The following is a 63,391-nucleotide window of genomic DNA, read 5'->3' on the forward strand; positions in this document are numbered from 1 at the left end:
TTCCCCTGAAGTGTGGTAAAGTTCAACTATACTTGAGAGTAGTCAGAAAAGATAATACTCACAGACGCAGTATGAATCATAACAGACAGTCATGTGGTGAGCTTATTTCTGTCTGTAATCAAGCCCTGTAATATCTAGACTTATGCAAACCTGTATCCTATGACTAAAATACTGAATTTGGTCATTCCCCTTCCTGCCCCCCAGATATTTTAATGTACTTGACTAAGTGATAATAGGATTTGTTTTGATGACTCAAGAAAAGAATCTGATTGGCAGAAGCTTAGGTTCTTTCCCAGGTTTTGTCAGTCAGGAAAATTAGAAGAAAGAGCTGTCTCCAAATTTTGGCATGTTTAGGGGAGCTTTGTTTTGCATTTTTGACAGAGGCAGCAACAAAAGAGACCCTGAGAATGCAGAAGATGAAAAAGTTATTGTAGCTGTTAGTCCTTGACCTAGACTGTGGGTCTATTTCCTTTTTCTGTTATTCTGTCTATACATGTCTATATTTATTATAGAGGCTCAAGATTAGATGGTTGGCATCAAGTAATAAATTCCCTGGCCATGGCAACCCATGAAACAAAGACAACTACTTAATTGTCTTCTGTGACCTCCTTCTACTTCTCCAGTGATGATGGCAAAGTGGCAAAAAAAAAAGAGAGAGAGAATGCTAAAAATAACAATTTTTAAGTAGTCTATAAACAGTTTAACTGTTAGAACTCCAATGATCAATCATTAGCTAGTTGATACTCTAATGGGGGAACTGAATCACAGTGAGAAAAATGATTCTTTTCTTATTATAAATAACCAATTTTATATACAGGACCCAAAGATCCTCTGTTTGCTTGCATATTCAAAGCCCAATTCTGGAGGATGTTTCTGACCTTGCCCAAAAATTCACCCCATCCAGACCATCTTATTTATTTTTGGGTGGGGGGCAGGGCAACTGGGGTTAAGTGACTTGCCAAAGGTCACACAGCTAAGTAAGTGTGTCTGAGGCCACATTTGAACTCAGGTCCTCCTGACTCCAGGGTCGGTGCTCTACTCACTGGGCCACCTAGCTACCCCAGACCATCTTATTTAGATGGACTTCTTACTATAACTCCACCATTGTTCAACTCAAGTAGGAGAGGGTGAAGAATAGATTTTTTTTTTATAGATTGCTGGAGGCAGAATGATCTAGGAGTGCTGACATAACCAAAGTCAGCCCCTCATTAGAAAAAGCCCACCTGTCATTATAATATTCATTCTCTCATTAATTGTTAACCAATCAGAGTTGATTTCTACCTGTCAGAGACACTCCTTTTTCCAACAGGGACACCCCCTTTTCTAAAGGTATTTAAACTGTCAGTGACGTCCAAAAGGAGTCTTTGGTTATGAGAGAGATCACTGACCTCATTTCATTGATTATTTGCTAGCCTCATTAATAAATTGATTATTAATTACCCAGAAACTCTGTCTCTCAGAGTTTTCATTCATTTCAATAGTAATATTGGCATTCTCAATATAAAAAACATAAGACAAACAGTTTTACCAAATGGAAGGGTGGTTCATAGGTTCCTTTTACAGAGACAATTGCAACAACATAACTTTTATGTAGTGCTTAAAGTTTTCAAAATGTTTTACTTATATTATCTCCTGTGATCCACGCAACAAACCTATCAAGTAGGTACTACAGGTGTTATTACCATTTTACAGGTAAGGAAACCAAGGCTCAGGGGAGATAGTGAACAAGAAGCTAAATAACTGGCCTATATTCACACATGAGTAAGGGCCCATGTAGCATTGGAACCCAGATTTTTCAGATTCCTACTCCATTACCCTATCTGCCTATGCTATGTTGGAGTGATTTTATCATATTCAAAATCAACAAATATTTCATGGAAACTTAGTCATGCTAACTTTTTTTAAAAAAGTTTTATTTATGCTTTTTTATTTTATGCCACAATTAATTCTCTACATATATCCTGCTGCCATTGAACCCTTTGTCATAGTACAGTAAAAGCCTAACATTTAGGCAGAGGTTTGGTTCTCTGCCTTAATTTAAACATTTATCTCTAGCCAATCTCTTGCACCTTTATGGTTGGGACACAACTCAGGTTACCAGAAATGTTTGGGTAAAAAAGCAAACAGAGTATGATATGGTGTCTTTTAATAGATAGTGGAAAGGGGTTGGGGGAAAGAGAACTTGTCTTGGAACTTCCTTTAATTTATGAAGAGGAAGGAACACTTGTGGGTTCTGCCAGTGCCAAGATGCCAGTAAGGCCCAGTCCTCAATCTTTTCTGCCTCAATCTTTTCAGTCCTATTTTTTTCTTTCTCCCATGCGTGGCCAGTTCTTTCTAGGTTGGCTCTTGAGAGCCTCACCCCTTTCCTGCTACTAGATCATCAAATCCCCAATCCCAAACCAGCTCAATAGTTACATACACCCTTATAGGAAGTGGCCAAGTTTCTCCACCAATCCAAGATGCCTCTTTATACCTAAAGAGTGTCCAGGCCTGGTTCACATCTAGTTCACACCTTTTTTTGATTCAATCAAGATATGTTTTCACCTGATAAAGGTACCTGAGCTAAGAGAAGGTGGAGGATCAACTCTTAACCCTCACACCTACATTAGCATGAAAGACTTTCCAAAACAGGGGTTACAAAAAGATCATAGATTTAAAACTGTGGAGAATTGAGAGACCATCTCATTCAACCCCTATGTTTTATAGGTAAAGAAACAAATGGCATGGGAAGTTGGGTAATTCATCCAAGATTAGAATTTGTAGTAAATGGAAGAGCCAGAATTGAAATCTAGGTCCTCTAATTCCAGATTTAGCTCTCTTTTCTCTTTGCCACATTATCTTATTTAGTAAGCCTGCCAATATCAGCAGAGAATTATTATGAAGGTTAGGCTCGGTGGTGCCTTTCTCTATTCTCTGCTACTGGGCAGGCTGAGCTGAAATAGGCTAAATAGATGTAACTGCCTGCACTAAGCCTGGTATCAATGTGGGAAGAAGGTGGGGGTGTGAAAAGGAGAAACACCAGAACCTCTAAGTTGGACTAGCCCAGGTCTAAAATTGGCCATGCTGATTAGTAGTGGGATTGACAGGTGGAGTAGCCCCTGTGCTTCCAAGCCAGGTGAGATAGAGAGACCTAGTCTTTAAAAAAAAAAAACAAAAACTAATGAAGCCGTGTGATGTTGTAGAATACCCAATTTGAACTTAGTAGTGTTCAGACACTAACTCTTATTACTATCTAAATAACCCCAGGAAAGCCAATGCTTCAGGTTTTCTTAAGTATGGGTTCTTGTACCAACCCCCTTGGGTCATTGTGAGAATTAAATGAGATAATGTTTATGAACTGCCTTCTCAGTCAGTCACTATAAACTTTTTAATTGCCTATCATATGCCAGAAACTCTGCTGATCTCTGTGCTTACAAAGAAAGGCAAAAAACAGTACCCTAAATAAGATCACAATCCAATAGGGGAGACAACACGTGAGCATCTAAATATGAACAAACTATATAGGGGACAAATAGGAAATAATCAACAAAGAGAAGGTACTAGAATTAAGAGGAATTAGGAAAAGCTTCCTTTGAGAGGCAGAATTTCAGCCGAGATTTAAAGAAACCAAGGAAGCCAGGAGCAGAAATGAGCTGGGAGAGTTTTTCATGAATGAGGGAAAGCCAATGAAAATGGGTAGAGGTAAGAGATTGGGGTGGCAGGGGGAGGTCTTGTTCACAGAATATCAAGGAAGCCGGTGTCTTTGGATTGCTGAGTTTTGGGGGTAGGGGTAGGAAAGGAGGGGGTAGGGAAGACCTAAAAGAAAAGGTAAGGTGGCAGGTGGGGGTATTGAGGGTTGAGGAAGATAAAGTCCAGGAACCCCAAGACTAGAGTTCCCGAACAGGGTGGTTGAGGGTGAGCAACCCTCAAAGACCCGAGTTACTAGAGAGGGTTGGATCTGTCTAGAATGAATTCATGATCTCAAACATTCTTTAAGTCAAGGTGGCAAAGATTTTTTATGCTTTACAGCTGGCAAGAGTTCTTAAGGAATCTGCAACCTTCCAGGGGTGCAGGAAAAGTTTTTATAGGAGACTTTGGGGTGAAACATGTCAATTAGGTGGTTTGGGGTGAGATTAAGGAGTGGTCAAGGGATGGTCAGTTCTTAAAGGAACATGCACTTTTTGTATCTACTACACAGGTATCTTACCCAGAGTTCACTGGGAAATAGCCCAAGGGGAGGCAACATGGAGGTGTGGTTTTGACCATGAACTGTCACTAAGTCAACTAATGGTCAGGGCTGACCAGAAATATCCAGGTTGTTTCCATCAAATATCTTGTTAGACAAGATGAATGTAGGGGAGTATACATATGTCTATGTCTAGGATATGTATCAGGAAGGTCAGTAAGCAGTAAATATTGTTATGACCCAGCGCACAGCCAATTAGCACATACACAGGGAGTCCAAACTAATAAATTCTATAGGTACAGCTGGCCGCAGTATCAGGAGGAGAGATAAGGGCATGCTGTCCTGCTTTGCTAGAGAAAAACTGCTAGGGAGAGATGTGATTTTAGAACTGGATGTGGTTTTGGAATTGGAGTCCAGACACAGGCACCCAAGCAGAGGCTAAGGAGAAATGTGATGTTAGAATTAGGGTCCAAGCACAAGCACCCAAGGACCCCCATCAGGGGAGAGAGAGAAACATGATCAGAACTATGTTTTAGGAAGATCACTGACAGCAGAGTGGAGGATGGATTGGAGTAAAGAGAGATGAGGTAGGCAGACCCACAATAGTCTAGATGTGAGGTGAAGAGAGCCTGACCAGAACGGTGGCAGTAACAGAGAAGAAAAGAATCGTACACCAGAGATGTTACAAAGGTAGAATAAAACAGACTTGACAAAAGATTGGATACTGGGAGGATGACAGTGAGATGTTGAGGTTAATACCTAGGGTTGCAATCCTGGGTGACTGGGAGGAGGGTGGTGCCTTCAACTGTAATAGGGAAATTAGAAAGAAGGTAGGGCTTGGGGAGAAAAGATAATGAGTTCAATTTTGGATATGTTGAGTTTAAGATGGCTCCTGGGCATACAGTTTAAAATGCCCAATAGGCAATTGTAGATGTGAAGGTTGAGGAAAGGGAGATTCAACTGCTGGCCAACTTCCACTGACAAGCCAGCAAGTCCAAGATCCCAGGCCCTGTGGCTGTCATTAAGGAGAGCTATCACTGTGGAGCAGGAATTCACCTTCTTTATCAACACCAACTGCCACCGACTGAGGGGTAAGTCTGAAAACTTTAAGAGTAGTATCATCCCCTAATTCACCCATCCTGCTTCAAAGCCCAACCCCCACAGCCATTTTCTTGGAAAGCAATTCTCCCTCAAGTCTATTTTCTCATTTTTAACTAAACGATAGAACTCTATTACAGCCATATGCGACTACTTATTTAGCCATTGCTCACCACGGACATGGGTCTTGTAGTTGTTCTTCTCTCCTCTGATAACTGCCACCACTTTGGTGCAGGCCCTCATCACTTCATACCTCAACTACTGACATGGCCTGCTGCTGGGTCTGCCTTTCTCAAGCCTCTCCTCACTCCAATCAATTCAGCTATTAAAGTGATCTTCCCAAAGCACAGGTCTGACCACTTCACATACCACCCTTCTCAGGAAACTCCAGTGACTCCCTCTCTCCTTCAGGATCAAATATAAAATTCTCAGTTTTGCATTCAAAGCCCTTTGTAATCTAGCCCACCACCCTACCTTTCCTTTTGAGTCTATGTACACCTCACAGCCCTTCCCATACTCAGAAATCCAATGACACTGACTTCCTTGCTGTTTCTTGAACGAGACAATCTAGCTCCCACCTCCCAGGCATTTTCACTGTCTTTCTCTCTTGCATAGAATGCTCTCTCTCCTGGCTTTCCTGGATTCCTCCAAGTCCAGCTAAAATTTCATTCCCACCTATTTAATAAACTCCAGTAGCTTCGTGTTACCTGCAGGATCAAATATAAAATCCAATTTGTTATTTAAAGCCCTTTTTAAGCCGGCCTCTCCTACCTCTACAATCTTCTTATACCTTACATCCACCTAACTGTGCATTAGTCACACTGGCCTTCGGCTGCACGTGCACAAGACACTCCAAGTTCCCACTCCAGACATTTTCACTTGCTGGCCCCTTGCTTAGAATGCTGTCCTTTCACGACTCAACTTTCTAGATTCCTTAAAGACCCATCTTCTACGAGAAACCTCAATGCATTTCCTCTATTGATTATCTCCAATTTATCTCGTATATATCTTGTGTGAACGTCACCTTCCCCGTTAGACCCTGGACTCCTTCAGTTCAGAGCCTGTCTTTTGCCTTTTTTGTGTGTACTCAGAGCTCGGCACAATATCTGGCACATAGGTTAAAAAAATATTTATTGACTGGAAGGCAAAGTGACCGCTGAGATCCGTTCCAGCTCCACTCATACCAACCTAGAATCACTGCAGTATCTCATTCTTCCCTTCCCACTCCCAGTACTCTAAATCGACCTGCCAGGAGAGTTCCCCCACCCCGCCCCGCCCCTTATCCCCGGGGAGGTATGGATTCAAAAAATGGCTTGTAGTGCATTGTACAGATTACTTAAGCACCCCAGAGCACTGCTCTGTCCCTCCACGTGGGGGCTCAGTGCACATCCTTTAAAGAATAGCATTGCGGTCACCGTTGTTGTTCCATCCTTTCTCGTCTTTCCCCGCCCACTCTCATACCCCGACTCCACCTCCCTACCCCCTCCCTCATCCTGGCTTCTCTTTCACCCGCTCTCTTTCCATCGCTAGGATTTTCCCCTCTTGCGCAAGCCGAGGTGAACCTAGTCTGGGAAAGGCATTCCGAAGGCGGCTTCAGTTCGCTTTCTAAGATCAGGATCTGCGATCCTTCCCCTCTGCGGGCTCCACTGCCTTTCTCCCTCCCGCGGACTATACCCGTAGACCGCCCCCCTAACACCCTGCCGAGTCCCCACGTCCTTTCCCCCGCATCTCTAACACCCCCGGAGGAGGACAGAAAGCTGGCGGAGGCAATGATGGAATCTGAGGAGCCGAGACTCTGCGCTGCAAAGGTAAACCTATAGTTGGGTTTTCTTTTCGGGTGGACGAAGGCAAGAGACCTAGAAACTCACGTAATCCAACCTCATTTTAAAGATAAGACCGGAAGTTGTAATTCGAATCTAAGATGTCTGGGGCCAAATACAGACACCTCCCCCCCCCCCGGCAGATAATCAATAAGCAATTAAGTTCCTATTTATTAAGCTCATTATTAAACCGGACACTGCTGTGCGCTGAAGGAACAACCCACCCCAGCTAATATCTGCCCTCAAGGAGCTGGCATCCTAACGGAAGAGACTATGAGCAAAAAAAATAGATCTATAATACAAGATAGATTCATACTTTGTAGGTAGAAATGAGAATGTACTTGCAGCCAGGGGACTTGGGAAAGGCTTCCAAAGGTGGCATTTGATCTGAGTCTTGAAGAAAATTAGGGATTTTAAGAGGAACAAGTGACGAAAGAGGGCATTCCCTACATAGACATCATCCAGTTTTCGTGCAAAGACAGACAGGACTTCCCGGAATTTGAGGGATGAAGGGAAACTCAGCTGCTTTCTAATCCAACCCATACACGGAGGAACACCTCACCACCACCACAATAACATATCTAATTACTGTTCGTCCATCTTCTGCTTGGGGAGACCTTTAAGGAAAGGGAGCTCCACTTCTAGAGGCGACCCGGCTCCATTTTGGGTGACTGCTCTAATTTTTACTGAGTTTGTCTTGACATCAAGTCTAAATTTCCTCCTTGGCAACTTCCACTCATTTTTCTTTCATAGTTTCACTATGGTCTTGTTCAATTTTCTTCTTTTTTTTCTGGAAATAGTATTTTTTCCAATTACATGTAAAGATACTTTTCACTATTCGTTTTTTAAAAAATTTTCAGTTCCAAATTTTTTCTCCCTCCCTCCCATCACCATTCCCCAAGAAGGTAAACAATCTCATATAGGTTATGCATATGCAATCATATAAATTTATTTCCACATTAGGTTGTGAAAGAAGAAACAGAACAAAAGGGAAAAGCCACGAAAAACAAAAAAGTGAAAATAGTATGCTTTGATTGTCATTCAGACTCCATAGTTCTTTCTGTGGACGTGAATCCAATTGTCTTGGATCACTGTATGACTGAGAAGAGCTTAGTAAATCATAGTTGATTATTGCACAATGTTGCTATTACTGTGTACAGTGTTCTCCTGGTTCTGTTCAAGTTCATGTAAGTCTTTTCAGGTTTTTCTGAAATCTGCCTGCTCATCCTTTCCTATAGGACAATAGCATTCCATTGTGTTTGTATATCACAGCTTGTTCAGCCATTCCCCAATTGATGGGCATCCCCTCAATTTCCAATTCTTGGCCACCACAAAAAGAGCTGCTATAAATGTTTTTGTATACGTAGGTCTTTTTCCCTTTCTTATGATCTCTTTGGGATACAGCCCTAGAAGTCATATTACTGGATCAAAGGGCATGCAGTTTTATAACCCTTTGGGCATAGTTCAAATTGCTCTCCAAAATGGTTGGATCGATTCACAGCTACACCAACAGCATGTCAGTCTCCCAAATTTCCAACATCTATCATCTATCTGCCATATTAGCCAATCTGATAGGTGTGAGGTGGCACCTCAGAATTGTTTTAATTTTCAGTTCTCTAATCAATAGTGATTTAGAGCATTTTTTCATAAAATTATAGATAGTTTTAATTTCTTCATCTGAAAACTGTTCATATCCTGTGACTATCAAATGAGAATGACTTACATTCTTATAAATTTGACTCAGTTCTCTATATATTTGAAAACTGAGGCCTTTATCAGAAATCCTTGCTGTAAAAGTTGTTTCCTTTCTTTCTGCTTTCCTCCTAATCTTGATTGCATTGGTTTTGTTTTTGCAAAACCTTTTTAATTTAATGAAGTCAAAATGAACAGTTTTGCATTTCATAACATTCTCTATCTCTTGTTTGGTCATAAATTCTTACCTTCTCCATAGCTCTAACAAGTAAACTATTCCTTGCTTTCCTAATTTGCTTATAAGGTATCGCCCTTTAAGTCTAAACCATGTACCCATTTTGACTTTATCTTGGTATACAGTGTGAGATGTTGGTCCTTGCCTAGTTTCTGCCATATTATTTTCCAGTTTTCCCAGCAGTTTTTGTCAAATAGTGAGTTCTTATCCCAGAAACTGGAGTCTATGTGTATATCAAACAGGAGATTACTATAGTCGTTGACTACTGTGTCTTGTGTACCTACCCACTCATCTACCACTGTATTTCTTAGCCAGTACCAAATAGTTTTCATGATTGCTGCTTTATAATACAGTTTCAGATCTGGTATGGCCAAGCCACCTTCTTCACATTTTTTTTCATTAATTCCCTTCATATTTTTGACCTTTCGTTCTTCCAGATGAATTTTGTTGTTATTTTCTCTACTTCTATAAAATAATTTTTGGTAATTTGATTGGTATGGCACTGAATAAGTAAACTAAGTTAGGTAGAATCGTCATTTTTAGGCGCAGCTAGGTTGCACAGTGGATAGAGCACCAGCCATAAAGTCAGGAGGACCTGAGTTCATATCCAGCCTTAAGACACTTACCACTTACTAGCTATGTGACCCTAGGCAAGTAACTTAACCCCAATTGCCTCACCCCCCCACCAAAAAAAATTGTCATTTTTATTATATTAGCTTGACCTACTCATGAGCAATTGCTATTTTTCTAGTTGTTTAGATCTTTGGATTGACCGCTGTCATACAACTTATTCTAAAAATCCAAGTAGGCTGCATTCAAAGAAAGATACTGTCCAAAATAGTTCTTTTCACTTAATTTCTGGGTACTACAGTTTAAAAGTGAAATTAATAAACTGGGGAGCATCTACAGAAGGGCAATGGGAATGGTAAAAAAAAATTGAGATCATGTCATATCAGAAGGAATTTGGGGGTATTAAACTTGAACAAAGAAGATCTAGGGTGAACATGAGCTGTATTCAGGTACTTAAAGAACTGTCATGTGTCACCTAAAATTATTAACCAACAACTTTTGGTTATTGACCAAAGTTAGTTTTGTTTTTACAATTAACCTACAAGCATTTAAGTGACTACAATGTGGTGGATACTGTACTAGGTAGGATCTGAGGGGGAAAAAATACAGAAATGAGATAGTTTCTGCCCTCAAGGAATTTCCAGAGAGGCAGCTTGCCGTAGTGGATGGAGCACAGAATTTAAAGTCAGGAAGACCCGAGTTTGAATGTCACCACAAAAACTTACTAGCTCTGTGACACTGGGCATATTACCTAACCTCTCTCAGCCATAATTTCCTCATCTGTAAAATGGTAATAAACTTAAGTACCTTACTGGTGGACTGTGGATCCTCCTCTAGATCACACACTCATTCTTCTCCTTCCCTACTACTCTTCATGTTCTCATTACCCCCATCCCCATTTAATTCCTATCACTATGCTGATGGTTCTTCAATCTAACTATCCTGCACCGCCCCCCTCCCACCCCGCTCTGCTGACTTCCACTCTCACATCTCCAACTTCCTTTCAGATATCTTGAATTCAATATGTCCAAAATGGAACTCATTATCTCCACCCCACCCCTTCCCTTTTACTGTAGAGGGCAACACCATCCTCGAGTCCCTCAGGCTTGCTACCTAGAAGTTGTCCTGGCTTCTTCACCATCTCCCACCTCCCCCATATCCCTTCTATTGCCAAGTCCTGTCAATTTCATCTTAGCAGTAACTCTCATATATGTTCCTTTTCTCATCTCATGCCTGGATTTATTGCTATTGCAAGTTTCTCCCTGTTCCAGTACATCCTCTGTTCAGCCACTAACAAGGTTTTCCTAAAGTGCTTGATCAAGTCACACACACACACACACTCACTCACTCACTCATTCTCTCTCTCACTCTCTCTTTCTCTCTCTCTCTTAACTTCTGTGACTTCCTGTTGCCTCCAAGAGCAAATGCAAAGTGCTCTCTTCAGAATTTAAACCCTTTGTTATCTGGCCCTACCTTTCCATTTTTCTTATGCCTTACTCCCCAACATGTACTCTTCAATCTAGTAACACTAGTTTTCTTCCTTTCCCACAAATAAGACACTTCATCTCTGAGCACTGGGCATTTTCTCTAGCTGTCTCCCATGCCATGTTCTCCCTCCTCCCTCCTCCAATTACTGACCTCTCTTGCTTCTGTTAAGTCCCAGCTAAAATACCCCCTTCTGCAGAAAGCCTTTCCTAGTCCCTTGGAATTTCAATGCCTTCTCTCTGTTAATTATTTCTTATTCATTCCGTATATAGCTTATTTATTCTGTATATATGCTCTGTATATATTTGTTTGCACTTTATCTCCTCCATTAGATTATAAGCACATAGTAGATAATAAATGCTTATTGATTGATTGATTGATTGATGCTAGCTAATATTATTATCATCTTATTGTCAAGAAGAGGAATGCTGGGCATTGTTAGTCATGTACCTTTGAAAAGCCAATTTCACAAAATGAAGAAGAATGATATGGTCACATAAATTAAGACTACAAAAAAAAAGACTATAAAAGGGAAAACTCCTCCAGAAGTACAGCTGTGTAAGAGCTAGAAAGAAAAATTCCATTTAAAGTTACTGTAGATGTTATAAAATATTTGGAAATCTACCTGCCAAGACAAACCCAGGGACTATATGAACACAATTACAAAACACTTTTCACACAAATAAAGTCAGATCTAAACAATTGGAAAAAAATATCAGTTGCCCATGGATAGGTCTAGCTAATATAATAAAAATGACAATTTTAATTAATTTACTTATTCAGTGCCATAACAAACTACCAAAAATTATTTTATACAGCTAGAAAAAATAATAACAAAATTCATCTGGAAGAACAAAAGGTCGAGAATATCAAGGGAATTAATGAAAAAAAAATACGAAGAAAGGTAGTTTGGCCATACCAGATGTAAAACTATATTATAAAGCAGCAATCATGAAAACTATTTCATATTGGCTAAGAAGTAGAGTGATAGATGAGTGGAATAGATCAGGTACACAAGACACACTAGTTAATGACTACAGTAATCTACTGTTTGTTGAACCCATAGACTCCAGCTTCTGGGATAAGAATTCACTATTTTTCAAAAACTGCTGGGAAAGTTGGAAAATAATATGGCAGAAATTGGGCATAGACCAACATCTCACCCCATATACCAAGATAAAGTCAAAATGGGTACATGATTTAGACATAAAGGCTGATACTATAAGCAAACTAGGAGAGCAAGGAATAGTTTACCTATCAGATTTATGAAGAACAGAAGAATTTATGACTAAACAAGAGATAGAGAACATTATGAAATACAAAATGGATAATTTTGATTACATTAAATTGAAAAGTTTTTGCACAAAGCCAATGCAACCAAGATTAGAAAGGAAGCGGAAAGTGGAGAAACAATTTTTACAACCAGTGTCTCTGATAAAGGCCTCATTTCTAAAATATATAGAGAACTGAGTCAAATTTATAAGAATACAAGTCATTCCTCAATTGATAAAGGGTCAAAGGATATGAACAGGCAGTTTTCAGATGAAGAAATCAAAGCTATCTATAGTCATATGAAAAAGTGCTCTAAATCACTATTGATAAGAGAAATGCAAATTAAAAATTCTGAGGGTACCACTTCCCACCTATCAGATTGTCTAACATGACAAAACAGGAAAATGATAAATGTTGGAGAAGATGTGGGAAAAATTGAAACTAATGCATTGTTGGTGGAGTTGTAAACTAATCCAACCATTCTGAAGAGCAATTTGGAACTATATCCAAAGGGCTATAAAAATGTGCATACCCTTTGACCCAGCAATACCACTTGTAGGTCTGTATCCCAAAGAGATCATACAAGGGGGGAAAGGACCCATATGTACAAAAATATTTATAGCAGCTCTTTTTGTGGTGTTAAGAATTAGAAATTATGGGCATGCCCATCAATAGGGGAATGGCTGAACAAATTGTGGTATATGAATGTAGTAGAATACTATTGTTCCATAAGAAATGATGAGCAGGCAGACTTCAGAAGAACCTGGAAACACTTATATATGAACTGATGCTAAGTGAAGTAGGCAGAACCAGGAGAACATTGTACACAGTAACAGCAACTTTGTGCGATGACTAACTTTGATAGACTTAGCTCTTCTCAGCAATGCAAATATCTAAGACAACTCCAAAAGACTCATGATGGAAAATGCTATCCAGAAAAAAAAAATTATGCAGATTGAAGCATAATATTTGCTCTCTCCCTTTTTTTTTATTTCTTTTTTCTCATATTTCTCCCATTGGGTCTAATTCTTCTTTACAACATGACCAGTGTGAAAATATGTTTAATATAAATGTATATGCAGAACCTGTATCAGATTGCATTCCACCTTGGGGAGGGGAGAGGAAAGGGAAAGGGAGAAAATTGAGAACTCAAAATCTGATGGAGGTTAACGTGGAAAACTAAGAATAAATAAATACCTATTTTTAAAAAGTACAGCTGTGACCCAGACATTCCCCTGCTAGGCATATATTCTCAGAAAATCAAAGATAGAAAGAACCCATATATATGGTAGCAAAGACTTAGAATTAAAGTAGATGTCTATTTATTGAAGAGTGGCTAGATAAATTGTGGCATATGAATAGAATATTAAATGGTAATGACTAAAATTAGCCCTGAAAGAAAGTTGAAGAAATACCTCCTTCTGTTTTTGTAGCAATAAGAGACCTATGGGTAGGAAGTACTGTTTTGCTTAAACTGATAAACTCCATTGAAATTGCCTTGCCTATTCCTGTCTAGGAAGGAGGGGAGCTCCCTAGCAATCATTCTGCCATGTTCTAGGCACTCTCTCCAGCCTTCTACAATTCCTCAGAAGTGGCCTTACCTAGCCCCTCCTTGGCCCACCCCCCAAACTGCCTTCCATTTCATAGCTACACACAGCTGCCTAAAACCCTGGGACAATTCAACCGAGACCACATGCCTATGGACAGTGATAACCTACCTGAACTCATAGCATTCCCACTTTTACTTATTTTCAGTCTCTCCTTGTGTGCTGCCTGTTTCTCTACTGCTTGCAAACACTCCCACATCTCCCCCATCCCAAAAAAACCCTCATTTGACCCATCCATCCCTGCTAGCTATCATACTATATGTTCTTCCTTTTATGGTTAAACTCCTTAAGATAGCTGTCTCCAGTTGATGCCTTTCCTCTCACTCCCTTCTGGCTTCTGACCTCATCATTCAGCTGAAATTGCTCCATCCAAAGTTACAAATGATATCTTATTGCCCAACCAAATGACTTTTTGTCTGTCCTCATTCTTCCTCACCTCTCACCTTTGACACTATTTGACCCTTCTCGATAGTCTCCTCTCTCTAGGTTTTTGTGACATTGCTCTCTCCCAGTTCTCCATCTCTAACTACTAATTCTGGTACTCTCCTACTGGATCTTCATCTGCAATCACACCCATTCATCATGGTTGCCCCCAAAGGCTCTTTCCTGAGCTCCCTTCTCCATCACTAGCATTCACTCCACATATGCAGTCTTTTGCCAAATCTGTCTTTGCAACATCTCTCCACTCCTGGCCCCCTCTCTCCAGTCGCATAGCTGCCATCCTGGGGCTCATCACCTCATACCTGGAGTATTGTACTGGCCTTCCAGGTGGCCTCCCTGACAACTCAAGGTCATACCAGTGCATCCTCCTCTTACATCCAAAGTGATCTTCCAAAAACACAGGTCTAACTATCACACACACACACACACACACACACACACGGACACCCTACTTCCTCATCAACTCAGTCAACTCAACTGGCTCCCAATTAGCTCCAGGATCAAATTTTTAATGTTCTTTTTTTACTTTTAAAGCCCTCACAATCTAACTCCTTTCTGCATTTCCAAACTTATACTTTACATTCCTCCCTATACCCTATGATCCAGCTTCATTGGCTTTCTTGTTATTCATCACAGAGGATATTCCATTTCTCAGCTCTTTACCTTTTCATCTCCCATTCCTGGATGTTCCACCTCAGTGGCTTCTGTGGCTTTTCAAAACTGAGCTCATATCCCACCTTCTGTAAAAGGCCTTTCTTCTTCTTTCCTTTCCCCTTCCCTCCTCCCAGTACCTTCCCTCTGAGTGGACCTCCCATTTACAATGCACATATCTTGTATTTCATAGTTGTATGTCGTCTCCCCTTGGTTTCGGTTTTTTGTAGTTTTTTTTTTTTTAAATATCCGCAGTTCTTAGTATAGAACCTGACAACTGTTGGTGGTGGTGGTAATCAACAGATTACTGGTCATTTTGGAGTAAGCAGTTTCAATTGACTGATGAAATAAAAAAACAGATTTCTGAGCATTTAGAAGTGGAAGCACTTAGTAGTGTAGATGGCTTTCCCAATGAGTTAATCAAGAAGACGTGGATGGGGGCAGCTAAGGTGGCACAGTGAGTAGAGCACCAGCCCTGGAGTCAGGAGGACCTGAGTTCAAATCCGGCCTCAGACACTTGACACACTTACTTAGCTGTGTGACCTTGGGCAAGTCACTTAACCCCAATTGCCCTGCCTTCCCCCCTCCAAAAAAAAAAAAAAAGAAGAGGATGTAGGCTATATGATGCCTTCATCCAGGAGGGACAGCTTGATCCAATCAGAATTTTTTTAAGGATGGAGGAGACAGTTGTGTTTGTAAGAAGCAGGGCAGAGGCCAGTTGGTAGAGAATGAAGATTAAAAAGAGCAAATAGTGATGATGGGCGGGGTGGGGGGGTGTGGGGGGACAAGTAAGTGTAACAAGAGGGTAAGGAACCAGGATAAAGGGTGCATGTAGGGGGTTTTACTTTAGTAAATAGAAGGACCACTTTTTCATGTGAGACAAAGCTAAAGGAGGAGAAGATACCTGAATGATACGAAATGAGGAGGAAAGGGATAGGGGATCTCTTAGCAAATGGCCTCAATTGCGGGGGAGGGGGGGGCGTGAAATATTAGGTATGGTTCTTTGCTGGAATTGGGGGAGGGGAGAGAGTGGGAAGATTGAGGTGGGATGAAAAGGTTTGAAATAGTAGCAGTGATGAGCAGGATAATGAATTGATTAGGGAGGTGTAAGAAGTTTGTCTTGCTTCAATGAGGGTCCAGTTGAAATTATGTAACAAATTTATAGTCAGGATCATTTTGTTTCTCTGGGTCCATTCAGTAGCATGTGACTATGCATACTTCACTGTTTGGTTTTCAAAAGGTGATTAGTTATAGGATCAGGAGACAAGGGATTTCAGTGTATAGAATGGTGTAGAGTTAAACTAATTAACCAATGAGTAAAGAGTGTGAAGAGACCAGAGTCTAGCCAGGGCAAGAATGAAGGCCTAAGAAACAACATTACATTCAAATACAAGAATTTGTTCACCCCTTCCCTGTCAATTGGCATTCTTTTTGCTACTACAAATACTGTTGCTAGAAATATTTTGAAATACATGAGACCTTTCTGTCCTTACTCTCCTTATTTCATATGCCACTTAGTAAGATAGCTGGATAAAAGCGTAGGAATATTTTATTAACTAATCGATCAATGAATATTTGTAAACACCTACTACATGCTAAGCACTTTACTATATGCTAGGGAAAGAAATGGGCAGCTAGATGGTGCAGTGTATAGAGTGCCTGGGCTAGAGTCAGGAAGACCTGAGTTCAAATCTAGACCCTCAAGCACTTACTGTGTCTGTTTGACTCTGGACAAGTCACTAAACCTTGTTCACCTCAGCTGGAGAAGGAAATGGTAGACCACTCCAGTATCTCTGCCAAGAAAACCCCAAATAGGGTCACGAAGGGTCGGATACAGTAGTGAGACAAGCCCTGTCTTAAAGAGTTTATGTTAGATATTTTTCTCCCATAATTCCAGATTGATTTCCAGAACAGTTCAACCAGTTTGAAACTCCCAAAAGTGGATTAATATGCTTAATTTCTCACAGCTCCTCCAAAAGGGACTGCTTCCATCTCCTGTTATCTTTGCCCCTTGATAGATGAGAAGTAAACTAATCGTTTTGATTTGCATTTCTCTTATTGATAGTGTTTTAGAACTTTTTTCTCATGTTGATGATCATTTGTATTTCATCAACTGTGTCTTTTGATCACTTCTCTATCCGGAAATGGCTCTTGGGCCATGTTTAATTTTTTTGTGTGTTCCCCACAGCACCCACTATAATGTAGTCATAGTTGAAACTAATAATAAATATTTATTGAATTCTGTTTTTTGTCTCTTATTGTCTCGGTTTTGTCTATTTAATATTTGTATTTTAATAGGCTATTTAAAATCAGATAACGTTTTCATTTAATGTCATTTCAGATGTGAAAACAAAGTAAGTTAATCTTAACGACAATGCTTCTGAACCAGTGTACCTTATTTATTGGATTACTATTTTTCTTCCCCAGGGGTAAGCTTTTTTTTAATCTTACATGCATAATCATGTGATCATTAAAAATCATGTTAGAGGGTGACAGCCATTGGTAAATCTCTTTATGTCCATTAAGGAATAATTTGATATTTGAGTGTACCTGTGATATACTCAGTGTGGCTATTTCCTTCACTGGTATAGATTGCAACACATTCATGCTTTCAACTTCTGTGCAAATTTTTTATCTCTGTTCTTCCATACTTAAAGTATTTTCTGGATACCAGTGCAATAGTTGGGCTGTCCATCCATTTTCCTCTGATATCATTTTATTGCCTTCTTCTTATCATTTTATATCTTTTATTTTTTTATCATTTTATCACTTTTTCTAATTCTACATTTCTTGAATCTCTTTTCTGCCACTTCTTATTCATAAGTCATCACTGATGATTTGTTGAAGCATAGTTATATATACCATGCGTCTCTCCACTGCTTATTGGTTCACGAACAATTTGGATTTTTTTTTTTGAGTTTGTGGTATTACACAAATCACAACCTTAACCACACCATCTCATTACAGGGAGAATATTAGTGTTAAAAATAGGCTTTTGTGTCAGGGAACAATTTAGATTATTGAAGGTACTGTGCAATTCCTTCAATGTGATCTAGCCTGCCTACTTCATCTATCTAATTCACAATCCAACTTAATGTCCATCTGCAACATTCATTCCGGATGAATGTATTGTAGACCAAGTTAGTGGAAGCCCTTCTAACTGCTTGGCACAATCTGAATAATACATGCTCTTCACTTCTTTTTTCTTAAAAATCAGCCTTTTTTGCTCATTTATTTTGACTTGAGGAAGACCTATAGTATTCAAGAGCTTGGAACTCTGTGTAGGATAGCCTTCAGAACAGCAAGCCTGTCTCTCTGTTTTCATGCCATGATTTACACTGATAATAAGAGGATCCGTGAATAGTTCTTACATGGACCAAAGAATCAAGGATGATCTTAACATGTACAGGTGATAATTTATTGGAGGAAAGACTCTGAAGACTATGTTTTGTTCTGCCAAATTATATGCTTTTTATAATCAACCAACAATAAATAAATCTGGATCTTGTATTGTCTGCACCTTTCCATCAGTTGTGTGACTGCAAATGAAGTCCACTTTAAAAAACTGTCAGACACCTTGCCAATACAGACTGGGCTGGACTCCCTCCCAGCAAGTCAATTTCTCTGAACAGTCTGTCTGTCTTTCTATTTTCTAGTACGTTATTGCTCTCTTTTTTTTCCACTTTTTTTCATTATCTTTCCCTGTGTTCTTGCATTGTCAGTACCACCACACCATCTCTCCCACCATCATCATCTTAAGAGTTAACACCTTTTTTCTTTCTTCCAACCCTATTGGTAAATTCCTTTCCCTGTAGAGCATGTTACTTCTTAGTTAAAAAACCATATTTTGAGAATTTTCCTGCTTTGCTAAATATACATTACATGTGTGTGCATATGTATGCTTCTTATTCTAATATTACATATATCAGCTTAAAATCTCCATCTTATTTGATTTCCATTTTAATTTACTCAAATTATAAAACTCTGTTCCTTCCTGAGAGCCATAGTTGAGCATTCTTTAACATGTGGGAGAATATACACCCAATATGCTTTAATAAGAAGGTAACCAGTAATTACATATGTGCCATAGTCAACTAGATTGTAAATTTAACTTAGAGAAATATTTGTTTTGATTCTAATGTGTTATCTTCTTTTTTCTAGAGTCCATCTGCTCTACATGGTCAAACACCTCAATGGGTAAGAAATTTTTAAGTTGTTTGAATAAAGTTTGAATAGCAATTAGAGTTTTTAGGAATGACTCTTAAGTGAGAATAGTAGAATAGTTTTAAGCTCTAATTTCCAGTAATAAAACTAGGCAACAGTTTTATCAGAACCCAGAACACAATTTTTTGGCTCCCTTTGTTTCATTTGCTAATAGTGGATTAAAATAATGAATAGATTTAGGGTGAGCTACCTTACTGATACAGATAATTGTAAGACATTATGAATGCATAATCAGCTCTTGAATGTCCCCATCAATGGAAGGGAGAACTGCCATGGAAAATATAAAACAGTAAAAAAATAATTTATCTGCAGTCTTCTTATGGAAGGAAATCTAAGACTTATCCTCTAACGTAACCTGTAAGCACTAGGAAAGGAAACAGATTTCTTTTTTGCCACTGCATTATGCCTCCACATATCAATTATTTTGCAGCAGAAATAACCAACAGAATAGAAAAACTTGAATCCGCAGTGACAAGTACCTTACTAAAGAAGAAAAAGAGAAAACAGTGGATTAGGAATGCAAACACACAGAGGTGAAAGACCAATCTGAAAGAAGGGAAAAGAAAAGCGATAATGTTATGAGAAAATGTGATCTCTATAACTAGGGGTGGTAGAGAGGAGAGAAGTCACAGGTGTTGCTCTGTGTACTTATCAAAGAAGTTCAGAAGGTAGCATTAGCTGTTTGGCTCACATTCCAGAAGCAGAATGGGGTCTCAGTTCCAACTTCTGTCCGAGGCCTGCAGAGGAATAATTAGGGCAGGAATCCTAGACCAAAAAGAAGCTTGTAGACTTGTCACTCTGAACCAGCAGAGTTTCCCAGCCAGTTGATAGTGCTTGTGTCCTGCACCAATATACTATTGCTCAGACTAAAATATAGATCAAGAATTTGTAGAACTCAGACCAAGGAGGAGGGGTGGGTGGTGGTCAGTGATCAGACTTCATCCTGGATCAAACCACTTCGTGAACATTAAAAATTTTCATAACACAACTCTCAGTACCCTCCAAAAGAAGTGGCCACGGAACCATTTCAGACATTCACTGCAGAAATACATAGTGCTTCATCCTACCATCAAGACTAAAGTCAGGAAATAGGTTGCAATAATGAGCAAGCAGAAAAAGAATCCCACCATTAAAAAAAAATTGTTATGGTGACAGAGGCACTCAATAAACAAGCCCAGACAAAGAAACATCTACATCTATAAGCAAAGCCTCAAATGAAACCACAGCTCAGATACAAGTTCAACTTGAATTCTGGGAAAAGATGAAGAAAGAGCTTAAAATGGTTTTGTAAATGAAATGAAGAATTAGAGGGAAAAATTTGAAAAGAAATGAGTGCTATGGAAACAAAAATTGGAAAGGGAATTGACAGGTAGATTAACAAGGAATTAAGAAAAGATAGATACCTAATCTTTCTCAAACATCAAACTCTCTAAAAATTAGAATAGACCAAATAGAAGGCAATGGCTCCATGAGACAACCAGAAATATTAAAACAAAGTCAAAAAGCAGAAAAAAACATAAAAGAAAATGTAAGGTATCTCATTAAAGATAACTGACTTAAAAAACAGATCAAACCTTGGTTAAGTCACTTAACCCTAATTGCCTTGCCTTCCCCCCTCCAAAAAAAAAAAAGATTAAAATAAACAGATTGAAGAGAGAAAATTTAAGACTCATTGGACTGCTAGAAAGCCATGACTAACAAAGAGCCTAGACATTATATTTCAAGAAATCTTAAAAACTGTCCAGATCTTTTAGAATGAAAGACCAGAGTAGAAATAGAAAGAATCCATCAATCACCTCTTGAATGAAATCCCCAAATGAAAACTCTTAGGATTGTTATAGCCAAAAAACAGAGCTTCCGGGACAAATTAAAAGTACTGAAAGCCATAAGAAAGAAAAAAATCAAGTACCAAGGAGCCATAGTCTGGATCATACATGATTTAATGGCCACCATTCTAAAGGAGTGGAGAACTTAGAACATATTTGAGAAGGCCAAGGGTATAGGCTAACAACCAAGAATAACTTACCCAGAAAAACTGAGTACAGTCATGGTGTGGCAGGGTAACAGACCATTAATTAAATAAAGACTTCTACACATTTCTGATGAAAAGACCAGAATTGGGTAGAAACTTTGAAGCTCAAACATAAGAGTTAAGAAAAATATAAAAAGGTAAACAAGGAGCAATCATAAGAGACAAAACAAGGATAAACTATATTCAAATATGAAGAGATGATATTTGTGTCTCCTCAGAACTCTATCATTATCAGGGGTCAGAGTCTCAGGTGTAGGAGTGTTATATCTTGATGATCTTAAAAGATGAATGGAAAGGCAAGGAAAGAAGAATACACTAGGTGGGGGAGTGTAACACCCCAGCTTGCAGCTGCTCTGGAAGTGTAAGGCCAACAACACCACCAAACAGGAGGGCTGCAAGCACAGATTCTTTGATCTGCTTTTTTAAAGTAAAGCAGCTTTAAGGGGTTTACAATCTTACTTTAATCAAACTTATATATATCATTCACTTAGTTCAGGGGAAAAAGTCAGCACCCTGAACTTCAGAAAAAATACCAACAGAAATTATATAAGCAGGGCAAATAACACAAATCAGCAGAGGGCTTCTAACTGTCTGTCCATGGCAATACGTACATAGTTATCAGAGAGAGAGAAGCACCAACATCTGGGTTTTCAAAGTATTTGTAGTTCTTTTTGAAGTAGAAAAGAATGTGAATCTGAAGGGGTGCCCAGTATTTTGGGAATGGCTTAAAAAGTTATGCTATATATTGGGCATAAAATACTATTATGCTGTATGAAATTGTGAAGAGGAAAATTTCAGAGAATCCTGAGAAGTCCTGTATAAACTAATAGAGAGTAAATTGAGGGGCAGCTAGGTGGTGCAGTGAGTAGAACACTGGCCTTGGAGTTAGGAGGACATGAGTTCAAATCAGAGACTTGACACACTTAGTAGCTGTGTGACCTTGGGCAAGTCACTTAACCCCAATTGCCTTGCCTTCCCCCCTCCCAAAAAAAAGTAAATTGAGTAGAAACAATTTATACACTGATAACAGTGTTGTACAGATACATAATTTTGAAAGGCTCCAGAACTCTGATTAGCATAATTATTTGACCACAATTCTAGAGAGCTAATAAAATATGCTATCTGTCTTCTGATAGAAACATGAAAGACTCAGAGGCAGAATGAGACATATCTATATATATTGTGCAGCGTTGGGAATAAAAATACATACAAAGGTGAAAACACCTTTGTATCTAAGCAAAATTTATTTATTAACAAGGCTACCAGTTACCAATAATAAAAGTCAATGGTCTCTGGGTTACCAAAGACACATCTTACAATCAGAGCAGCTTTTTATACTGTTTGGTGATTACATAAGGTCAAGTGATGCAAACTAAACTAAGACTGTGATTAGTCTATAAGAAAGGAAAAGGGTGGGCTAGACAGCACACACACTGGCAAGAGTGTCTCCAGAATCCAGAGCAATGGAGAAAACCCAGAGTTGAGTAACACTCTCTGGAAGGCCCCCTGCCCCATAGCTAGCACTCAATATCAGAGAGACCCAGTGACCAACAAAACATTTCCTAGCCAGGTTGACTCATCTACCACTCATTTTCCCTTATCTCCCTAAAGAGACAGGACAAGCTTGTAGCCCTTAAGATTTGAGTACCTAAGAATTAAAGTAAAAAACTATTTAATTAATAAAGTTAGGAACTTTTAAAAAATAAAATCAATAAACCATTATTTAATTTGAGTAAGAAGAAATTCAAATCACCAGTATCAAAAATAAAAAGAGTGAATTCACAACCAATGAAGCTCATGAAATAAAAACATTTATTAGGAGCTATTTTTCCAACTATATATACATATGTGTGTGTGTGTTTGACAATCTAAATGAAATGGATGAATATTTACAAAAATATAAATTGCCCTGCTTAACAGATCAGAAAATAAAATACTTAAATTAGTCTCTCTTAGAAAAAAGAAATTGGACAGGCCATAAGCTCCTTGAGAGGAAAAAAATCAGGATCAGATGCATTTACAAGCAAATTCTACAAAACATTCAAAGAACGATTCCAATACTACATAAACTATTTGAAAAAATAGGTAAAGAAGGAGCCCTACCAAATATCACATAAATATGAACTTGATCCCTAAACCAGGGAGAGCCAAAGTGGAGAAAAGGAACTATAGCCGAATTTCCCTCATGAATACTGATGCAAAATTTAAAATAATATGTTAGCTAGGGCATTGATTTAGTTTAAATTAGAAAAAGCAGGAAATAGTGGGGAAAAAAATCTTTTCAAGTTTCTCTGTTAAACATCTCATATCCAAGATATATGGGGAACTGAGTCAAATTATTGAGAATAAGGGCTATTCCTAAACTGATCCAATGGTCAAAGAACCATATTCAGTCCAAGTTATCAATAGCCATAAGAAAAAAAAGTACTCTACACCACTAGTAAGTAGAAACATGCAAATTAAAATGCTAAGACGACAGAAAAGAAAAATGACAAATGCGAGGGGATGTGAGAAAGTAGTTGACACCTGTTGATAGAGCTTTGAACTAGTCCACTCTGGAAAGCACTTTGGAACTATGCCCAAAAAAAACTACAAAACCAGGCATACCCATTGACCCAGCAATATACTATTAGGTTTGTACTCCAAAGAAATCAAATAAAGAAGAAAAGGACCTATATGGACAAAAATATTTATTTGTTGTTGTTTAGGCATTTTCAGTAATGTCTGACTTTTCATGACCCATTTTTGAGGTTTTCTTGACAAAGATATTTGGAGTGGTTTACCATTTCCTTCTCCAGCTCATTTTACAGATGAAGAAACTGAGGTAAACAGTGTTAAGTGATGTGCCCTGGGTAACGTAGCCGATAAATATCTGAGGCTATATTTGAACTCAGGTCTTCCTGATCCCTGGCACTGATGTGCCCTGGGTAACATAGCCGATAAATATCTGAGGCTATATTTGAGCTCAGGTCTTCCTGATCCCTGGCACTGTGCCACCTAGCTGCCCACAAAAATATATATAGTGCTTCCTTTTTGTGATTGTAAAGAACTTGAAACTGAGGGGATGACCATCAATTGGGGAACTGCTGAACAAGTTCTGGTATATGAAGATGATGGAATACTATTATGGTAAGAAATGATGAAGAGGATGATTCCAGAAAAATCTATGAATACATATATGAACTGAAACAAAGTGAAGTGAGCAGAACCAGGAGAACAATTTACACATTAACAGCAATATTGTAAGGATAAAGTAGAAGAATCATCTTGCTTCAGTGAAGAGTAATTTGAAATTAGACATGAAATACAGCTCTTCTTCATATTTCCAAGATCCCCAGAACCTTATGGAAAAACTCTTTACCTGAACTAGTGTTTGATAGGTCATGACTTAAATTGGTCTATGGCATTTAGAAAGTTCAAGAGACATAATTTCTGGATAATTAACCATTTTATTGGTAATGCTAAGGTTTTAATAAAAGAGATCAAGGGAATTCTCTAATGCCAAAGACAGTTTTGGTGACGGGCTCCGTACTTATATGCCCTTGGAAAAAGCAGGAGTTCCAGAGGTTGGTAATCAATTCTGATTGGTTAACAAGTAATGAGAGAGAATGAATGTCACAATGCTGGGTGAGACCTATTCTAATGAACTTTGATTATGTCATTTACTTCTAAATTACCCCCAGCCTAGGGTAATCTAATCAAAGAATTTGTCTGCACCCAAACCTTAAGCCAAGCACAATGGGCTTCCCCACCTTAGATTAAATTACTTGTAAGGTTAGGTGGAAACTGACCAAGATTGAGGAAGGTTAATTAGATTTCATTATCAATAATGTCCTTCAGGAGACCAAACTTTAAAATGGGAACTATAGAAAAAGAGGAAACTCTGGATCTCCCCAAATCATTGGTTGTTAATAATCATTTTTCTCAAGTCTTTGCATGCTAATTAACCTTAAATTACTAGTGAATAGATTAAGAAACAATTAAACATAAGACTTTTTTTCCCATTGTTCCAATACTGCAAAGTGTTGTGATTAATTTTTTTCTTTCCTTAGACATACCATTACAGTCTTGCATTTTAACGATGACATCTCATAATTTTCAGCACATTTTATCTTGGGAATCAAACAGCAGTGGCGCTATACCAACTCACTATACTGTGTCTTACACAGTTTTGAGGTCTGTTTTACAATTTGTACTTTGCTAAATGGTTCTCTTTTTCTTTTGGGGGGAGAATACTATTGGGGGAAATCCAGTTGTGATAGACCTAAAAATTAAAGTAAATTTGTTGGCTTTTTTCTTCCTTTTAAGCCATTGTAGAAATGGGGTGAGCCAAAGGAAAAAAACATTTTTACAAAACAAGTCAAAACCCTTGATTGGATCAGTGCATTTGAAGTAACCAAACCCTCAGATTTGCCAAGTGCACTTAGGTAACAAGCCAAAGCCATAGATTAACCAAACATATTTTCATACCCAAAGGTGCTGGCCCAAATTCTTTAATAAGTCAAAATAACAATTTTCAATTTTAGTCATTTTGCTCTGTTTCCTTAATTTAGCATGTGAAACTAATCTACTGTTCTTGGGGGGGTGGAAATTATTTCCTGGGTGTCACAAGACTGGGACTGAACTGATCATCCCAGAGTCTATTGTGACACAAAATTATAGAATCTCAGGGTTGGTAGGAACTTCAAAGGATATCTAGTTTAACCCATACCTGAACAAGAATCTCCAACATATACATCCCTTCATTCAGGGGTTCCCAAACTTATTTGGCCTGCCGCACTCTTTAAAAAAATAAATTTGCTCAGCCCTCTCCCCACCAATCTACTTTTTTTAACCCTTTAATGGTTTTTTAAATGTGTGTTACTTTAAAAATATAATTTTTTTTTAAATGGCACATCTTAAATTTAATGTCATTGTAAATGCAATCACTATGGCCTTACCTCTGTTACACAACAGATGAAACATGTACGAATAGTTTTTCGAAATTTTCTTCTTTCTTTATGCTTCCACTGCCCCCTTATTTTTATTCAACACCACCCTCCATTGTTCCAGTGCCCCCCAAGGGGTGATATTCCTCACTTTGGGAAACTGTGCTTTCACTGAAGACCTCTAGGGAGAGAAAACCTTCTAAAGTAGCCCATTCCAGTTTTAAATAGCTCTAATTGATAGGAAGTTTTATCTACATTGGTATCCTGTAGCTTCCACCCCTTATTCCTTGTATTGCTTTCTGGGGCCAAGTTAACTAAGCCCAATGGCTCTGCTACATTATATAATATTACAAATATTTGCAAACCGTTATTGTATCACTCATAAGCCTTTCCTTTTCTAACCTAAATATTTCTAGTTATTTCAATGAGTTCTTGCATGAACTCAAGGACCTTCGCTGTTCTGATTGTCCTCCTCTAGCTAGTATCCAAACTTTTCAGATATGGTACTCAGAAGTGAATACAGTACTCCAAATGAGATCTGAGTACAATGCAACAGTCAACTCCCAAGTCTTGGGACATTATGCTTGTCTTAGTTCAGTCTAAAATCACATTAAGTCATACTAGGCAGTTTCAACATACATAATTAAGTTCTCTTAAATATCCTAACCTCTCAGTTCCTCAGTGCCATGAGTTACTTTTACACTCCACTTACAAGGATGGTCACACCATTGGTTTTGCTTTACTCCTAAACCTCTTGTTCATCCTCACCAGGTCTTCCAATAGCTCCCCCCACCACTCATACTTTCCTAGGCCATCACCTTTACTCTGACTATATTATTCCTGCTTCCCTATCTTAGCTTTTTATTGAACCAGTTCAACTCTGCTATTCTCTCACCTTGAATTACTTATATCCTCTCCTATAACTACTCATCACTTGCCAAACCTGAAACTTGCATTACTCCTACTATCTATCTCCTCTGTTCCTACTCACATCTTTGTGAACAGAACAGGAGAAATCCCTGAAACTGTGTTGATTGGATCCACTAAAATTTATTTTATAGAATCTCAACTGGGTGTTACTCAGGATGCCATCCTCAATTCTTCACTATCTCTCACCTTCCAGTATCCAATCTGTTGCTAAGCCCCACTGATTTCACTTTTACAACTCTCAAATACATCCCCCTCTGTCTTCTGACACTTCCAGGCCCACATCACCTCACACGTGGACTATGGAAGCAGCCTGCTGGTTAGTCTACTTGGCTCAAGTTTCTCCACATTCCAATCCTTCCTCCATTCAACCACCAAAGTGATTTTCCTAAAGCTTAAGTTCAACCATGCCACTCCCCTACGTAATAAACTCTAGTAGCTCTCTATTGCTTCCAAAATCAAATACAAAATCTTCTGTTTGACATTCAGAGTTACCTTTCCAGTGTTCTTATACCTTACGCTCCACAATATACTCTGTAATCAGTAACACTGGCCTCCTGCCTTCCATGAACAAGACACACCATCTCTCAGTTCTGGGTATTTTCTTTGGTATCCTCTATCCCTGGAATGTTCTCCCTCTTGTCCCTACCTACTGGCTTCCTTTAAGTCCCAACTAACATCCCATCTTCTACAGGGAGTCTTTCTCAACCCCTCATAATTCTAATGCCTTCCCTCTTTTATTTATTTCCTATTTATCCTGTATATAGCTACTTTATACATATTTGTTTGCTTCTTGTCCCTTCTACTAGATTCTGTGCTCCTTGAGGGCAGGGACTGCCTTGCCTCTTTTTGTATCCCTAGTGCTTAGCATAATGCCAAGCAAATAGTAGGTGCTTAATAAATGTTAATTGACTATTATTGACTTCACCCGCCATATAGGCCATTTCAAATCTTTTTTCCTCTCATGGCTCCAACAGCACGTCATCCCTCTATTACCCTTATTTAATAGTGCCTTGATATTATCCTGCGTTATTTCCTTCTCTGCTCCATCTCTGATGAGGAGATAAACTTTCTCCTCACTGAGACCAACCCTCTACATATACCCTTGACTCTAGTTGCCTTTGGTCTTCTTTAGAAGTTTACCCTCTCTAACTTTTCCCTATATACTGACTCTACGTCTGCTGCAATCAAATACACTTATCTCCTCATCTTCCAAAACATTCACTAGTTCGTACCATCTCACTAGTTATCATCCTGCCAAAACTACTATCCCCAAAGTTACTAGTGAGCTCTTAATTGCAAATATAATAGCTTTTTTCCCTCTATGCCTAGTGGGGAAGAGGAATCTCCTTCCTTTTATGCTTAAAACTTAAGGTATTGGGTTAGTTTGTGATTCACTTTACAGAAGCTTTAGACTGATTGTTTCCTATCTCTTTTCCCTTGAACACAGTGCTGTCGAAGAATGGAAGGCTGTTGAAACTTGCACAAATATCACAAAATCATCGTGTAACATGACAGATATTTATGAAACCAATGAAACCTACTTTACCAATGTAACAGGCTTCAACAGAAAGGAAAAATTAGTTGAGTGTGTAGACAGTTTCTTTCCCATAACAGATAGTAAGTTGATTTTTATTTGCTTTTTCATTTTTGCTTATTTATTTTTATTTGCTTTTGATTTGGTTTGTTTTTGATTTATTTTGTTTGCTTTTCTACAAGACTATGGGTGAAATAAAATAGAATTGACTTGAGCAATACCTAAACTGTTCATAGATCTTTCATCTGGCATTTTCTTTCTTCAGCACTTCTAATTGTTTTCATTTCCCAGTTCACAAGAAAACAACACTCTTACATACACATTCATATAAGATTGTGTGTAAGCATAGTTAAGAATTTGAAGAAGGAAAAGGATTGTATCAGTTTATGAATAATACCACTTTCCCAAAAAGACAGGGAGCTTGTAGTAACTGCCATTAAATGATACCTGAAGCAGCTCTAATGTCACTACCACTCCCGGTCATGTACTTCCATTTACATACCCCATATTTTCACTACTCCTATGCTTTAGACATACTAGTAACACCAGATGTGCCTAGCTTAGTCCTGGAGGCACTGTGGGCAAAAGGGATTGCTGCCCCACCCCACCCTGTCTACTATAGTGCTTCTAGCTATTTCAGTAAGAGAGGAGGTAGTCAACTTCTCTTCTGAAAATGTTAAGTTTTCATGATAATAAAATTCCATATGAGTAAATAATTTGGAAGACCTTGAGATTCATTGTAGTGAAAAATAATGAACTGCATACAAAACATTGGTAGAAAAATATGACCTGGTTATAGTTAGTATAGTAGACTAGAAGTTAGAACATTTAATTGCATTCTGTCCTTAGGGCTCTCACTTTATTTTAGGAAGTCTTTATATCCTTCACCTTTCCTACCAGTAAAATGAGAACAATTCTTGTCTCAGTGGGAGTCTCAGGAAGATTGAAAAACAAATAGCTGCAAAGCACTGAGATTCTTTGAAGAAAATTTCTTTGTAAAGCAAGTATTTTATTGTTGGTTTTTAGAAGATTCCTTAATTGTTAACTATTTCGTGTGTGTTTTCTCTCAATAGCAGTTTTAGACCCACCAGAAGTGAGCATTTGTGTTTTTAAGGATACAATCAATGTCACTGTGCATCATCCAGCATCCTTATCTCAGATAAAGAATAAGGAAAAGGAACTTTTTTCATCAGTAGTCATTAAAGTGCAATCAAGTAACAAGTTATACAAGGTGAGTTGATTCTAATATTATTATTACAACAGTAAAAATCTTATAATGTATTATGTTTAACTTGTATAAGAATTATATTACTTCGAAGTGTACAGCTTAAACTAAAAACTATTGAAACAGCCTGCTCGTGGGTTAGCCTGCCTCAAGTCTCTTCACATTTAAAACCCATCTTCCATTCAACCACCAAAGTGATTTTCCTAAAGTGCAAGTTGACCGTGTCACTCGAAGTGGCCTTAATTTGGAAGGGATAAGCCTCTTCTCAATGTTCATCTGTATTTGACATTTGCATTTGACATCACTATTTGAAACTTCCCTCTTCCAGTCAAGGCATCTCCATCCTTCTAGTCACCCAGCTTCACAAACTGTCATTTTCAACTCCATAGTCTCACTTATCCTACATACAATTGCCAGATCTTATATTTTTCTCTCTTCATAATTTCTCTTGAATATGTCAACTTCCCCTAAGATATGATTTCAGGAAATCATAAATGAAATACAAATGAGAAAAGGACACATGTACAAAAATATTTATAGCAGCTCTTTTTGTGGTGGCAAAGAATTGGAAATCAAGGGGATGCCCATCAATTGGGGAATGGCTGAATAAGTTGTGGTATATGAATGTAATGGAATACTATTGTGGTATAAGAAGTGAGGAGGAAACAGACTTCATAATAACCTGGAAAGACTTATATAAACTGATGCTGAGTGAGGGGAGCAGAACCAGAATATTGTACACAATTACAGACACATTGCGAGATCAATAACTTTGATAGACTTGGCTCCTCTCAGCAATGCAAGGTTCTAAGAGAAATCCAAAAGACTCATGGTGTTGCTCTCCACGTCTAGAGAAAGAATTACAGAATCTGAATGCAGATTAAAGCAAACTATTTCCTCTCTCTCTTCTTTTTTTTTTTGTTTTGTTTCTTCTTTCTCATGGTTCATTCCAATGGTTATAATTCTTCTTTACAACATGACTAATGTGAAAATATGTTTAATGTGAAGGTATATGTAGAACCTATGTTGGATTGTATGCTGTCTTGGGGTGGGGGGGGGGGGAGGAGAGGGAAGGGGAAAAAGTTTGGAACTCAAAAGCTTGTGAAACTGAGTGTTGTAAACTAAAAATAAATTTAAAAGGAAATTTATTTCTAAAGAACTGAAAAAATGAAATCATAAATGAAAATTGCCCAGAGTTATTCAAACCACAAGACAAAATGAAAATAGAATCTGCTGATAACTTCCTGAAAGAAATCTCCAAGTGAAAACTTTCAGGAATGTTATAGCCAAAATCTAGAATTTCTAGGTCAAAGAAAAAAAATGCTGCAAGCAGCCAGGAAAAAAAATCCAAATACCAAGGAACCATAATGCAACTCACATAAGAATTAGCAACTACTTCTTAAAGGAAAAGAGATCTTGAAATACAATATTCCAAAAAGCAAAAGATAAAGACTTACACCAAAGAATAATTTACCCTGGAAATTTGAGTGTAATCATAAAGGGCAAAGGGATATGGACCTTTATTGGAATAGAAGATTTTCAAGGCTTCTTGATGAAAAGACCAGTCCTAAGTAGAAACTTTGAAGTTCAGTGATAAACCTAAAAGGATAAATACATCTGAGAAAATAAAATGGGTTTTTCCAGAATAAAGTGCTTGTCCCTCTGTGTACTATCAGAAAGGAATCTTTTAATAGTCTCTCATTATGGTGTTACTGGTGATGAGCTATAAGTCTTTCATCTTCTAGAATTTCTTCTCTTTTTTGAGGGGAGGGGTAATTTCTTTCATGACTTTTGCCAAATTTGGCTGCACTATTTTTTTTAAACCTGTCTCATATTCTGTTGTCTGGGGATGTTTACCAACCAAATAATCTGATCTGGTCAGATTTTCTTTGTAGAAATCCTTCAAACGCTTTTTTTTAAATGAAATAACTACCTTTTTCGTTGATGATTAAGCTCAGGGTCTGTCATCTTTCATTGTATCTTGAATTCCTTTGACCTTCAGAGCATGTAATTCCATTCCCTGCCCCACTTCTAGTTGGTACAGAATAGTCTTGTATCATCCAAATATCTTTTCCTTTGTATTTTAAGGTCTTTCTCTTGGTTGTAGAATTTTTTCTTTGTCTTTGGAATTGTTCAATATAACAGCAACATAGGTGTTTTGGAATTTGCAGCATAGGCATTTTTTTTTCCTAGAGTCAATCTTTGGATTCTCTTGATAAACACTTTGTTTTCTGTGTTCAGAAGTTCTGGGCAGTTTTCAGAGTATTATTTCTTGCATTCTAGTGTTTGGGTTTTTTGACTTGTCATGTTTTTCTGGAAGGCCAGTAAACCTTAAAACACATCTCATCTTCAAATCAAGATGTTTTGTTTGCGTAGAGAGCATAGTTTCTTGTAATGTTACTGTTTTTGGTTCCTATTCTTCCACTTTCTTTCACTTTAGTTAATTTGCTTTCCCAATCGGTTATTTACTTTTTTATTTCTTTGGTGAGACTTGCCTGCTGATTCTTCTGATTTTCGGGTCACAAATTCTGCACCCACAGTTCTTATTTCTCTCTTAAACCATTTAGGAACATTCTGTTGTGATTCCCTGCTGTCTTGGGAATCCAATGACCTCTGTCTCATCAGGAGTCATTCAGTTTTCTTTCTCTTGCAATATTTATTCAGTGTTATTTGGACTCATACGCCCTGGAGTCCCTCTTCCCTTCTGTCATTAATATCTTTCCTGTTGGTTCATTGGTTGGTGCTCAAGGGCTTTAACTGAGTTTTCTTGTATTAGGCAGTAAACTGTTGCAAGCCCATTATTTGGCTTATTCAGCCTTGACAGATTGTGGTGGACATTGGGGAGGGATTAAAAATGAGCTTTCTCTATTCTTAGTTCCTCAGTTAGAGTTCTTGATGTCTTCAAACACAGAAAGAGATATAATTGCCTTATCTTTTGTGCATAATTCCTGTTTTAGAGAGGCTTTGGTTATGAGAATTAGAGAAGGTATCAGTGCTTTTATTTTTGGTACATTATCTGGACATCATTTATTTTCTTTAAATTTTATGACGTGTTTTGTTGTGCAGAATCCTTTTATCTTTTAATCAAACTCATCATTTTTGTCCCTGGTAATTTCTTGTTTGATTGATTAGTGAGACTAATTTATTACTTTTTCTTCCATTTAAAAATATATTTAGATTACTGATGCATTTTTACATTTTTTAACTAATGGATCCCAATTCTATGAAATAACCTATTGGTACTTAGAATGGCATAATAGAGAGCCAACCTTATAGTTCAGGAAGATCTGGGTTCAAATTTTCCTTTTACATATCCTAGTTACATGCCCATGATAAGTTCCTGAGATTCTTGGTGACTCCAGGCAATTCTAAGATTATGTTGCAAAGGAGTTCTCAGTCTGCTTCATTGAAAGAACTTCTACACCCGGAACTCTCCACCTTTTTGAAAATACAAGTTTAGACCCCCAAAAAAGTATTAAACTATAATTAATTCATGTTGCATTAAATCTTTAAGTCAGTTTGAAAAGCAATTATAGTCTTACTATATTTGCCAAACCTAAAAATGAAGTGTGAGAATCCTTCCAGTTTTACAGCTCATCTCTGACTTATGTAAAAATAATTTAGAAGTTGGCCTTTTTATGTCTCCTATCTTTAAAAAAATCCTCCAATTTATATAGTACCTTGTATTTTACAAAATACCTTTATACAAAATAGCATAACTAGTTTTGTCTTCACAACAACCACGTGGGATTTATTATCCTCATTTTATAGATGAGGACACTGAAGCTGAAATGTTGACTGCTTAGCTGTATCAGAAATAGAAAAGAAAATCAGAAGGAAGGGAGGCTAAAAAACAAAACAAAAAACCTTGACATTCAAAGAAGGGTGGACAAATAAAGTCATCTTTGTTGTTGTTTAGTCATTTTTGAGTTGTGTCTGAATATTCGTGACCTCTTTTGGAGGTTTCTTGGCAAAGGTCCTGGACTGGTTGACCATATCTTTCTCCAGCTCATTTTACAGATGAGGAAACTGAGGCAAATAGGGTTAAGTGGCTTGCTCAGGGTCACAAAGCTAATAAGTGTCTGAGGCTTGATTTTAACTCAGAAGGAGGAGTCTTCTTGATTCTAAGCCCAGCACTCTATCCACTGTGCCTCCTAGCTCCCTTAAAGAAGTCTAATATCAGTTTCTGGTCCTAGGGAAGGAAGAAATTACTTTTTCCTGACTAGGTTCATTTAAAGAACTTAATCTAACCATGAGAGAAACAGGTTATTTTGCAGAGCAGGATGTACTTCTTTGGGGTGAGTCATAGAGAAACAAGATGATGCAGTGGGAAGAATATTGGATTTTATCCTTTGGATTAGCAGGTTAGTGAATTCTTAACCACACACCACACTTGGCATATACATTTTTTGGACCCAGTTCAGACCATGTCCTTTCCTTCCTATATCCCTTTTCTCTAAGTACCTTCTTTTTTGTTTTTTTGTTGTTGTTGTTGTTTTGTTTTCATTTATTTATTTATTTTTAATTTATTTAATATTTTTCGTTTTCAGCATTGATTTTCACAAGAATTTGAATTATGAATTTTCTCCCCATTTCTACCCTCTCGCCCACTCCAAGATGGCATATATTCTGGTTGCCCTGTTCCCCAGTCAGCCCTCCCTTCTGTCACCCCACTCCCCTCCCATTCTCTTTTCCCTTCCTTTCTTGTAGGACAAGATAAATTTCTATGCCCCATTGCCTGTGTATCTTATTTCCTAGTTGCATGCAAAAACTTTTATTTTTTGTTTTTGAACAACTGTTTTTAAAACTTTGAGTTCCAAATTCTCTCCCTCCCCTTTTTCTTCCTCACCCACCCTCCCCAAGAAGACAAGCAATTCAACATAGGCCACATGCATATCATTATGTAAAACCCTTCCACAATACTCATGCTGTGAAAGACTAACTACATTTTGCTCCTTCCTAACCTATCCCCCTTTTTTGAATTTTCTCCCTTGACCCTGTCCCTTTTCGAAAGTGTTTGTTGTTGATTACCTCCTCCCCCATCTGCCCTCCCTTCTATCGTGCCCCCTTTTTTATCTTCTTCCTCCTTCTTTCCTACGGGGTAAGATACCCAATTGAGTGTGTATGGTATTCCCTCCTCGGGTCAAATCTGATGAGAGAAAGATTCACTCATTCCCCCTCACCTGCTCCCTCTTCACTTCCTACAGAACTGCTTTTTCTTGCCACTTTTATGTGAGATAATTTACCCCATTCTATCTCTCCCTTTCTCCCTCTCTCAATATATTCCTCTCTCATCCCTTAATTTGATTTTTTTTTAGATATCATCCTTTCATATTCAACTCACCCTGTGCCTTCTGTCTATGTCTATATCTATATCTATACCTATCTATCTATATATATGTGTGTGTGTATGTATATATATATATATATATATATATATATATACACTTATACACATACACACACGCACACATATATGCATATTCCCTTCAGTTACCCTAGTACTGAGGTCTCATAAATTATACACATCATCTTTCCATATAGGAGTGTAAACAAAACAGTTCAACTTTAGTAAGTCCCTTGTGATTTCTCTTTCTTGTTTACCTTTTCATGCTTCTCTTGATTCTTGTATTTGAAAGTCATTTTTAATTCAACTCTGGTCTTTTCACTGAGAAAGCTTGAATATCCTCTATTTTATTGAAAATCCATATTTTGCCTTGGAACATGATACTCAGTTTTGCTGGGTAGGTGATTCTTGGTTTTAATCCTAGCTCCATTGACCTCTGGAATATCATATCCCAAGCCCTTCAGTCCCTTAATGTAGAAGCTGCTAGACCTTGTGTTATTCTGATTGTGTTTCCACAATACTCAAATTGTTTCTTTCTGGCTCCTTCCAGTATTTTCTCCTTGATCTGGGAGCTCTGGAATTTGGCGACAATATTCCTAGGAGTTTTCTTTTTGGGATCTTTTTGAGGAGGCGATCAATGGATTCTTTCCATTTCTATTTTACCCTCTGGGTCTAGAATATCAGGGCAGTTCTCCTTGATAATTTCTTGAAAGATCATGTCTAGGCTCTTTTTTTGATCATGGCTTTCAGGTAGTCCAATAATTTTTAAATTATCTCTCCTGGATCTATTTTCCAGGTCAGTGGTTTTTCCAATAAGATATTTCACTTCATCTTCATTTTTTTTCATTCCTTTGCTTCTGTTTTATAATATCTTGATTTCTCATAAAGTCACTAGCTTCCACTTGCTCCCATCTAATTTTTAAGGTAGTATTTTCTTCAGTGGTGTTTTGGACCTCCTTTTCCATTTGGCTAATTCTGCCTTTCAAGGCATTCTTCTCCTCACTGGCTTTTTGGAGGCCTTTTGCCATTTGAGTTAGTCTATTTTTTAAGGTGTTGTTTTCTTCACTATTTTTGGGGGTCTCCTTTAGCAAGTCATTGACTTGTTTTTCATCATTTTCTCACATCATTCTCATTTCTCTTCCCAATTTTTCCTCTACTTCTCTAACTTGCTTTTCCAATTCTTTTTTGAGCTCTTCCATGGCCTGAGACCAGTTCATGTTTTTCTTGGAGGCTTTTGATGTAGGTTCTTTGACTTTGTTGACTTCTTCTGGTTGTATATTTTGGTCTTCTTTGTTCTTTGTACTTTGTTCCAAGCTTGAGGGGATGCGCTGTTGTTTTCAGAGCTATTTCTATACAGCCAGCTCTGCCACACCAGCACTCCTCCTCCCGCAAGAACCACCAACCTGGACCTGGCTCAGATCTTAAGCAGGCTCTGCACGCCTGCTCTGATCTGCCACTTAATTCCTCCCACCAGGTGGGCCTGGGGCCAGAAGCAACTGCAGCTGTAGTTCTGTAGCTGCACCACCCCCATTGCCCCGGGGCAGTGGCCGAACTGGGAACTCCTTTCACTCTGTCCCAGCAGCTTTTCCCACTAACCTTCTCTGTTGTCTTTGGTGTTTGTGGGTTGAGAAGCCTGGTAACTGCCACAGCTCACTGATTCAGAGCAGTAAGGCCTATTCTGCCCAGCTCCCAGTCTAGTTGGTCCTGCCACCACCCACACTGGGCTTTGCTCCACTCCACTCCCAGCTCCGTGTGCAATAGACCTTACCCAGCCACCATCCAGGCTGTCCTGAGCTGGAGCCCTGCTTCCCTCTGCTATTTTGTGGGTTCTGCAGTTCTAGAATTTGTTCAGAGCCATTTTTTATCAGTGTTTGGAGGGTCCTGGGGGAGAGCCTTAGGCAAGTCCCTGCTTTCCAGCTGCCATCTTTTGAGTAGACTTTTCAAAAGAGAAAAGTCATATATTTAGGTCTCTTGAAAAACATTCAACTTCACTAGTAATCAAGGTTATTTAAATTAAAATAACTTTAAGGTATCTCACCCCTATCAAATTTGCAAAAATAATTAAAAACAACTCAGAGTTAGTGGAGTCATGTGGGGAAAATGGGCATGGTCATTCATTGCTGGTGGAATTGAAACCTTGAATTACACAGTCTTTTGGAAACCAATCTGGCAGCATCCAGTAAAAGTTACAAAAATGTTAATAATCTTTATCCCAACAATAAAATTGTTGGAAATATACCTTGAAAGTTATTTTTTTAAAGAGCTTCCCTTTCAAAGATTTTCAGGGAAGCATTATTTGTAATTTGAAAAAAAAATAGAAGCAACCTAATTATCCAAAAAATAAGGGAATGCTTAAATAAGTTGTGTGACATTGATGTAATGTGATACTATAATGAATTAAGATCAGCAGGTATGGAAAATATAAGAAATAATATTAAGTGTTAAAAAAAAAAAGCAGAGGCCGTATATATGACATTACTATATAAAATGAAAAATGGGAATAAATGGAATAAAAGTCCTGATGGAAACTTAAGAGGGAATTATAGAAAAATTGTTATGATACTTTATGTATTGAAATTGTCATTTAATATAAAGTAGTTACAAAGCAAATTTAATTAATTAATTGATGTTCTATATTATGTTTGAAAATAAACCTATTTTAAAGGTAAATATTGGTTTTCATTTCAGGAACTAACAGTTGAAATGGATAACCAAGAAAATGTAACTAATGTAATTGACTCTCTGATTCCAAATTCAAATTACTGTGTATCCGCTCACTGGGATTTACAGTTTTCTAAGCATGTGATACAATCTCCCTTAAAATGTATCATGTTTTCTTCTAGCCAAGAATCAGGTATGTTGTAATTCTACACACTTCATTCTGAACTTTCCTTGAGGTTGTACACGAAGTGGGGTTGGTGGGTAGATTTTCTGTTGTTCAATCACAATTTAACTGCTAATGTATGGTTTTTCAATGGATATTCATTTATCACTGCATCATGTGAATCTCCCACTCACTTTCCTTGGATTCAGGTTACTGGTACATAGCTTTAAATCTCATAAAAAGTTTCATCAAGGATGACCATCAAAAATTCTCTAAACAATCTCTAAGTTGGAAAGTCTTTCATTCTCATGCCTTCCTGTTTGTTGAAGTAAAAATAAGAAGTTATAGGAAACTTTATATATGACACAGCATATATCATATTAGATCTGAACTTGTCATTTCATTAATGTAGGGAATTCTCAACATGGAACCTTCCACCCCCAAAGCAAAGTTGCATGGGGGACCCTAGAGTTAAAGAATAATTGCCAATGGTCACACAGCTAGCATGTCAGATGCAGCATATCTATTGTGTCAGATGCAGAACTTGAACCCAATTCTTTCTTCAAGATTGGCCTTCTATTGACTATAAGACGCTGGCCATATATATTATTCATATTAAGTAACTTTGTATTATGATTGGCTTCTGTATTGTCTTTACTTATTTTTCTGTTCTCGTGAAAGCTCTATACCAGATAGGACATCATTTGTAGTTGGTGTCATGTGGTGTTAGTGATAATTTGTGTGAAGTGTGAGGTATCAACCCATTGTCAGAAACATAACCCATAGTCATACCATTGCTTCTGTGGGAATAAGATTCAATGTACAATATCTTTTCATATGTCTTCCATCTCCTCTGTATTTATTTTTTGTGGACCAATTTATGTTTACGTTATATCATTCATAAGAATGTAAGATCTTTGAGGTCAGGGACTGGTTTTACTTTTTCCTTTAGTTTCCAAAGCTTAACATAGCACCTGGCACAAAGTAAGCACTTAACAAATGTTTACTAATTCATGTTAGCTCAAAGACTGTCTATATACCAAGGGAAGTGGCAAAATAGGTAGGATGCCATTCATTGAAATGAAGAATTGTCACCTACTCACATTTTGTCTGCAGTTAAAGAGCCATCACAACCTGACACCATGCTACCTTCCTACCTTTCTCTTACAGTATATTACTCTCTTTCATGCACTTCAGCCAAACAAAGGCATTTCCAGTCCATTGTAAAAGCTCTGGCATTTCCCAAATCAAGTCAGTTCAATTCAACAGACACTTATTAAGTTCTTCCTATGTGCACGGACCGTACTAGATGCTGGAGCTAAGACAAAAATGAAACAATCTTTTCCCTCAAGGAATTTAATTCCACTGGGGAGACTAGAAAATATAATAATATTTATTTGTGGGCAGGAGGGAAGTGTAGTTATAAAAGGTTTTATGTGGTACATGGCAGCAAAGTTGAATCTTTTTAACGGAGCTCTAACTCCTAGGAGGCAGTGGTAAGAAGGTAATATATTCCAGACATGAAGGACAGACAGCATGAGAAAAAGAAAGGAGATGGAATGTTCCATTCAGGAGACAGCTAGTAGACCAGTGTGGTTTGGACATAGAGTGTATAAAGGAGTGGAACATCAAATATCCAAATTGGTCAGTGAGATCAGTAAGGATTCTTAAGTAGAGGAGTGACATAGTTAAGCCCATTTTTAAGAAATATTACTTTGGCAGCTGTATGGAGAATGGGTTGGAGAAAAGAGAGACTTGATACACATCAAGTAGACTTATAACCATCTAGGCAAGAGGTAATGAGGGCCTGACCTAGGTGCTGGTTGTATGAGTGAAAGGGAGAAGTCAAAGAGATGTAGAAACAGAATTCACAAAACTTAGCAACTGACTGGGTATCAGGAGTAAGGGAAAAAGGAGAGTCCAAGATAATGCTAACATTAAGAACTTAGGTAACTGAAATGATAATGTTGCCCTCAATAGACATAGGGAGTCATCTATATAGAGATCATAAATGAATTCATTGAAACTGCTTATACCACCAAGAGGAGGAAGAGAAAGAAGAGAAAAAGGTTTAAGAAAGAGTCTGGAAATCACACATATTTAGTGGGTGGGAAATGCCCGATGATTTTAAAAAAGAGACTAAGAAAGAGCATCCAGACAGAAAGGAAAACTAGTGAATGAATGAATGAATGAATGAATGAAGCATTTATTAAGCATTTACTATATTTGCCTTGGCAAGGAGAAAGGTGACTTCATTATGTGACATAGGAGAAGAAGAATAGTGGCAGAAGGCATCTGTGTGAGTTGAGAAGGAGGGGAGAGTAGGAAGTTCTCGACAAACGGCCTGTTATTTTCAGTGAAATAAAGAGGCAGCGTTCTCAGCTAAGAGGGAAGAGAAAGAGAAGCTATGAGGAGAGATAAAAAGATTTGGAAAAGCTCTGTGGTAAGTGGGAAAGTAAGTCAAAGGGAGGTGTAAAGGCCCAAGTGATATTACATTACATAAATTTATAGTGGATCTAGTCGGCATGGTTTTGTGATTTTCTCTAGCTTCTTTAGTCAGCATGGTAAGTTGAAGCAAAGGCAACAGGTGGTGGGAGCAATCCAAAATTGAGAGTGAGAGGAAAGAAAGTGGAGGCAGCCATTGTAGATGTCCTTTTCAAGGAGTTTAGAAACAAAGGGCAGAAGAGAAATAGGACAATAGTTAGCAAGAATGGAAGGATCAAGTGAGGGGCTTTTCAGGATGGGGAGACATCAGTATGTTTGTAGATACTAGGAAATGAGGAAATGAGAGGTGAGATACTAAAAATAAGTGGAAAAATGGGGATGACAGGAGAGGCAATGTATTGGAGGAGACAAGATAGAATGGGATTGCTTGAACAAGTAGAAGGGTTACCTTTGTTAAGGAATAAGGTCAATTCATTGTGTGAGACAGAGGTGAAGGAGGAGAAATTGGCAGAAGCCATCTGAGTGATAGAAGATAAGAAGAGAGGAGAAGAGAGAGTTCATGGCAAATGGCCTCGATTTTTTCTGTAAAATATGAGGCAAGGTTCACAGGTGAGAGTGTTGGGTGAATGGGAGCCATAGGAGGCTTCAGAAGAAATGAAAAGGTTTGGAAGCACCACATAGTGAGTTGTTAATAGGCCACATATAATAGGATTACCTACCATGAGGGTCCAGTTGAGATCATGTAACATTAAATTTTTAGTGGATAGGACATTCCTGTGAAATGTTTAAAAAACAGTTAATACCAATACTAAATAATTTTTTTAATTGAGAAAGAAAGCACACTACAGGACTCCTTTGATGAGATGAATATAGTCCTAATACCTAAATCAAGGAAGGATAAAACACAAAAGAACTATAGACCAATGTCATTAACCAATTTCAATTCAAAATTTATAAATAAAACTCTTCACATAGACTACAATAATTCTTCCAAAAAGTCATTCATCATGACCAAGTTGGATTTTGCCAGGAATGCTGGATGGTTCAGCATTAGGAAAACAACCAGAGTAATTAATCATATTCAAAACAAAAACATCTAAAGCTACACGATTATTTCAAGTGATTTGGAAAAACTTTTGACAAAGTATAACATTCATATATGCAGCAATCGCAAAAATAACCCTACAGAGTATAAGCATAGAGGAACCTTTTTAATATCATAAAAAGTATGCATCTAAAATCAAAAGCAAACATCATATGTAATAGGGATATACTGAAGCTTTTCTAAATCATACAGGTGTAAAGCAAGGATACCTATTCTCTACACTGTTATTTGATATAGTTCTGGAAGACATACTAGCGTTAGCAATAAGAGAAGAGTAAGCATGTATAAAGAAGAAATAAAACTATCCCAATTTGCTGATACCATGAAGGTTTACTTGGAAAATACTAGGGGATCAACAGAGACTAATTAGAACAATTAATATTTATTCAGTTAATAATTGGAACAACTTCAGCAGAGTAGCAAGCTACAAAATAAATCCCCAAAAATCAACTTCATTGGGAGGCAAAGCCAAGATGGCAGGGAGAAGTTAGAAAGTGGCTGAGCTCTCCACAGTTTCCCTCAGAAGCAACATTAAATCAACCCTGTCAACAGATTCTAGAGCAAGAGAACCTACAAAAAGATGGAATGAAACAATTTTCCAGCTTAATGTAATTTAGAAGGATTTTGGGAAAGGTTTGTCTCACTTGGGTAAAAGGGGAGCACAGCCCTGTACAGATGGTGTCTGGGTGAGCCAATGGGAGGCTATCAGGTGCAGCAGAGATCAGCAACTGAGGCCACTCAGTCCTGGCTCAGCAGGCTAGGTGTGAGGCCTCCAGTCCCAGCACAGAGGGCAAATTGCCAGGCCTAGAAACCAGGCAACAAGGTGCATCCAGGCCATGAGCATCCATCACAGTGAGCAAGACACCAGCACCTGAGGCCCAAGTGCATAAAGTCAGTGAGCAGGCCGCTGGCCCCAGAACAAGAAGCTTGGGGAAGTGCCCCCTATGCCCCAGGAGCAGAACTGAGCCACAAAATAGGCCAAAAAAAAGAATGAGCAAGAAGCAAAAAAGAACCTTGGCCATAGAAAACTATTATGGTGAGAGGGAATATCAAAACACAAACTCAGAAGAGGGCAGCAATGTCATAATGCCTACATGTGAAACCTCACAAGGGAATGGGTCTCAAGCCCAAAAAGCCTTCTTAGAAGAGCGCAAAGAGGATTTTAAAAGTCAAATAAGAGAGGTAGAAGGAAAAATAGGAAAAGAAATGAGAGGTATGCAAAAGAGAGTCAATAGCCTGGAAAAGGAAGAACAAAAATTGAGTGACGAAAACAATTCCTTAAAAAATACAATTGGTCAAATGGGGGGAAAACAACTCCTTAAAAAGTAGAATTGGCCATGGCCAAATGGAAAATGAGGTACCACAGCTCACTGAAGAAAATAATTCCTTAAAAATTAGAATTGGACTTATATGAACTGATGCTGAATCAAATGAGCAGAACCAGGAGAGCACTGTACAACAGCCACAATGTATGATGATTAACTTCAATAGACTTATCTTTTCTTAGTAATGCCAGGATCCAAAACAACTCCAAAGGACTCATGATGGAAAATGCTGTCCATATCCAAAAAAAGAGCTATGGAGTCTGAATGCATATTGAAGCATATTATTTGCTTTCTCTCTTTTCTTTTCTTTTTTTTGTTTCTTCTTTCTCATGGTTTCTCTCTTTGGTTCTAATCCTTCTTTACAGTATGACTAATGTGAAAGTAGTTTCAATATGAATGTATATGTAGAGCCTATATCAAATTATTACATGCCATCTTGGGGTGGGGGGAGGAGAGAGATGGGGAGAAAATTTGGAACTCAAAATCTTATGGATGTGAATGCTGAAAACTAAAAATAAATAAATAAATTTTAAAAACCAAAAAAAAAAAAAATTAGAATTGGGCAAGTGGAAGCTAATGACTCTTTGAGGCTTCAAGAATCAGTCAAACAAAAGCAAAAGAATGAAAAAATAGAAGAAAATGTAAAATACCTCATTGGAAAAACAACTGACCTGGAAAACAGGTCCAGGGGAAATAATTTAAGAATTACTGGACTACATAAAACCCATGATCAAAAAAAAAAAAAAAAAAAGCCTGGACAGCATCTTTCAAGTTATTATGAAGGAATACTGCCCTGATATTCTAGAACCAGAGGGTAAAAGAGTCATTGAAAGGATTCACCTATCACTTCCTTAAAGAGATCCCAAAATAAATGAAAACTCCAAAGAATATTATAGCCAAAATCCACAATTACCAGGTCATGGACAAAATATTGTAAGCAGTGAGAAAGAAACAATTCAAATATTGTGGAGCCATAGTCAGGATTACACAAGATTTAGTAGGTTCTACATTAAAGGATCTTGGGTTTGGAATATGACGTTCTGGAAAACAGAGGAGCTTGGATTACAACCAAGAGTCAACTGGCTAGCAAAATTGAGCATAATCTTTCAGGGGAAAAGATGGACATTCAATGAAATAAGAGACTACATGGGAAGATGACACTTGTAACTCTTGAGAACTGTATATTAGGGCAGTTAGAAGAAGTATAAAGACAGAGGGTGTGGGTATAAGTTGATTTTGATGTGATGATATAAAAAAAATAAAGAGGTGAAAAAAAAAGGATTGTACCTGGAGAAGAGGAAAAGGGGGGCAAATTACCTCACATGAAGAGGTGCGAAAGATCTATTATGGTAGAGGGAAAGAAAGGAGAGGGGGTGAGCATTGTTTGAACCTTACTTGCATCAGATTTGGCTGAAAGAGGTTATAACATACTCATCAGATCGATATAGAAATTTCTCTTATCCTATAGGGATGTAGGAGGAAAAAAGGGAAAGAGTGGATAGAAGGGAGAGCAGAAGTAGTAGGGGAAAGGAGAAAGAAAAGTAGATGGACTGATAGAATGGAGGGCAAATTGAGGGAGGTGGTGGTCAGAAGCAAAACACTGGGGAGGAGGGACAGAGTGAAAGGAGAAAGAAAAGTATAAATTAGGGGAAACACAATGAAGGGGAATACACTCTCCCATAAAATGGAAGTGGATAGCAGAGTGGATTAAGAACCATAATTCTACAATATGTTCTTTACAAGAAACACATTTGAAGCAGAGAAATACACAAAGAGTAAAGGTGAAAGGCTAGAGCAGGATATGTTATACTTCCACTGAAGTAAAAAAAGCAGGAGTAGCGATCCTGATCTCAGACAAAGCAAAAACCTAAAATATACCTAATTAAAAGAGATAAGAAAGGAAACTACATCTTTCTAAAAGATACCACAGATGATGAATTAACATCATAACTAAACATATATGTACCAAATGGTATAGTATCCAAATTCTTAGAGGAGAAGTTACAGGAAGAAATAGACAGCAAAACAATACTAGTAGGGGACTTCAACCTCCCTCTCTCAGACCTAGATAAACCTAACCACAAAATTAACAAGAAGGAAGTTAAGGAGGTGAATAGAATTTTAGAAAAGTTAGATATGGTAAACCTCTAGAGAAATTTTGAATGGGGATAGAAAGGAATATACCTTTTTCTCAGCAGTATATGATAACTACACAAAAACTGACCATATACTAGAGCATAAAAGCCTCACAATCCAGTGCAGAAAAGCAGAAATATTACATGCATCCTTTTCAGATCATGATGCAACAAAAATTACATGTAATAAAGGGTCATGGAAAGATCGACTAAAAATTAATTGGAAACTAAATAATCTAATCCTAAAGAATGAGTGGGTCAAACAACAAATCATAAAAACAATCAGTAATTTCATCAAAGAGAATGACAATAATGAGACAACATACCAAAACTTATGGGATGTGGCCAAAGCAGTTCTTAGGGGAAATTTTATATCTCTAAATGCTTACATGAATAAAATAGAGAAAGAACAAGTCAAGTCAATGAATTGGGCATGCAACTAAAAAAGCTAGAAAAAGAAACAAATTTAAAATCCTCAATTAAACATCAAATAGGAGAGATTAATAAAATTGAAAGTAAGAAAACTCCTGAACTAAGAGCTGGTTTTATGAAAAAAAAAAGTATATATATATATATATATATATATATATATATATATATATGTATATATATATACACACCTTTAGTTAATTTAATTTTAAAAAAGAAAGAAGAAAACCAAATTACCAGTATCAAAAATGAAAAGGATGAACTCACCACCAGTGAAGAGGAAATTAAAACAATAATTAGGAGCTATTTTTCCAACTGTATGCCAATAAATCTGACAATCTAAGTTAAATGGATGAATATTTACAAAAATGTAAATTGCCCAGATTAACAGAAGAGGAAATAGAATGTTTAAATTACCCTGTTTTAGAGAAAGAAACTGAACAAGCCATCAATGAACTCCCTAAGAAAAAATCCCTAGGACCAGACAGATTTACAAGTGAATTCTACCAAACATTTCAAGAACAATTAATTCCACTACTATATTAACTGTTTGGGAAAATAGGCAAAGAAAGAGCCCTACCAAATTCCTTTTGTGACACAGATATAATACTGATACCTAAACCAGAAAGAGCCAAAACAGAAGGAAAATTATAGACTAATTTCCCTAGTGAATATTGATGTAAAAATTTTAAATATTAGCAAGGAGATTACAGCAGTTTATCGTGAGGACAATACACTATGACCAGGTGGGATTTATGCCGGGAATGCAGTACTGGTTCAATATTAAGAAAACTATCAGAATAATTGACCACATCAATAACAAAGCTAATATAAGTCATATAATTATCCCAGTAGATGCTGAAAAAACTTTTGACAAAATACAGCACCCATGCCTACTAGAAATGCTACAAAATATAGGAATAAAAGGAGCTTTCCTTAAAATGATAAAATGATTTTAAAATACTTAGATTTTTTTCTACATCTAAATCTGTTATCTATATCTAAAACCATCGGAGCAAGCATGATATGTAATGGGGATAAGCTAGAATCTTTCCCAGTAAGGTCACGGCAAAGCAAGGATGCCCATCATCACATCTGTTATTTAATATTGTACTAGAAATGTTAGCTTTAGCAATAAGAGAAAAGAAATTGAAGGAATTATAATAGGCAATGAGGAAATAAAACCATCCCTCTTTGCAGATGAGATGATGGTATACTTAGTGAATCCTAGAAAATCAACTAAAAAAGTACTTGAAATAATTAACAACTTCAGCAAAATCACAGGATATAAAATAAATTCACATAAATCACTGGCATTTCTATATATTACTAACAAAACCCAGCAGCACGAGATAAAAAGAGAAATTCCATTTAAAATAACTGTATACAATATAAAAAATTTGGGAGTCTATCTGCCAAGACAAACCTAGGAAATATATGAACAAAATTACAAAACACTTTCACGCAAATAAAGTCATATCTAAGTAGTTGGGAAAATATCAATTGCTCATGGGTAGACCGAGCTAATATAATATAATATATAATAATATAATATAAAGGATAATCCTACCTAAATTAATGTACTTATTCAGTGCCATGCCAATTAAACTACCAAAAGATTATTGTATAGAGCCAGAAAAAATCATAACAAAATTCATCTGGAAGAACAAAAGGTCAAGAATATCAAGAGAACTAATGAAAAGAAATGGAAGGGAAGTGGCCTTGTCACACCAGATCTAAAATTATATCATAATGAGGCAATCATCAAAATTATTTGGTACCGACTAAGAAACAGAGTGGTAGATCAGTGTAATAGGTTAAGTACAGAAGACACAGTAGTCAATGACTATAGTAATCAACTGTTTGATATACCCATAGACTCCAGCTTCAGGATAAAAACTCACTATTTAACAAAAACTGCTGGGAAAATTAGAAAATAGTATTGCAGAAACTAGACATACACCAACATCTTACACTGCATACCAAGGTAAGGTCAAAATGGGTACATGATTTAGACATGGAGAGTGATACCATAAGCAAATTAGAAGAGCAAGGAATAGTTAAATCTATGGAGAAGGGAAGAATTTATGACAAAACGAGAGATCAAGAACATTATGAAATGCAATATGGATAATTTTGATTACATTAAATTAAAGTTTTTGCACAAGCAAAGCCAATGCAACCAAGATTAGAAGGAAAGCAGAAAGCTGAGAAACAATTTTTACAAGTGTCTCTAATAAAGGCCTCATTTCTAAAACATAGAGAACTGAGGCAAATTTATAAGAAGAGAAGTCATTCCCCAAATGATAAATGGTCAAAGAATATGAACAGGTAGTTTACAGATAAAGAAATCAAAACTATCTATAGTCATATGAAAAAATATTCCAAATCATTATTGATTAGAGGAATGCAAATTAAAACAACTCTGAGGTACCACCTCACACCTATCAGAATGACAGAAATATAACAATATTTCAATATGACAGAAAAAGAAAATGATAAATGTTGGAGAAGATGTGGGAAAATTGGAACTAATTCATCGCTGGTGGAGTTGTGAACCAATCCAACCATTCTGGAGAGCAATTTGGAACTATGCCCAAAGGGCTATAAAACTGTACATACCCTTTGACCCAGCAATATCACTTTTAGGTCTATATCCCAAAGAGATCATACAAATGGCAAAAGGACTCACGTGTACAAGAATATTTGTAGCAGCTCTTTTTGTGGTGACAAAATATTGGAAATTCCATTCCAAATAACAGCAAAATGCTTAAAATATTTGGAGAATCAATCTATCAAAACACTTCCATAAATTCCATTTAATAAGTGCTGCTTTAAAAAAATGAATAACAGCTTAAATAGGTGAATCAAATATTAAATGCTTATATCTAGGTTCATTCTGAAAAAAGATATATTTTTAAATCATTAAAATAGATTTTATTGAAATGTTACATTTGTCACAGCTGTGAAAAGGGTGTAGGTAATTTAGTTAGCAATTAGAAGAAGCCATAGGTGACAAAATAGATTAATTTGATTTTATTTTTAAAAAAACAAGTTTTTGCCCCAGAACAAGCAATGCATCCAAATAAGGAAAGAAACATACAGAGGGGAATCTTTGCAATAAACATTTCTAACAAAAATCTGACATCCAGAATCTACAAAGAACACATACAAATTTACAGGTTTAAGAGCCATTCTCCAAAAGATAAATTTTAAAAGGATTTAAGCAAGTAGTGCTTAGGAGAAAAAAGAAATATAAATTATCAATAACCATGTGAAAAATTGTTCAAATATTCATTTAGGGGAGTGAAAATTTTAAAAACTCTTAAGATAGCATTTTTTTGTTCCGTGTTTGTGGTTTCAAATATGTGGAGAATGTCTGGTGTTGAACTTCTCCCCTTAGATGTTGGTAATGCTTTGAATAGAATCTATTCTTTTCGAAAGCAATATGCAATTAAATAATCAAAGCAACTCCCCCAAAAAGCGTTCATACTTTTTGACCCAGCAATCCCACTACTGGTCCTCTACTTTCAGGAGGTTATTGAGAATGAAAAAAGACATAACCTGTACAAGAATGTGCCTGCAAGCACTTTTTGTAATACAAAAAACTGAATATCTATTTTTTGTGAATGGCTGATCAAATTATGGTATATGAGTTTAATGGAACATTATTTCAATATAATAAAGGAGAAATATGAAAAATATAAAGAAATATGGGAAATGATATAGAGTGAAGAAATCAAAACCATTCTATAAATTAAGACAATTATAAGGACAACACTTTAAGAATGCATAGGGAATAGGGCAGCTAGGTGGCGCAGTGAATAGAGCACTGGCCCTGAAGAAGGACTTGAGTTCAAATGTGGCCTCAGACACTTGACACACTTACTAGCTGTGTGACCTTGGGCAAGTCACTTAACCCCAATTGCCCTGCCTTCTCCCCTGCAAAAAAGAAAAAGAAAAGGAAAAAAAAAAAAGAATGCTTAGAGAAAAAATTCATAAGGAATCACAAAAACAAGACAATTTTGTTAGAGCTTTGTTGAAGCTAATATCTTTTTTAAAAGAGCCTGTAAATTACTGAAGGTAATGGACATGTATACATTATACTGTATTTCCTTCTTTTTTGTAAATAGTTCAAAAGTTTTATCTATTACAAGTTCATAAATTTTGAACTCAAGGTTAAAAAAAGGGGGTTTTGTCCTCTCTTGAATATATACTGAATTTTATTTTAAATAATGGCACTTAAATTTTCATTTGCAGGTTCAGAAAAATTTGCTGCAATACCATTAGCCACATGTTTTATTATCTTACCAATAATAATCCTTGTGATATTGCTGAAAAAGACAGGATATATATGCAGAAAACAAACACATTCTCCCAAAGTATTGGTATGTACTTTTATGTCATTTCTTTGTTTTTATTCATAGAAGGTTATATTCCCTTTTCATTTAATACTGCTTGTGCTGGGCCATCTCCAATTGTCCTGATATATATCTGGCCACTGGACCCAAATGGAGGACAGCCTTCCCTCACTTAAATCCAATTCACTTGCAAGTCATGGCATCATCTTCCTGATGTTATGGTCCTTTTAAGAGAATGAAGGACAAACCACACAATCATAACCACATAAGATTGCTTGTAAAGTCTGCATAATGAAGTTGAGTTTCCAAGACAAATGCTCATTTTTCTATTTACTACTATACTCCTTTGAATTATTCCTTAACAGTTTCTTGGATGTGTGTTGTTTCCTTAGTGAAATTAAATTTCCCATGTTTCCCTTGATATTTTTTAAAATAAAATTTGATTTGCTATCTTTATAATGTGACCTACATTTCCCAAAATATCCTTCTTCAGTCCCTCCCAGAGTGCTGTCACTTAATAACCAAAAGAAAAAAATGGAGAGAAAAGAACAATGAAGCCAAAGTAACCAAGATTCTGAAAAATTGACATCCTATGCAATGTGTACATAACCATAGCCCCCCACCTCTGCAAAGGAGTGCTTCAAATATATGAAGCCAAGATTGATCATTATAATTATACAGAATTCGGTTTAAATTGTTTTGTAGGGATTGTTCTTCTATTTCCCTTGTAGTCATTGTGTGTATTGCTTTTATTGTTATGCTTAGTTTACTTTTTCAGTTCATACAAATCTTCCCATGCTTCTCTATTATTCATTATATTCACTGCTACTATAGCATAGTTATATTCCTTGAATACAGAAGTTGTCTTAACTTTCCTATTCGTATCCCCAGAACTTACCAGAGTCCTTTGCACATGTTGTTCTATCATTTCAGTCATATGCAACTCATTATGACCCCATTTGGAGTTTTTTTGGGCAGAGATACTGGAGTGGTTCGCCATTTTCTTCTCCAGATCATTTTACAGATGAGAAAACTGAGGCAAACAAGATTAAGTGACTTGCCCAGGGTCACACAGTTAGTTGGATGTTTGAGGCTGGATTTGAACTAAGGTTTTCTTGGCTCCATCCACCATTGCTCTATCCACTGAGCCACCTTCATTTACCATAAATATGTATGTGACATGACCAGATCATCTTGAAAGTGTGTCTTAGTATTTTTTTTTTACTTTTTTAAAACTTTATTTTTAACTCTTGGTATGGTCAGAACTCAAACACTCTTATGGTTTTTTTGAATGAAATTTATGTTCCCATTGGAGATTTCTGAAGTAGGATTGTAGTTCTTTTCTGCTGTAGGATTATAGTTCAAGTGATAGACATCCACTTTGTTTCTAGTTCTTTACTAAAAACAAAGGTACTGTTTTAAGGGATTTTTGACAATTTTTGACAATTGACCACCTTCCCCACCTCCAATAGGGTATATGCCAGGCAGTGAAATTTCTAGGTTAAAGGGCGTGGATATTTTATCAACTTTCTTTGAATAATTCCCATTTTTTTCCTAGAATGGTCAGATTGATTTTCAGGTTTACCAGCAGTTCATTAGTGTGCTCATCTTTAAACAGCCCTTCCAACTATTTCCATCTTTTGTTGCCTCTGCCAATTCTTTTAATTTTCATATTGCTTTTATTATTCGAAATCTGAAACATTCTTTCATATGGCTGTTAATAGTTTCGATTAGTTCTTTTGAGAGCTATTTTTTGATAACTTTTGACCGTTTATCCATGGGGACTAGCTTTGGTTTTATATATCTCTGTTAGTTACTTGTATATCTTGGTACCAGACCCTTATCAGAAATATTTGATAAAAAAACATTTTCCCAATTGGTTTCTTCTCTTCATAAATTTATTACTTCTATGTAATAATAATTACTAATGAGAAAGGAGCTTTCTCTAGTTCATTGAATAATGAATACTTAATGAATTAAAGTGGGAAATGGAGTTAATTAATAAGAGATTACAAATTTACCAACAAGAAATAAATTAACCAGTGTACCACTAGATCACCATATAGTTCAGGATGGATCAATTAAATATATAACAAGTCATATGTCAGGTTAAGGTAGGATGCCCTAACAGGTAATGTGATCAGACTCATTTATGTGTGCTACAAATGAGGGTCATGTGAGGCCTGTCTTTTTAATCCTATTATACTAAATAAAGAGTTCTTTCATAGGTATTTTAAAAAGTTAATCAAATGAGGGGGCAGCTAGGGCAGTGAGTAGAGCACTGGCCCTGGAGTCAGGAGGACCTGAGTTTAAATCCAGCCTCAGACACTCCACACACTTACTAGCTGTGTGGCCTTGGGCAAGTCACTTAACCCCTAATTGCCTTGCCTTCCCCCCTCCAAAAAAAAAAGGTTAATCAAGTGCTAGGTTATATAGTTTATTTGTTCCTGATTTTTCCTTAGCCAGTCTTTTCCACTGATCTAATTTTTTAAAATTTTAGCCAGTCCCCAATGCTTTTGGTGATTATTGCTTTAAATTATGGTTCATAATATGTAATATAACATCTGGCAGTGCTTTATTCCTCCTTTAAAAAATTTATTTCCCTTGAAATTTTATATCTTTTGATACTCCAAATTTATTTTAGCATCATTTTATCTGACTATATAAAATATCCTCTTGGTATTTTAATTAGTGTAGCACTGAGGTGTCAAACTCGTCACCCCAAACCAATTTAAAATTTAATTGTTGAACAAAATTTTTAAAATACAATACAACCTAGATAAAGTTAACTTGTGGTTTTCTAAGTCAATATGTTATAGCAGGGATACATGTTTCTATTTGAATTTGATAGCACTGGTGTAGCACTACATCTATAAATTAATTTCTGTAGTATTACCATTTGAATTATATTGGCACAACACAACCATGACTGACTATCCTATCCCTCCAACTATTTAGGTTGTTCTGTATTTCTTTACAGAACATTTTACAATTGTATATTCAGGTATTAAATATACTTTGGGAGATTAACTCCCAGATATTTTGTGCATTCTGTCTTTATTTGAATGGAACTTCCTTTTCTATTTTTCTCTCCTACTTCTATTATTGTTATGTAGAAATAGTGGATTTTTTTTTTCAGGGTTTATCTAGTAACCTGCTGCTTTACTAAAACTATTATCTCTGTTGGTTTCTTTGCTACTACTCTAGGCATTTCTCCTTGAAGCATCATGTTATCTGCAAAGGGGGATAATTTTGTCTCTTCTTTGCCTATTTTTCTACCTTTAATTTCTCTTATTGCTATTGCTAGCATTTCTAGAACTGTGTCAAGTAATAGTAGGAAAGGGGAGCAGACTTGGTTTACTCCTTTGTTCACTCAGAAAGCTTCTAGTGTTTCCCCATTTCATGTAATTCTAGAGGTGTGGTTTTTTTAGATAGATACTTTATAACATTTTGGAAGGTCCTTCTTTGCCTATCCTTTGTAGGCCTTTTGGCATAAATGAGTAATATTATATGAAAACATTACACAGTTTCCAAGAAGCTATTTAAAATGCAGAGATTAAATGGGCAGAACTAAGATAATGAGAGACAAGAGAATGAATTCAACAGATATTAATTGCCTGCTATGAATGAGACATTGTAATGGGTGCTGTGAGCAAAAGAAATATAAATATGTTCCAGAACCATTCCCCAACATATAAGTAATAAAAGGCCAGGAGCAGTATAATATGAAATGCAAATGATCAGCAATCATAGGAAAAAAGCTCTAAGTCATTAACAATGAGAGAAATGCAAATTAAAACACCTTGGAGGCTTCACTTCCCATCAATCAAATTGATAAGGATAATAAGTAATAAAAAACAATCTCATTTGGAAGGCTATGAGAAAACAGGCACACTAATACACTGCTGGGAACTTTAAATTGATACAACTGTTCTGGAAAAGTTTGGAATTATGTGAGAAAAGCAACTCATATAAGCTCTTTAAGATCAGAACTTGTCTTGTTTTTGTATTTATATGTCCAACACATGGCCTATTTTGAGCACATGGCAGGTACTTAACAAAAATGCTCATTGATTAATTAGTTGCTAAACTGTTGATACTCATTTTTCCAGCAATCTCAGTATTATGTGTACAACACAATCATATATATAACAAAATATTATTAGTAGCATTATTTGTAATGGCAAAAAACTAGAAGCAAAGTGAATTCTTACTGACTGGAGAATGGCTAAGCAAATTCTTAGATGTGAATATAGTATTCTTCCTCAAGCCATCACTCTTGTACTGGTTACACTCTCCTCCCTTCCTTATCTTGATCCTTTGGTGAATCCGTTCTAGTGTATATACTCAAATCCTTTTCCCCTTTATCCTGTCACCAATCAAGCCTTGCCAAACCCAAATTCCTGCCATCTCCTACCTTAGATTTTATTCCCGTGGTCCTGAATGAAGCTGGAGAAAATTATAAAGTGGTTCTAACTGGATCCACTACAAGTTTCTTACATAATCTCAACTGGCCCCTCTGTATTCCTCTTGGGGTTAAAGCTTCCAGAGTACTGTTTTTAATCTTCCTCTTGTAAACCCATTTCTGTTACTTGCTTTATAGATTTTGCCACATCATCCTCTTTTTTTGCTGTACCTTTTTCTTAGAAGTATCAACTCATGAGAGAAACAGTCTTGGATAAGTCGGAGGCAAGTGGTAGAAATTATCCTGAGTCTCAAATTATGTGACCTAATCCTACCTCTTGCCTTCACCATTATCTTTCTGTTTTCCAAAGAAATGAGGTCTATGTTCCCTGCACTATTCTGAGTACCAGCTAGCAGACAGATTGCTATCCATGAAGATACAACACTGTCTCAGAGAAGATAACCTCCCAGTGTACCAACCCTTCACATATTAAACCCAGAATGAGACCCACCACAGGCACATGTTTTCTCCCCCCATGGGAATACACTTTAGTGGGACTCTCTTCTCTGCCGTAGGATGAGACTCCCTCCTCCAGTCTCCCAGATTCAATCTCTCCTTTTTCCATCTCTCTTATTCTCCAATAGCACCCTCTCCTTGACATGAGACAATTGGGAATCACCATCCCGTCACTGTTCATCCATAATCCTGGTAGAGATTCTTCTTCACACATTCAGACCTGAGTTCAGATTTGGACTCAGGGTTGTTGTAAGGATCGAATGATATATAACAAGTATAAAGTGTTTTAGCACAGTGCCTGGCACATAGTAAACACTATATAAAAGTTAGCTATCATTATTATCCTGCTCTGTCCCATACCTCCCCCTCTCATTCTGCAACTCTGTCCCACAAAATTCATCAACGTACTTGTGGGAGGCCAAAATGTTTATTCTATATTTCAAGTTCTACTCTTCCACCACTTCTGTTTCCTCAAGTTCCACTTACATCTTTATCCCTTTTTGTCCTTTCTTAAAGGACACAATCCCTTCATCATCGCTTTTTGCTCTTTTTTTAACCCTGTAAGTCAGTCTTTTACTCTTTAAAAAATAGTCATTACTATTATTATATTTAATCATGGGGTGATTTGGTTCATTACTTTTTTATTTATTTAGTATTTATTCATCTTTCTTACTCCAATACCCTTTCTGGGGCTACTCCCTCAATTTGTACTTCATACTCACAAATTAAGTCCCAGAGGAGCTTTCAGTATCCTGGAAGGACCCTGTAGGTCATTACTTCTACCACCATAGCTCCTAAGTTCCCACCAATGTGTTTCTCATTAGCAATCAGCTAGGAGACTGATACTAAATGACATGGTATCTAAATTCATATAAGGAAAAGTTAAAACTGAATTATGAAAATGGAAAGGTAGATTTAATTATCTCTCATTTAAGGTACACAAATGGCATAGCAAGAACAGTTGTTAGAAAGCATTTTCCTCCAAAAAGTCTTGATCACACTCTCCCACAAACATATGCCATTTCCTTAGGGAGTGAGGTCAAATTTACAGCACAGAGACGTATGTAGAATGGGGCAAAGGTTGATTCACAACTTCTAGTGCTGAAAGGCTTTTTCTCCTTGTGGAGTCCTCACAAAGCTCCCTTTGGATTTAGCTCTCTGTACCGCCGGCTATTTAGCTGGGCTCCCAGGGTCTTTTTCTTTCTTGAGTACATAGCCAGCACCTCTCTCCAATATCACCAGTCCTCTGCATGAAGCCATCTCCTCCTTTGGACAACTACATCATTGTCTGTCCTCGATGTTATCTCTGCCCTGTGGGCTGAATACATCATCTCTTACTAATCCAGACATATAAATGTAAGCTATTATTAGCTATTAATTGGGAAGACAGGACAAATGACTTAAAAAAAGATAAATAATTTTAAGAGCCATCAAATGAATGCTGCAGGTAATAAACACCTTAGGAGTTCAGAGGAGGAAATACTTCTTGCCAGCTAAGGTAAGTCAGGATAAGTCTCCAAGAGAGTGGTGTTTCATTGCCCTTTAAAGGAAGGGTAGGACTGCATAAACAAAGAGGAGCATGGAAGACTTTACAAGCAAGAGGAAGAACTAGGATTTTTGGACAACTGTCTAACTGAGAAACTGCCTAGGATTCCTATAAGTCTTCTATGTACACTTAATACATACATACATAATAAATATGCTTAATATTTCTTTTAGTTTCTCATTTTTTTAATTAAGAGGTAGGACAGAAAAGTTGGCAATCTAATATTCTCAGGAGTTTATTATTGTTGATTTTGAAATTGGAATGATGATTGCTGATAAATTATAAAAAGCAGAACTTCAGCATTAATCTCTCTTCCTCTCCTTCTTCTGTTCACTTTAAGGATTTCCCGCCTGTCATACCTGGCCCACTTCAATTGCCTCATGTGAAAGTTACAAGGGCAGACATCATTTATAAGACCAAGAAGAAAAAAGTGTTTAATGACAGTGATGACAAAAGTGACAGTGATTGTGAATCAACTCAGAAAATAGAAAATAACTACACCATGAATGGCTTTATCTGTAGATCTCAAAGTCAGGACTCCAAACTCTGCTGGAAAGAATATAATTCCACTGATTCAGACCCAAATGAACCTGAAAGTCCAGAGGTTGACCTTCCTCTGGCTGACACAGACAGTAGCACACCATATCAGTTAAAGACTGGCCCAGATGAAAGTAGAGTGTGCCGTAGCTGGAGCCACCTTTCTGAAGATAGTACCTATTCTTCGAGGTCAGAAGGCTGCTTTAATTTTAATGTGAATTTAAGCACCGTATTTGTGAGAGACCATGGAGATGATAAAGCATCAGAAGATGATGCTGCTCAGATATTATTGCCTGTGCAAGAAGATAAAGTCAACTTAGTGGATTCAGATGAAACTGAATTAAAACATATAACTCATGCTACAAATGTAAAGACACCACTTTTCCATGTCCCTTCCAAAGAATACCTCTGCTCTGAAAACTCTTCCTCTGATGAAAGTGTTACTTCAGAATCAGATGTGGACCTAGGGGATGCGTATATAAGAAGATGAATCCTGATAACTTAAACTCATAGAAATTAATGAATATTATATGATCTCTCTCTCTCTCTCTTTCTCTCTCTCTCCCTCTCTCTTACTCTCTCTCTTTCCCCCTCCCCTTTCTCTCCCTCTCTTCCCCCTCACTAGTTTTTTGTGGTCCCAAAGACTGAAGGGAAAATGAAGAAAACCAGAGAACACATACAAGTCTCTTGATAAAAATCAAATATGCAAACTAAATGCATAGAAGTACTGTGAAGCTTAATTTTTATGTAAAACTGTTGAAATACCTAAAAGTGAAAGTGCTGTAATAAACCACCTTTACTGGACTTAAAATGTGCCCAGTATTTCTCAGGATGAAGGATGAGATCCACTGTTATATAGGAATTTCCTAAGCCAGAAGTTAGTTGCTTCTAGAAAGCAGGAAATTTTAGACCTAAGAGAGAAGAAGGAAGGGGGAAAGATAAAAAATTAATTACTAAGGGCTAGTCTATACAAGGAAACAGACAAAACTAATGAATTGACACTGGCAATCCTAGGTAAAGCCAAGGAAGACAGTGGAAACATAGATGCATGTTATCTGTTAGGTGGCTTTAGGTTTAGCATTAGGACAACTGGATTTGAAATCAGAGGACTTTTGTCTCAATAGAATTGAATAAAGGTAAATTGAGGTGCAGAATTCTGAGCTGTATCAGTTTATTAACAAAGTGCAAACCTTTTAATAAAGTGGGTCAAATGGATACCTCAGTCAGGCCAGCTACCCAGAGGAAGAAACACAGCCCCTTTTTATGAGCATAAAACAAATAGCAGAATTAGGTAGGTAAGGAAAATAATGCAGTTGGCTATGGGGCTGGCACTGTCATATGAGGACAACACAATTCATTGTAAATTGGGAATGAGGCACTAGCAACGTCCCCTTCCTTCCCTCCTGTAACTAAGAAATGTCCATTGGTTGAGTCCACCTGTAAGGTTAGGTATAGTGGACCAGATTCTTTGGATAATACACCAGACATCCTTGAAAGGTAGCCTGGTGGTATAAAGATACTAGACCTGCCTGGTATCCACCTGCATCCCTCAAGGACAACAGGTTTCTTTGAGGCAAGAATAGAATAATGATTAGCAGAGAACTGAATTTCTAAACTTAGCTCATAGGTTTGAGCAGTCATACAAAATGAAGGAGTAATACAGAATAGACTCAATTACAGAATAGAATAAATTATAAAATGATGTAGAATCAATGCAATTTCTTCACTTTGAATCCTGTCTCTGCCACTTATTACCTCTGTGACTTTGGACAAGATATTTCACATTTCTGGGCCTCAGTTTCCTCATACATAAATTGAAAATGGTGGATCAGATGACCTGTCAAGTCCCTCCCAGTTCTTTGTCTATCATCCTTTGTGTACTAGAGCCTTAGTACCACTGGAAGGTAAGGAGGTTTTTGTTTTTGTTTTTAATTAGTTTTGTTGATGTCTTTTGTATCTGTATTGCAATCATTTCTTACTTCTTCTCCCTAGATTGAACCATTTCTTGTATAAGAGAAAAACAGTATAAAAATATCTGATGCAGGATGCTCTTCTAACAGTTTATTCAATATTCTGTCCCAGTAGTTTTCCATATCTCTGCAATTAGAGAAGAGGTATAGCTATTAAAGGCTCTCTCTCTCTCCACACATACTCCTGGGTGATGAGGCCAGCAGGTACTATGTGATAAACCCAAAGACTGCAGCTACTAGAATAAGAACTCACTATCTGACAAAAACTGCTGGGAAAAGTGGAAGGCAGGGTGGCAACCTCTCATTCCATACACCAAAGAGTGACATCACAAACAAGTTAGAAGAGTAATGAAGAAATTTCAGATCTGTGAATAGAACAGTTCATGAACAAAAAATAAAGAGGACAATCTCATTTGCACAAAATATTTTTTTTAATTTACACAAACAAAATAAGCGCAGTTAGAATTAGAAGGAAAGTAGATAACTAGGCTGGAAATCTTTGCAGCAAGCTTCTCTGATAAAGTCTTAATTCCAAGATATACAGTTATCCCTTTCACATCATGACTTTCCCCATCATGATTTCAATATATTGCAGGTCAGTATAAGAAATTAAATGAGAATTTTCAAGGAGTTTTGTGGAAGTCACAGACAACATGGGAAGGCCAATAGACAACAAAGAAAAAGTTTAGAAACTCAGAAATGCATAAAATATATAGTATTGTATAATTTCAACATAGTTTATCTTTTAATATCATAATGATTTAGACTTCTCTGGTACAAAGAGAGGGCCAAAAAATTTTACACAGATTTTCCAGATCATGGGGGCACCACACCCCCACAATGTGAAAGGGATCAGTATGAGGAATTGAGTGAAGAACTGACTGGGTTTGTCTGCATTGCCCAGAGAGCCTACCTAGGGAGCTTTGCTGTTCTCTGACTTAAGAGAACTGCTTCTCACTATATTAGTGTAACATTTTTTCTACATCCTTTTGAGGGTGATTATGAGTTTAATGAGCTTATCACTGTTTCATAGTTCAAGAGTAGAAGTAGAGATTTGCCCAGCAGGTAAGTAATGAGGATCAGAAAGAAAACAGAGGAGAAAGGCTTTGGTTTCTTGTAGTGTAGATTGTTCCTGAAGAGAACAAGGGGATCAAGGACTGCAGTTCAGAGTTGCCCTGAGCACATGGGCTTACTCATCTGCCTCTTTGCTAGGTTTCTATAGGTATTCTCCCATTCTCTTCCATGAACACTGTTATTACCAAAAGAGTGTGATTCAGGTTTATGTGTTGACTGTAATATTTTTGTGACTTGTGATTATTTTTGTATTTGCATTACATCCAGTAACTATGATGATTATTCTTGCTTTTGACTTACCATTAAGTAAATGTTTCATGTTTAAGAGTTAATGGCATCATGTTGACTGATTTTTGTATAAAATGGGAAGCAGATCAGTGGGAACTTATGAGCTACATTGGTGAGTATACTCCCCTACAACAGGGTTACTTCTAGAATATTAAGAGAATAGTCACATAATGGTGGTCTATCTCTGGGAACCAGAGACCTCCCAGTGTTAGGACAAATTGCAGTGAATGAGCCAACCCAGAAAGAGAGATGGTCATGCCCCATTCATGGGCTGTACCTTCATTGGTTTTTCTGTAGTTACTGGTTTCCATAGTTACATGGTTACTCATGGTCCAACTCTAGCACTTCTGATTTCAAATTTAATGCTACTTCTACTGCATCCCATTGTAAATTAAAGTATATAATCCACCTGTTTCTTTTCTCATCTCCATTGGTACCTTGCTATTTAATGATAAATATAGCATGGTGGAATGAACACTAGGAGTCCAAATACCTATCTTGGGTCCAGACTCCATCGCTTACTAGTCATTTGACTTTGAGCAAATCATGTAACCTCTCAGCCTTTTGCCTCATCTTTAAAATTAGAAGGTAGAACATATGATTTCCTAGGTTTCTTCCATTTCTAAAATTATCTGACTCTATAAGTTTCTTAGACTTTCCTTCTTGTGTTCATCAAAAAGAAAAACTAGAGATCCCTGGGGGTATGCTGGAGTCAGCTCATAGAAGCTCATGAGAGCTGATTGTTAAATTTTCGGGATGAGTACTTCCCACTTATAAATTGACAAATGCTACAAATCAGGGCTTGATGAATTGTTTTATTGTCTACATTTAAGAAAGTGAAGGAGAAAGTGTTAGTAATACAGACTAAATTTAAAGGTGTGCCATGCATACACACACACATCTCCAGAGACCTAGTTGTTAAGCATTTACCAGCACATTCCTGGATCTATCCCACTTCAAGGATACTGTATTGATTGTTTTTTCATTGTCAAGGTAACTAAATAACAAATATTTACTATTTGAATGACATAGTAGAAAAATACATCTATCTTTCTGTTTCCTAGTCCAGCCCTTGCTTCTAGGAAACATGTCTATCATATTATGAGAAATTTCCAGAGAAAGAGATTTCATGGTCTTTCTTGATAATTCATGTATCACCGCTTTTATTATATTTTTAAAAAATTTATAAAATGATAGAAATTTGATTAAAAACACAAAGTATATTTTAATGTAATTTTATGCTGCTCTTTAGAATTGTATGAACATATGATGTAATTCACAGACAGGTTAGATTGTATTATTTCAATACACTTAAAACTGCACTAAATATTCCGCCACCCCCCCCCCCCAAGCCCAGCCTTCCTCCAAATTCCCTATTTCCTATCACCCTTCCAGTCACCTAGGTTTGAAAACTCAGTGTCATCCTTGATGCTTCCTTCTGCTTCCATTTTCAAGCATTTGCCAATTCTTAATTTTATCTCTTCAAATTCTCTTCCATAAGCCACTTTTCTCAACACCCACACAGCTTCTGCCTTAGTACAGGCCCTGATCACCTCTAACCTAGGCTACTGGAATTGCCTCCTAATTGTCCTCCCAGCTTCTACTCTCTGTTCTTCAATCTATCTGTAGCAGCGGTTTTGCTAGCAGCTACTGTGGCTGTATAAAGCCAACAACAACAGATCTTTTGATCTGCTTTACTAAGGAAAGTAACTTTAAGGGGTTAACAAGCTCACTTTAATCACACATACAAATATAACTCACTTAGTTCAGGAGGAAAGCCAGCAACCTGAACTTCAGAGCAAATAAAAATAAATTACAAACATCAACAGACTGATTCAAATCTCAATTCATAGTTACCAGGGTTTAACAAAGTCCCAACATCTGGGTTTACAAGCCAAGGGGCTCTTAACAGTGGCTGCCCAGAGTCTCTTAAAGTCACGTGCCACTCTTCCAGTGAGTGAGAGCCCCAAGTTAAAACGCCAACCTCTGAGTTTTATATACTCAGTTCAGGGTCAAAGGGCATCACGAACATGTGACTCAAACCCATGTAAACTAGGCTTTCCCTTCAGGCAAGGAGGTCATCAAAGACTCCTGATTTAATCAAAGAAACAAAGGCCAGACTCTTCAAGGATACTTGATTAAATAAGTGCTCCAAAAGAGAAAATAGTAAAAAAGTCCCACCTTAAATTACTGATATACCACCACAGCTGTCAAAATTAATGTTCCTTAAATACAGCTCTAGCCATGTCATTCCCCCTACTCAAAAATATTCACCAACATCTGGGTTTTCAAAGCCAGGGGGCTCCTTAATAGCTCCCCAGAGTCTCCTCACCAACACTTTTCCAATGAGTGAGCCCCAAACAAAATGCTAACCTGAGAGTATATATACACGTCTTCAGGGTCAGAGCACTTCACATCTCTTGTGACCTAATTAGCAAAAGGGTATGGCCCTTCCTACAAAGGCAAGACTCAGTCAAAGGCATTTGATTGCCTTAGTGCTGAGAAGCACTCTAAAATAAAAAACAACAAAAAGTCCCGCTTTGCTTCCTATTACATAGCTTCACATTCAATTTAGAATAAAATGTACAATTAAATGTAAGAGTGATCCGATTCGATCCTGTCTTCTACAGCAAATTGCCCTCCTCTATCATCCTGATTCTCTCACTAATCTTTTATCTTTCCACGTCTACTAGCCATTTCCCTACTGTTTAAAAGTATGCCCATGTCTTCTCCCCACCCCCACCCTATCGTCAAAAAACCTTCCCTTGATCTATCCATTCCCTATACTTATGATTCCTATATTTCTCTTCCCTTTCAAGGATAAGTTCAAAAATCTGCAAAATCTAATAACCTTTTCTCAGTCCTCATCCTTGACTTCTCTGCAGCCCTTGACACTTCTCCTTTATCCTCTCTTCTTCCTATGTTTTCATGACATTACTCTCTGCTGGTTCTTCTACCTGTCTGATAGCTCTTTCTCAGTCCTTTTTTTCGTTTTGTTTTTTTGCTGGATCTTCATCCGGTCATACCTACTAACTGTGGGTGTCCAACTGGGCCCTCTTCCCCTCTCCCTCTATACAGTTTCATTTGGGATCCCATCAGCTGTCATGGATTCAATTATCATTTCTATCTAGATGATTCTCAGATCTATTTGTCCAGCCCTGATCTCTCTTCCAGT

The 63,391-nt window shown here is 37.2% G+C and overlaps 1 protein-coding gene across 2 annotated transcripts; it reads left to right on the plus strand.

Annotated features, from left to right (window-relative positions):
* Positions 1-6,727: 6,727 nt before the first annotated feature.
* Positions 6,728-57,695, plus strand: IFNAR2 (interferon alpha and beta receptor subunit 2). 2 transcript variants are annotated; one of them, XM_036744748.1, is made up of 9 exons: positions 6,728-7,071; positions 17,378-17,465; positions 19,198-19,233; positions 25,345-25,468; positions 28,598-28,767; positions 29,758-29,915; positions 37,945-38,110; positions 49,780-49,907; positions 56,688-57,695. In XM_036744748.1, the coding sequence occupies exons 2-9, from the start codon at positions 17,411-17,413 to the stop codon at positions 57,372-57,374; spliced, it is 1,524 nt and encodes a 507-aa protein (XP_036600643.1). In that variant the 5' UTR covers positions 6,728-7,071; positions 17,378-17,410; the 3' UTR covers positions 57,375-57,695. The 2 variants fall into 2 exon arrangements, with proteins under 2 accessions (XP_036600643.1, XP_036600644.1); XM_036744749.1 differs by having other exon boundaries at positions 6,787-7,071; positions 25,395-25,468.
* The last annotated feature ends 5,696 nt before the right edge of the window (positions 57,696-63,391 follow it).

This window comes from Trichosurus vulpecula, chromosome 2 (assembly GCF_011100635.1).
Source record: "Trichosurus vulpecula isolate mTriVul1 chromosome 2, mTriVul1.pri, whole genome shotgun sequence".
NCBI lineage: Eukaryota > Metazoa > Chordata > Mammalia > Diprotodontia > Phalangeridae > Trichosurus > Trichosurus vulpecula.

What these genes read in the sequence shown, in the direction of transcription:
- IFNAR2 (XM_036744748.1), top strand. Translation starts at nt 17,411, where the DNA reads ATGCTTCTGAACCAGTGTACCTTATTTATTGGATTACTATTTTTCTTC. An exon ending in ACTATTTTTCTTCCCCAGGG is followed by an intron (nt 17,466 to 19,197) that starts GTAAGCTTTTTT and finishes TCTTTTTTCTAG; the next exon opens with AGTCCATCTGCTCTACATGG. An exon ending in CAAGTAACAAGTTATACAAG is followed by an intron (nt 29,916 to 37,944) that starts GTGAGTTGATTC and finishes TTTTCATTTCAG; the next exon opens with GAACTAACAGTTGAAATGGA.